Genomic DNA, 70363 nt, shown 5'->3' with positions numbered 1-70363 from the left:
TCTTTGATAAAAATCAGCGTTGCCTTTCAGTGTCCAATCCCTGCACTTGATCATACACGAGAAAACACAATGCTCCCAAAAATATTTTGCAGTTAATAGTTCAAGTTGTAACCAGCTTTTTCAATGTGGAAGGTAGATACAAGTTAAATGCTTCCCCACAATTATTAAGCACATGCTCTCAAAATTAAACAAGTCTCAGAATTAAGAAAGTAAATTCCATAAGTAATGCTAAACCAAGATCAATAATTTAAACCTCATTGCAATTTGCTCATGGAAACTCTTAGGTCATCTTGTCTCTCTAACTTGCTAGAACTTTCTCCTTTCTTTCTCTCGTATGTATGTGTGATCCTTTATCTGGAGCTATGGAAAGGTTAGTCCTAACAAAAGATATTATAATCAAGATATTATCAAAATAAGAAATACTTCTTATGGATTTACCGAGACTCGTCAAAAAGACCATTGGAAAATAATTTCTTTATGGAGAGGGATGGTGGACATGTGCAAATGGCAACGGTTGATCAAAAGGCACAACTGAAGTCCTTGTTATCGGATTGCACATGGTTGGAATAATTGAGTATAGAATAATCTTCAAAGTACCTGGAGTTTAATGAAACTAAAGGAACCGAGGAGCTTTTCATCATCATTCATTTGTTTTCTCTCCTTTTTCTTTCTTTCTTTCTTTTTGCTCCTCAGAACCGTTGGCAACACAATGCACTTACTCCACCTCCCCCATGCTTGAACGTTTGTTTGTCCTCAAGCAATGAAGTGATGATAACTTGATGGAGTGAGTGCACAAAACCTTTATCAATTCTCTGGACTCAACTTTGGAATTCAAGGGAGCATCTCCTCGTGAAAGATTGAAGCCAACAGAGGGGGAAAAGGGGCAGGCCGGCCAGCCTAGGGGTGTTAGGCCGGCCGGCCTACTGCCTGTAGGCCTCCACTTCTTCGGATTTTTCTTCTGCGAACTCTTTGATGCCTCCCAAGCTTATGTTTTACTGAATTTTGCTCTTGATTCCACTGTTTTCCGTCGAAATAAAAATATATACTCAATATATAGGTTGTGGTCAAGGGGTGTTTCACAAAAAGATGTTTTTGGTTAAGGGTGGATATCCAGCAAGGTTTGCGATGTTCCCGGTATAGAAACTCACAATGCAAGGATAGAATGGCTAGCAAAAGAGAGGTACGCAAAAATACGGAAAGGTCAGCTTCTTAGTCTCGTACCAAAGAAGATAAATCCTGAATTAATTCACCTGAAAATAATTCTTGCTCTATGGTTTGTTACGATATATCATTTAGGATTGTAGAAGGGTAGAGCAATTGCAAAAGGTATCATTGACAAGGTTAGCTCAAAATTAAATCCAAATTAAATTTTCCTTGACAAGCTTAAGTAAGAGAGAAAGAATAAAAGATATGGGTCTTAATTTATCATAACCTCCACAATTGAATTAGCCGCCATTTAATTAATTTTCATATCATGTTAGAGAGAGCATTAGTTTAATCATGCATAAACCAAGCACAAGAAAGTAGACAAGGCGGCAACGATCATCATATTTTATCATGGCACAAACTTTCTATCATCATTACTAACCATAACATTAAAGCGTGAGTGATGCATTTATTTATCATGGTGATGAAAACAAAAGAAAGTAAATTGCACACATGCTGAAAAATAAATAAAACAGAAAATTGCTACGCACACACAAGCTTGCACACATGCTGAAAATAAATGAAAAGAAATAGAAAAATCCAAACCACATGTGCGAGCATTTTATTCATGGTCTTGTTGTCGATCACTCTTCTTGATTGCCTCTTGCGTTGTATCCTTGGTCATAATATTGTTGAAATACTCCTCCATCAAATTGTTCCGATGGCGCCAGGCCTAGAAGTCCCATTTGATATGCAATTCCTGCGTTTCCATCTTCTAGTTGGCTTGTGTGCCTCCGTATGGCGTCTATGTCTTCCATGTTTCTTCTTGCATAGGCACCCATGATTCTCATTCCTTGTTCCGGTTGAGGGAGGTCAAAAAATTGTGTTCCAAAAGACGGGTCGGGCATATCTCCTTGGTATGATGGGGATGGGCAGCCGTAGTTGCTAAATGGTGGGGGCGCCGCCGCAGCATGCCCCCATGCTTGATCTTGGTTCCCTTCCCATTGACTCGTCCATCCTTGCGGGTATCCTTGTCCACTTGATGCACCTTGAAATTCATTCCTCCAATAAGCAGAACTTGGTGGTGGAAGGTCTACTTCCAAGTCTTCTTGTTGTGCCGATGCCGATGTTCCTTCAATTAACCTTCCTCTTTTTGATTTCTTCACCTTTTTTCCAATATTTTCAACTTGCCAATTAGTCCTCCCTCTTGCGAATAATTTCAGCCTTTGATCGGGGAGGGAAATATCTATCTCAGAAATAGTGAATCCCTTCTTTTCATCCCCTCCGATATAATGGCCTTGCCTCAAATATTCAATCCCAATATCTCTTCCCGGGACATAATATTTTTGGATCACTCGTAACCCCGGATTCATGGCTCGGGCTATCATTGTGAGATAACACCCCGAACCAACTTCTCCCGTACCGGATGATGCTTCACAAATCCACCTTTCAACCATGATGTAATTGGGATCAATCACTTGCTTCTTCACCAATGCAGCATACATCCAATTTAATTCTTGGTCAGTGACCTTCGATTCTCTCATCCTCCCGAGAATTCTTTTACTCAACCAAGAGTGGAATATTTGGAGGGTCACATTACTTATATTCTTCCTTTGGCGGTTGACATCTTTTGCTATCTTTGTCCAAAATTCATCAAGCTCTCCATCTTCAACTTGCACCATTTCATATGCATTACTTTTGAATCCGCGCAAACTCCCTATTTCTCCATAGGTGATGACTTTTTCTTTATTCTTGAGCCGAAATTTCAGACATGGAACTTCTTCATCATCCACCACTTCTGTTGTTTTCTCCAATGTCATGAACATCACCAAAGCCACTTCTTCTTGCATGTCTACCGTGACACCGTCAGAAAATAACTTCCAACCGATGTTCTCCAAGAGTTGATAGATGTCATGATGAAATCCCAACTTCTCCAATGCTTCATCATCAAAATCATAATTTGCTCGCAGCCTTCCCTTCATGAACTTGAGCCTTTCTTCTTCTTCCTTCGACAAAATAATAAACCCATATTCTGAATTCTTGGCCTTGTATGGTGCTGGTGCGGATAGCCTTGTCGAACGCCGTGGAGGAGGTGGCATCCCTTCGGTGAATCTCATGGAGGAGCTTCTCGGGTCTCTCATCCCACCAAGGAGCAACATGTCGCTCCTCGGTGCGGGGTTGTCTTCCTCCATGCTCCGCGGAGACTCGGAGACCGAGTGCCTCCGCGAAGAACTTGCCGATGCGTCGGATGTTGATGAACACGTCCTTCTCCTCCCGGTGACGAACCTCATGGTGACTCCTTGCTGCACACAATCAAAAACAAACACACCGGAGGTTTCTTGCCGGCGGGAGAACAATATATCGAAGAGTGGAGCAAACTAGGATTTGTGGCGAATTTTCGGAGATTTTTGGAGTAGATTTTGGTGGACGAATTTTTCAGGGCTCTAACTGATGTTTCTTGGTGAAGAACTTGAAGAACATAAGCAATGAACTGAGTGAGGAGCGTACCTGTCAAAGGGGAGCACTAGAGCACTTAAAAAGGGGCCAGGCCGGCCGGCCTAGGGCCTTGGGGCCGGCCGGCCTAGGGCATTCCTGTCCCTTCTTCACTTCATCTTTCTCTGGTGGCTTCCTGGTGCAATTATTTGCTTCTGTCCAGTACATCTTTCATGCTTTGCACCGTCCAAATCATGTGAACCACTCCTTCTTTGCCTTTGATGTCCACTTGCAACATTATTTCTTCACTTTGTGTCATTCACCTTGTCACATGCTTAATCATTCATCACATGGTGCCATCTTTGCTGAAAATCACATGTCCTTCCCATGCATGGCTGCTCCCTCCTTTGGATTATTTGCATGTGGTGGTAGGTAGAGAGCACAATTCCTTCCCGTGAACTCACTTTGATCAATGGATGTTAATCAAGCACATAAACCCTTTCCAAATCATGCTTAGATGTTTAATCCTCCTCTAACTTCGAAATTTCAGAATTGACTCAAAGCATGCAATGAGTTTAAATGAATAATCAGAGGGAAATTGAAACATCTTTACATTTGTAAGTCGAAAAATATTTTCCGACTACATTAATTTTAGATGGACTGGAACCGTTCACTTTCATGAATTGATAGCGAACAATCTCGAATTCAACCGTGGGTCTTGGGTTTAGGTTCTAATTTTTTGCCAAAATGAGAGAGAGATTTTTGAAAAAGAGAATAATTAGGGTTAGGAAAATTCTAGTCCTATGGTAATGAAACTGAAAATTCTCTCTATGTTTGTGCGAACCTATGCATCAAGAATTTAAATAATATAAACATAGCGCGGCTCTACTCGTGTGTTTTATCTCAACTTGGTCCGACCGTCAAGGAGAGGACGTTCGCCAAAAATAGGTATGGAATTTTGGATGTGGCTTTCTCAAGAAGAGGCAAATAAATCATAGGATGGCTCATGTCATTGGTTTAAAATAAGAAACAACATCAAAATGACCGAGCGAATAAAATTCAAATCGAATTGTTCGACCGAACGACCAATTGTTCAAAAGTATATCATGTTCTTGCGTAGCAAAATTCTTGACTCACTTACCAAAACCTCTCACGGGTTGTCCTCTCAGCAGCTTATTCTTGACTCGACGAACGGGTGAACTCCCGGCAGCTTTATTCTTTACTCGACGAACGGGTTGCCTCCCGCAAAGCGCTTCGTTTATAGTCTATAGCTAGACTTTCTTCTTCTTCACTTCGGACCAACGCTCGGTGATGGTGCTGCAGTCTTGGGTACCCACTTCCGCACAATCCGTGGTGCGGGTTTGTCTTCTAGGTTAGTCGTCTTTTTGGTCTTCACAGGCGGGCTTTTAGCTTTCTTCTTGACGGGTGCAGCGATCTTCTTTGTCGCGATGGACGCGACAACTTCTATCTCCTTCTTCGCTTCCTTCTTGTTCGGCTCCTCTTCTTTCTTTGGCTTCTCCTTTGAATTCGCTTGTGGTGCCATTGATGTCGAACTTTATCTCCCCCTTGCCAACGCCGATGTTCGCCCTTGCGGTCTTGAGGAAAGGCCTCCCAAGTATGAGAGACGCCTTTCTCCCTTCTCCCATATCGAGAATCACAAAGTCAACGGGGACTAAGTGTTCTCCAATCTTCACGGGCATGTCTTCGGCGATTCCCAAAGGATAGCGAACGGAATTGTCCGCTAACTCTAGGCACATGGCGGTGGGCTCTGGCTCCGGTAAGCGTAGCTTCTCGAACACATTCTTTGGCATGACGCTCACACTTGCACCGAGATCACAAAGTGCTCTTTCGAACATAAGAGATCCAATGGAACACGGGATGGTAGGACATCCGGGGTCCCTCTTCTTTTCAGGAGCTTCATTAGTGATTGCCGCGCTACATTCCTCGGTTAGCTTGACAGTGCTTGGCGGTATCTCGCGCTTGTTTCCCATGATGTCTTTGAAGTAGCGAGAATACGTCGGAACTTGTAGAGCGTCCAAGAGCGGCATATTGATGCTCAACCTGCGTACCATGTCAACAAATTTGTTGAATTGCTCATCTTCATGTTTACCTTTGCAGTATCGTGGTCTTGGCGGTAGAATCTTGGTGTCTATATCATCTAACTCAAACTCCGGCTCTTCGGTGACTATCTCTGGCATAGGAGTGGGTGCCTTCTCCTTGATGATGGTCTCCACTTGAGTAAAATCCACTGTAGGTCCTTGAACTTGTCCTGAGGTCACATTCACGTCCATGTACTTAGAAAACTAGCTAATCAGGTCCTTGAACTTGTGTAATGGTTCATTTAGGTCCAAAACCAGATTGGCCAAGCTGTTTTGTCCAGCCTGGACTCCACCGTGGCCTACAGGCGGCAAGGGTGGGAAATCTCCCGCCATGTTTTTGGTTGTTTTGCAAGCCCCCCTGGACATATTGCTCTCTCGTCTCTCCCTTCTTCCCCATTTCCTCTCTTTCCTCAGCCCCACTCATTATTCTCCACCAGGCACAGGACGCCATGGCTGCTGCCCCTTCGACAGCCTTAATGGCTATGAAATGAATGTACTAAATCCCAATACTATGTATGAGTATTAGTGCTATAAATAAGATTTGTTGAAATGTCACTGATCATTACTTTCAAATAGCATTAAACATCCATATAGAGGTTTGGTGCTATAATAGCATACAAGCCACACTTCCAAATAACATTAAGCATCCATATTAGACATGTCACTATCTTAAGCAAACTAACACATCCAACACACAGACCTCACAGCAGATTTGTAACTGTGTGTGTGCTTATGGGTGGGCATTCGGGTAACCCGAAAATTTCGGGTCGGGTTATTCGGGTTTTTGAAATTTCGGGTTTTGAGAATTGTTACCCGAAATTTACCCGAAATAATGAAAACCCGACATTTCGGGTACCCGAAAATTTGGGTTCGGGTGCGGGTAAAGCCCGAACTACCCGATTTCAAAATTGCAAGCAGATCTAAAGCAATAGCAAGCAGCAGGCATGGGAGCAGAGGGAGCCAAGCTAGCTAGCAGCGTCGGCGGCGGCGAGATGGCGCACCCGATCGCAGAGGCCGACGAGCGTCCGCCTCACCCCTGCGGCGGCGGCGGCCCACACAAGCGCTGGACGCCTTGCGCCGCCTCCAGCGCCGACGCCCACCTGTCCTCAGTGCCTGGGCCCCCCGCGCTACCTCCGGTGTCGATGCCCAGCCCGTCCTCGGCGCCATCGCCCAGCGCAAGACGCCCCGTGCCGAAGCCCCTCCCGTCCGTGGCGCCGTCGCTTGAGGAGGCCGTCGCGGCCTCTGGACTGGAGGTTCCTGCGTGGGGGGGGGGGGCTCGGGGTGGGCTAGGGTTAATCGGATTTGGGAACGCAAGGAGTTGCTGGTGCAAGCAGCTCTGCACAGCCTGCGTGTGTGTGGGGGGGGAGGGGGGCTGGGGACGGGCCGTTCCTGCGTGGGGGGCTTGCGTGGGGGGCTGGTGTGCTGGAAGGTAAAGAGGCTTGGTGTATTGGTGGGCTGGGCTGACTGGAAGCACATGGGCTGGGCTGATTTTTGGGTTATTCGGGTAGTTCGGGTACCGTGGTCTGCTACCCAATTTACCCATAATAATTTCGGGTACTGTGGCCTGAAACCCGAAATAGGGATCGGGTTTTTCGGGTTTGGGTTTTTCGGGTTCGGGCTCGGGTTTTTCGGGTTCGGGGTTCGGGTTTTAGGTAATATGCCCAGTCATATGTGCGCTCCATCTATCTATCCCAAAAGGTTTACCAAAAGCTATACCCAAAAGCTGTACCAAAAGCTACCCAAAAGCTACACCATGGCCATCAGTTCTGGTTTGGTGGATTTTTCTTTTTCTTTTTTCTAGGATTCTCTCCAGTAGACGTCTCATTCCTCTTTTTTGCCTGATTCTTGGCCTTGGACCTTCCTTGTTTTGTTGCTGTGGTGAGGACAACTGGCCTTGAAGTGGGCTGGTTGTTGTTGATGAAAGATGAAGAAGGGAGAGGCCCATGATCAATTGACAGGTTAATATGATCTGTAACCTGTCACAAAATGAAGAAGACAATGGTGGGATACACTATTCATAATGCAAGCTTAAAAAGACAATGATCAGCTACAAGTTATTCACCTGTGATAACATCTGGGACAGCATACTTTCTTAGACTATCAATGGTTGCACTGTGGGCTGTAGGTGTTCTGTCATCACTTCCACTACAGCCTGCTGTTCAGTTCCTTCTTCCTCCTCTCCTGTTGTCGCTGCAAAAGGTGGTGGCTGCCTTCTCACTTGTTGTTTGGGCCTGATGCCTGCCTTCTTGAGTGGACAATCCTTGCAGTTGTGGTTAGGCTCATGGCACCAAGAACAGTGAATAATGATGCCATGCCTGGACATTGTAAATCCATTTTTGCCTTGAATCTCATGTGGTTGCTTCCTCCTAGATTTGGGTGGCCTTCCTATATTCTTCTCATATATTGGAGGCTCAATTTTAGGACCATCCATCTTCATCCAGTTGGTCTTGTCAGCACATGGCATCGCATTGAATCCATACACAACACTATAGGTTTCAGTAGTGTAGTATTGAGGTATAATATCTTCAGCTGGGATCCTCTCATGTCTCAGGCAAGAGATGGCATGACTACAAGGAATGCCAGTCAAGTTCCACCTCTTGCAGTCACAGTGCTTGTCATAGATGTTAACTGTGTAATGGTAATCTCTATAATTCACCTCAAAAACACCTTTGCCAGCAGGAGAAACATAACAAGTGTTGGCCCACTCTGAGTTTTGGAGAATTTTTTTCCTAATCTTGGGACAAATAGGGCCTGGCCACTTGTTATGAACATTTTGCTGCTTGTTGTACATCATATTCATTAGTTGGTCTTTGATCCTCACAATCATGCTGAGGATGGGCATTTCTCTTGTATCCAATATGTATTTGTTGAATACCTCACATGAGTCACACTTAGGAAACTCACTAAAATAAGCTCTAACCCAAGTATTGGGTGGCATTTGTTCTAACCATCTATGTGCATTTGCATCTAATGTCTTTATTTTCTCCATGTTCCTATCAAAGGCTGCCACAGTAATGGACCTAGCACAAGCCCGTAGTGCATTTTTGAGGATCTCACCTTTGAAGTGCCCTTGAAAGTTGGAAATATGCTCTTTGACTCCACCTCCACATAGCCCATTTCTATAGGAAATATGCAATTGTTTGGGTCTACTCCAACTGCAGTCAGCAAACATCCTCCAAACTTGGTCTTAATATGACATCCATCCAAGCAAATGACAGGCCTGCAGCCAGCTAGGAACCTAAATTACAAAGAGCTTCATTGAACTGTACAATTCTAACCAAACAACAACTCCATCGGAACCCTAAAAATTTCTTCTCAACATACTAAAAATCACTAATTTATCCAACAATCCAACCACATGACGATAACCATAGACAATAACATGAGTTAACATTGACAAAGAATCACCCAATCTAGCTAGGGGATTAGGGTTCGGACGAACTTACCATAGTCTGGCCCCGGCTCTCCAGGAAGGCGAAACCTGGCGACCATGGCTCCTGCAACGCCGAAGACAGCCACCTGCAGGGGCTGCGCCCTCCCCTATCGCCGCCGCAGCAGCACCAGCCGCCTGTGGAGGGCGTGCCCTCTCCCGCCGTCGCCTCCACCAGCAGCACCGAAGGCAGCCACCAGCGGGGGTCCCGTCCTCTCCCGTGGAAGCCGCTGCAGAACCAGCCGGCGGCGGGGGTCGCGCCCTCTCCCATCGCCGCCGCGGAGCTTCGCCTCGTCGCGCGTCGCGAGTTGCGACTCGGCCGCGTCCGTCCTCTCCACTCTCCAGTACTCTGGAAGGAAACCCACTAAATGAAACACAGCACACACACAAGGCCTTTCTGCATATTTTGCTTGGGTCCAATTTGGTCACAGCGAGTCAACTAGGCCAGCGTGGAGTCCATGCTGGACAAAACAGCTTGGCAAATCTGATTTTAGACCTAAATGAACCAGTACACAAGTTCAAGGACCAGCTTAGCTGGTTTTCTAAGTACATGGACCTGGATGAGACCTCAGTACAAGTTCAAGGACCTACAATGGATTTTACTCTCTCCACTTCAACTCTTGGCTTAGGCTTCCTTGCTCCCGCCGCATGTTCGGGTTCTTCGGTCTCCTTTCCCGAGCGAGTTTGAATTGCCTTTGCCGTCTCCGGACTTTGAGGTTGCCCGGGCAATTTTCCTTCGTTGCTAGATAGGCGTCCGGCGAGCTGGGCTACTTGCGTCTCTAGCATCTTCATCATGTTGAGTACTTGAAGGTTAGAGCTCCCGACCTCCGTCACCTTGCCATCAATGTTCTCCAAGATCTTGTCCATAGCCTTGAACTTGGTGATGGTGTCCTTGTTGATCTTGCCTTGCTCCTCCATGAACTCCTTCAATTGTATACGAAGAGGCACCGAGTTTTGAATGGAAGAGCTTGCATTAAATTGGGGTCTACCTTGCCCGTAGCGGAAGTTGGGTGGCGGAATCCATTCTCCCTTCTTCATGTAGTCGAGCATCTTGGCTTCCTCCGGGCAATTCTTTTGGACATGGCCGTACTCTCCACATTCTTCACATGTAGACCTTGCTTCGGCCGCCTTCAAATCAATAGCTTGGGCTTCTCTCTTTTCCACTTCCATCTTCTCCAACCTTCTCATGAGCGAGTCGATCTTCCCTTCTAGCACTTCTTCACGTTCCACTTGCATTACACTCTTCGCAGCGCCCACAGCTTGGAGTGGTTGTAGGCGCCCCGATGATGCCCATGCGTCATTGCCTGCCACCTTCTTGAATAGCTTGAAAACTTGAGTAGGCGTGAGCTCAATGATAGAACCACCGGCCGATGCGTCAATGATCCCCCTTGATGCAGTAGTGAGGCCTTGATAGAACTTCTAGACCACATCCTCCCTTGAGAACTTGTGATGAGGTACGGCGCGGATGTAGTCGTTGAAGCGCTCATAGGCTTCCACAATAGTCTCCGTTGGGGCTTGCGCGAATGTTGCAATCTTGTTGCGCAGAATCTGGGTCTTGCCCGGCGAGTAGAACTCCGTCATGAACTCTTTCATCAAGGACTCCCAATTTTGCACCGTGCGCGGTGGTAGAGAATGAAACCATTGCAACGCTCTCCCAAGTAGAGAGAACGGAAAGAGCCTCGCTCTTATTTGATCTTGAGTGATCCCTTGCATGTCGAAGGTGCGGCATAGTTGGAGGAATGCTTGAAGATGTAGATTAGCGTCTTCTTTTCCAGTGAAGGGCGAGCTTTGCACCATCCTTATGATTGAAGTCTTGATCTCGAACGGAACTCCGATGTTGTCGAGATTTTGGATCGGCAAGTCCCGAATGTCCGGAGTGTATAGCTCTCCGATCGTACGCTCCTGCTCCGGTAGCGCCATCCCTTGGTGAAGTGGCGCCTCCTTTGGACTTGTTGGTGGAGTTGCTTGAGGTGAAGACAATGAAGCGTCGGCTTCATCTTTTGGATCTACTAGTTCCGGCTTCCTTGATCGTGCTTCTCGTCTCCTTTGCCTGTAAATTTTTTTTGGATCATCCACAAAATTTTTGGGTTTGTTGGAGAGGCTCCCGTCCATCTCCTGTTAGGGGTTAGTGAAAAAGAAAAATATATACCAGATCTAAAAGATGAATATACAAGATCTAAAACATAAAATAAAAATAAAGCAAACTCTAGATTAGATTGATTTTCGTGGAATAGATCCGTTTTTTAGTTAGCTCAGAAAAAAAAGATCTGAAAAGGTCAAAAAGAAAAATCAAGAAAAATAAATATTTACGAATGCAAGTAAGATTGGATCTTAAATCAATGGTTCCCCGGCAACGGCGCCAGAAAAGCTTGTTGACGCTCCTTAGCGCCCCCGATTTGTATACCGCAAGCGCACGGTTCGTGTAGCTTTTCCCTTAGAGTATTCCCCAAGGTTTATCAATCCACGGAACCAAAGATACAAGAAAAAATCTACTAGCATAGAGATTCCTTTGTGTTGAGATGGTGAAAAACCGAATCTAATCTACTAAATACGACAAACACCGAAGGTAGCAAGAGAAAGTTAGAGATAACCAATCTAGATCACTTAGATCATGCATATGTTGTAGTCCCAGCTAGATATAGTGAAGTAAGATAGATGTGAATCTCAATGAAAAGCATATTTAAACTTAAAATCTCAAATCCGATCCCACCATACCCCACCTACTCAGTGGCAACGCCCTGTCACGACGCCGCCCCTTTGGACGAAAGTACCCTGAAGCAAGTCGAACCCCCTTTGGTAGTTCCGCCATGAACCTCTAGCCACCATGACTACAAGATCATGCTAAGCGATCTATCTCGATAATAGATCTAGGATGAAGCAAACCCAAAGAAAAGAACGAAATCGAAAGAGAGAACATAGTCGCTAAACATTCGGAATCACAAATAACTTCACCATGAATGATTGTACATCACAAGATCACAACCGGGGCCCTACCTTGATCTTGATGATCCTAGCTCCAGAACTCCGACGTGGTCTTCCTTGCAAGGTTCCCACGTCAGCTAGGGAAGCCCCTAGACAACTAGCACGATCCTCGGCTCTCCGAGAGGTGTCCCTCTATCTTCTCTGCTCCTTGGCGTCGTCTCCCGAATTGATCTCTGCGTGAACCTTGGGGACGGATCTTTAAATAGCCTCAGGAAACCCTAGGTCAAAGGGGATGTCGAACCGCCTCAAAAAGGGGCTAGGCCGGCCGGCCCAATGGACCCAGGCCAGCCGGCCTGGCTCATTTCTTCGCCACCTCGTGTCCTCCTATCTCCCCAAGTCTCCTGGAGTCTTCTAGAGTTTATGCCTTTCATGATTGCACCCCATTAGACGTCGTTATCTTTGAGATTTCTTCGAGGAAAAGGATAGGATGGAAAATCATTCCTTAAATCTCTCTTTGCTTTGCTTAGCCCCGAAGTATCTTGATCTTATCTTGTGGGCTTTGTCCTTTGGGCTTCATTGGAGGGTGGATGTGCACGAACGGGCCTCTAATCATCACGGCCTTCGGTCCTTTGTTCGGGCCTTGGCCTTCGTCTTTCTTCGTGTCATCGCGTGATCGTGGGCCTCATCATTTCATGCTCCAAAATTGGTCAAAAACCTGCAAAAACAAAGTACCTCCAAAATATATGTGCAAACGCGAAAACGACCAATAATTGGGCCGAGGTTAGGATGGTTAGTGATTTTGATATTAAATTCATGCCATTATCAAAGTTAAACAGGGGATAAAATGGATACTTAAGCAGCGCCAACAGTGGGTGTGGGTTGTAATCCTCGCGATAGTGGTGCTTCTCTGCCCATTACCGCGTAGAGTTGTACGGTGATGAACCATCTGATGTAATAAATGTGTCATCAGCCTCCTGGGACTGATGTTTGTAACACATTTAAGTCTTCTCTTATGAGGGGACGCTTCACCTCGGCCCTCCATTGGTGTACCACACCGCGCCCTCGACCTTTGCCAAGCGTGCCTCCTCGATAGCCGCTTGACGTCATCACATCCTCGACCGGCCTCCTCACCCCTGAGCCACGCTCGCTTCCTCACCGCCACGTCGGGCCTTCATCACGGCCACCGCGTCGGACTTCCTCGCTGCCGCGTAGGGCCTCCTCACCACAGATCGACCCTATGCCGCCGCGCCACCACTCCAAGCCGCTATTGCACCGCGTCGCGCCTCGTCACCCTCCGGATCAGGGTCGAGGAGCCATTTCTCACCCTCTCCCTCACTCGCAGATCTGACAACGATGATGACTTTGGAATGACCCGATGGCTGGGAGCCCGGATCCGTGCGGGGGCGGCGCGGAGCCGTGGCCCGGAGTGGCGACTTGGAGCGGCGGCGATGGCGATGGTGCGGAGCGGTGGAGCAGCGACGCCCGTGTGGCATGCTGACGGTAGGAGGCCAGCGTGGCGGCAGTGGGCGATTGGCACAGCAGCTCTGGACCCGTCGATGGGCTTGGCGTGCCTGTGGATGGGCTCAGCGGGCACATCGATGGTTTTTTTCTTTTTTATTTCATTAATAGAGGCGGACACCAAATCGCCTTGGAAAATAGACGTAACATCCCGAAAATCTACCAAGACAAATCACTCGCTAAAAATCATTTTCAAAATATTTTTCGTCGTTGAGCTCAAATCATCCCAAATCCTTTTCTATCCGAGATCCTGTTTTTCCCAAAAAAAATCCCGGCGATCCGCCGTTCCGACACCAGTACCAATCGCCGTCCTATCCCCTTTCCCTTTCTCTCGTTCCGCATGATCGTCGCTGACCGGCCGAACGCCGCAGCGCGCGCATGGCCCACCGCCGCCGCGAATCCCACCGACAGCTCTCTCTCTCTTTCTCTCTCTCTCTCCATTTTTCTTTTTCCCTTTTCTTTTTTCTTTTTTTTCCTTTTCTCTTTTCTTTTTCTCCCTCCTTCCCTTTCTTCCTTCTCCCTCCTCCTCCTTTCTCCCCCAAGCGCCGTACGCCGAGCTCTTTGCTCGACGCCGCCGTGCCCCCTTGCGCCGGCCGGGGCCCCCTCTGCCTGCGCCAACGCTTCACCGCCGCTACGCGCCACCGCCCCTCCTGCTCACCTCGACGCTCACGCACGACCGAGCCCCAGCGGAACTCGCATCGCGCATGCACGCGCCGCACGCTGGCGTTCTCTGCGCGCCAAGCTCCCCTGGACGCCGCACTCCCCTCTCGCAGCCGCACCGCCCTCGGCTCGCCCCGTCCCGTCCCCCTGTGCGCGCCGTGCCCCCTTGCCCACCTCGTCGCTCGTGCTCGCCCGAACAGTAGTGGCAAGGACGAGCCGCGAGCAGGGCCGGCCACGCGCGGCACCCCGCCATAGGCCGCCGCCCCCTCTACTTGCCACCGCCCCTGCCACCCCGTCTCCTCACCATCGCGTCCGCGCCACAGCGCCGCGCTAGAGGACACCGGCAGGTGGCCAAACTAGCCCCCACCGCCATTACTGGCTACGGAGCTCGCCGGCCACCGCACTCCCTCCTCTGTGCCTCGCCTCGCCTATAAATAGGCCCCACACCGCGCGCTCCGCCACCACCACAACCTCCACCGCCGCCGCTAGCCCCCTCCCCTGCCCCCAGCGCCACCGCCGCGGGTGCCAGAGCCGGCCACCGCCTGCCGCAGTGGCGCCGCCTCCTCACTGCCTCTCCGCCCGAGGTGAGAGCGGGGATGGGATCCCCTCACTCCACCCTCCGTTTTCCCCTACCACCGGCCGCCGCCATGGCCCAGGGCCGCCGGCCTAGACGCCTCCGCCCCATGGCCCCCCTCCTCTGTTTCCCGTGGCGAGAGGAGGAAGAAGGCATTTTTGCGCAGAGCCCCCTGCCCTTCCTTCTATTCCTTTAAGAACCTTCCCCCTCTTATGTTCTTTTTCCAAACAAACCCTCCATGTTTTCCTATTTAGGAAATAACCCCTGCACCATATAAAAATAATTCCAAATAGACCCCTGCCCTTTTTTAGAGTAGCCCGGATATTTTCTAAAATTCCAATCAAGCCCTTGCCATCCCAAAAATAATTACGAAGAAGCCCCTCTCTTATTTCTTTTAAAAAATAAGCCCCTCCACTATATAAAATATTTATGAGTAGGTCCCTGCCTAATTTCAATAGTAGCCCGAACCTTTTCCAAAATTCTATTCAAGTCCTACCACTCCCAGAAATAATTACAAACAGGTCCCCGGATCCTTATTTAGCCCCTAAACCCCTCTTCGGCCTATCATTTCATGCGCCAAAAATCCTCCGTCTGCCCCGAAACTTTACCACGCCATTTTTAACATAATTCCGGCCATGCCATTAGAGAACCACCCAAAAATATTACTCCCATATCCATATCTTAATTTCTTCCGATTCGAGCTCGACGATAAAACCTTTTATTTCTTTTTCTTTATTGTGTGTTTGTTTGTGTGCACCGTAGATCACGGTGTGAACCGTAGATCACGGTGTGAACAAGGGAGAACCCGTCGACGAGCAGTACCATGAGCAGGTGTGCGAGGACTAGTACCTCGATCAGGACTTCCCGGAAGGCTTTGTGAACGGCAAGTTCAATCTTATCCTTTGATGCATATTTTGTCCTAATTTATAAACACAACCTACTGGCCTATTTTATAAAACTGCATATTGTCGGGTACCACGATTAGGGACACCCTAATCGGGGTACTAAGATCACTCTAAAAAATGCAAACACGTGTTAAGGCAACGGGGCCCACGAAGGCCCACGGTCTCCTTCAAATCTGGAAGAAAAGAAAGGACTCAAAGAAGCCCAGCATGCGCCCATTCGCCCCCCTCTCGGGCCTGCGGGGAGATCTCCGCCTCGCTCGAGGGCTCCCATCGGGACCTTCGACTGCGCCCCGCATCTCCGCCTTGCTCGAGGGTAACAGATCTGCCCTCGAGCGGGCAAATCATCTCCGCCTCGCTAAAGGGCAGCGAACCTCCCTCGAGCAGGTAACTCATTTCCGCCTCGCTCGAGGCCACCCCTCGGCGTAAGGGACAAAACGGCCCTGCCGCTCAACCGCCCATCGTGCGGAGGCATTAAAGGCCAAACACTCCACCACAGCGCCCAGGACAGACGGTGTCAGGCCACCATTCCTCACAGTGGCTGTGACCGGAGTCCCGTCCGCCAACTCCGATCACTGCTCCGCCATCCCGGACGCTGTGGCAGCACTGTGGAACCTGCGACGCGTGACAAGATAGGCTCGGCACTGCTCTCGTACTATTCTACCAACTCCGGTCGTCCGGACTCCACCTCATCACACGTATGGCCCCAGACCCGCCTCCTGCTTAGGAAGGGGTCCGGCGACGCCACGTACCCCTCCAAGAGGAACGCACAGCACACGTAGCCGGAGTCCCGGACCTGCCCCCTCGAGGGGTCCAGGACCTCTACAGAACCCTCGGACCTCCTAGAGTGCGCGCCAGCACTCCGACCAGGGGGTCCAGGACCGCCGCGTGCCCTGCCACCGCTGGTGCACGCAAGACCCTGACCTACAGGGCCCACGGAACGCCACCATGCCACATATGAAGGACAGTACACCCTACGGTGACGAACAAGCCGCCTACTAGAGCTGGCAGGACGCCGGCGCGATCTCCGCAAGATCAAGGACGATATCCAGGACGACTGCCACGCCCGACGCCGTACCCCACAGTGTACTTCCTATAGTGTTCGACCACTGCACCCCCGCGATTCGGGGGAAGACGACGACTTCCACGCCCCCTGCTCATGTACCGCGCCCCTCCTTGTGACTGTAAAAGGAGGAGGCGGGCTTCCTTTAAGGGGGGCGGTTTGGGCGTTAGCTATCATCACCTACATTCGCGATCATCGCCACACTCTCAGCACCACTGAGCACTCACCTCAACCGACTCCTCTTCTAGCAGAGACCTAGGAGCTTCCCTCCCTCTCACGTCTCGCTTGTACCCCCTACTACAAGCACCCCGGGTGCAAGATAATACAGTGTCCTCGCACACCCCCTTTGCTAGATGTACGGTCCCGCGACCGGAACCAGGATAAACCGTGCGTTACTGTGTTGCCTCTTGCTACAACATCTGGGACGAAGAAACATGCAACATTTACTAGTTGGGATCCGGACCCCCCGGGGTCAGGGCACCGACAGTTGGTGCGCCAGGTAGGGGCGACGCTGTGTGACACTCTCTCTTGTTCCCATTTGATCTCCAGGGATGGCAGGCAGATCCAACACATACCACATGGGCATTTCGATTCTGCTCCCAGCGGAATACGTGATCTAGTTCGGGAGTCTCGAGTTCAGAGCAACCGGCAATGGTTACCTCATGGAGCTCCTCTCGCCCAGACGCAACCCCGTCACTCCGATTTCACTAGCCCGACGCAACAGGCGCTCGGGCCAGCATTCACGACAAACACGCGCGGAGCAGCGCCGTGCGGCACGCCACAGTCCCCCCCCCCACGTGGGTTGAGGCTGGCATGTCGCAACTCAGCATCGCGGCCAATGGGGCCACCGCTTCGTCATCACGAGCATCGGCGTTGTCTGCGATGGAATCATCATCTACTGCAGCACCAGTGCCTCCCAGGGGGGCTCAACCTCGCCGTCGCCCTTTCCATTTGGAATGCGCAACGCTGCCACCTACGCCTCTTCAATCAGCACTAACTTCACCGAGTATGAGGATCTACCGGGTCATCATCTCCTATCGATCCGCAACCTCATCGCGTCGTCTCCTGACGAATCCTACCCCGAGACGGCGAGTTCGATTGCCGACGACATCAACTTCTTCATGAAAAACTTCACGGACGAGCAGGCCGAGGACTACTCCGGGATCCACGACCCTGATGCTTTTCGCTCGTTCCAGCTCGTGACGGCTTATTGCCTCATCTTCTCTGAGGATTCCAGTGAGGGGGTGTACAATCCCACTCAGGAATGCTTCATGGCAGAGCTTGCGGACGAGCAAAACGACAACGCCCCGGGCGACCACGGGGACAGCGGGGCTGCCGCACAGGCGAACCAACCAGTGGTGCCGCCTGCGGTCCCTTCTTCTTCGTCAAGCTCAGCGGTGCAACAAGCACAGCTGGCACAGCTCAAAGAGCTTCAAGCCAAGCTCGACGAGCAGCGTCGGCAGACTCAGGAGCTGCGCACCGCACTCGAGCAGCAACGTACCGCGCGTGGTGCACATGCCCAGGCGGCTGGATGTGTTGCCCGAGAGCATATCCTAGTAGACGACAACGTCGACAAACCTCCAGAACTGAAGATGCCGGCGAAAAACTCGTCGCTGCGGCCTACCTACTCCAAGCCATGCTCGAGCCATCGACGCCTTCGGGCCGCAACTTGCGCCGCGAGGCACAGGTGCTCATCGAGCAAGCTGTCGTGCAGCATGCCGAGAGCTCTGTGTCTCATCGAGCAAGCTGTCGTGCAGCAGGCCGTGCAGCAGGCCGCAGTTGCCGACGCCACCGACGTCGTGCGGACCTGTGAGGGTTGCCAATTTTACGCTCGAAAAACGCACCTCCCCGCGCACGTTCTGCAGACCATCCCCATTACATGGCCTTTCGCTGTGTGGGGACTGGACCTTGTCGGTCCACTGCAGAAGGCGCCCGGCGTCTTCACCCACTTGCTGGTGGCAGTCGACAAATTCTCCAAGTGGATCGAGGCTCGACCCATCGGCAAGATCAAATCCGAGCAAGCGGTTCTATTCTTCACCGACATCGTCTTCAGGTTCGGGGTCCCGAACTCAATCATCACCGACAACGACACCCAGTTCACAGGCCAGAAGTTCTTAGCGTTCTACGATAATTTCCACATACGTGTGGACTGGTCGGCTGTGGCGCACCCACAGACGAACGGGCAAGTGGAGCGTGCCAATGTCATCATCCTCCAGGGACTGAAGCCAAGGATCTTCAACAAGCTGAACAGATTTGGTCGGAAGTGGCTCACGGAGCTACGCTCGGTCATTTGGAGCCTGAGGACGACCCCAAGCAGAGCCACGGGCTTTACCCCGTTCTTCCTCGTTTATAGCGCCGAGGCCATACTCCCCACAGACTTGGAATACGGGTCGCCAAGGCTCAAGGCATACCAAGAGCAGCAGAACCAGCGAGCTCGTGAAGACTCGCTGGATCAAGTGGACGTGGCTCGAGACGTGGCACTCCTACACTCTGCACGCTACCAGCAGTCTTTACGAAGATATCAAGCGCAGAGAGTCCGGCGCCGAGACCTCAATAAAGGGGACTTGGTGCCGAGGCTTCGACAGGACAACAGGGGCCGCCACAAACTCTCACCGCCATAGGAGGGCCCGTACATAATCGCCGAGGTGCTCAAACCTGGCACGTACAAGCTGGCGAACGAAAAAGGTGAAGTCCTCACCAACGCTTGGAACATACAACAGCTACGTCGCTTCTACCCTTAGAATTCCGAGCTATTTGTACATCGTTTGTACTCGCATTCTCGATTTCCCGAAATAATAAAGAAGTATGATTTACTTGTTTATTTTTGGGAACCATCCGAACCCTCGAAGGCTCGGATGCGCACGAACACTGAGATACGCCTGGCTTTACCCTCGGCAAAGCCATGCCTCCCTTGGGGGCTATTACGGGGGGAACCCCCGAACGTCCCCAAAAATCGCCAACATTTTTTCGAAAAACTTCCGTCTCGCCTCTAAGCTTCTCGTACACTTGGAAAAAAACGGACGCGAGGCGTAAGCAACTACGGTACGGGGCCGGCCGAGTCGTGGGGCCGCCTACGCCTCCAAGATACGACACCCCGTCACCACCCTACACCTACGTTGCTTATGAACGCGAAATTCCTCGCAGAAGTTTATCTAAGTCGAGTACAAGAACACGGAAGTGGAGTAATGAAAACGCGGGCTCGAACGCACAAGGCCTCGATGGGCCACACAGTCGATTTAACGAAAACAAATATCTTATATTCATAGACACGATTACAAAGTGTAATTACAATGAACACTAACCTATTACATGGGCTTCGAGGCCCAGACTTCCTACAGGCTACCATCCCCCCTTGCGGGTCTTCAGCGGCATCGAATTCGGCTATGGGAGGGATGTCAGCTTCGAGCTTCCCAGCGAGGACTATGATGAACTCCTCCGCAGCTGCGTCGGCGTCGTCCATAATGGCCGACGCGGCGTCCGCATCAGTGTCATCAAGAACGACGTACCCCGATGACACCCTCTGGAGATCCATGAGGTAGTGTGTCGAGGCCACGGCGAGGGCCCGCAGGACACCGAGGCGGAAGGTGCTCTTGGCATGATCGGCAATCCGACCGCCTAGCGCTCGCAGGCGGCTGATCACCGAACTGCCCGAGACGGCACCCTCCCCCTCGAGCCCTTGGCACACGCTCACGGCGGTTTGCTCCAGCTCAGCGAATTCCGCCTGCGCCACCGTGAGTGCGGTGTGGACTGCTTCCTTCGCCGCGGACTCATCCGCCACCTTCTGCCTCAGCTCTGAGCAAAGGAAATCAACGTAAGTTGCAAAAAGAAACAAACCAACGAAAACTCGAAGGTACTTACCCATGATGCTCTTTTGCGCCTCCTCCCTCTGGACTCGGGCGGCCTCTCCGAGCGAGGACAAGGAGTTTTCCTTCTCCTTGAGGGCGGCCTCCACGTTCTGGATGGCCACCTCCTTCTCCTCGGGACATCCTACGCAGTGTTCAAGGCCAGTTGAGGGTGCCTAGTAGGGGGATCCCATCGAAGGAGAGCATCGAGCCCTCGGACCCTATCGAACGGGTCTGAGCCCCGCCTAGCGAACCTTCGCAAGCGCTTTATGTGACGTGTCCATGGACCACGAGCCGACCCTTATCGAACGGGGCACGGACGTCCACTTGAACTACCCGCTAATAGCTCACAGAAGCAGCCATAGCTCGCGGCCCGGGCATGGGTAGCATGGTGCGCTTCACCCCTCCTCCCTGCAGAAGGGCGACCAAGGTCGTAATCAAAGTCGAAGGTTCCCCTGAATGCCTTCATGAGGGCCTGGGCTCGGGGGCTCCTCGCACACCGCGGCTCAGGCCGCACCCTCAAATAAGTCGACGACCGTCAACCGTGAAGTTCCGCGTGTCTAACCAAATTCCCTACTATTAACGCGTGCCCACCTGATGGTTAAGCTGAACGCCGGGTCGCTGTACCAACACTGAGAATGCCGAGGGCGGCTGAAAGAGTGCCGATGCCGGCTGAAAAAGACGCTGAACAGCCACCCCAGTGAAGCAACCCATCAGGATGACGTTTATAGCCCTTGGACGAGTACAAACACTCCTACAAGGCCTTGGGGGCTACACCCGCGGGTGCGCTGACGCGCCCCCATGGAGGAAACTTCACACATTTTCGAGACCTGTAACCCTCTGTATATCCCTATACCCTCGGTTGTCCTCCCCGTAAAGAAGAGAGGGACTTTTATTGCTCGATGCAACTAAATATTACAAAGGGTTACCGGCGTGAAGCCGTCGAAAAATACAAATATGTTGCCACCTGTGTGGCAATTTTCCCTGTCTTGGGGAGGAGTGAGCGACGAAGAAAGGCCCCAAGCCCCTGGCTGGCGCGACGGCCAGGCTGCTAGGGATGCGAGGAACAGCCCCCAGACCGCACGGGTCCAGCGGGATGCTCTCCTCGCAAGCTTTCTTCTAACATCTCCTCCACCGAAGACCTTGCGGGGGGCTGAGCTGGCGGACAGCACCCTCCGCACCGTCTCCCCGAGAGCAACCTTGTTGCCGGGGGGGACGATGCGAAGAACAGCCACCAAACCTGGCACTAACGCCATGGTTAGGCGTCTCCATCCCCCTTCAGGCTAGGGGACATCGCAGGAGAAGTCCCCTCGGGCCCAATGCTCTTCTGCTGATCCCACTGAAGCTGAGGGATGGTGCGCACACCCTCTCCGGCATTCCCCCGCCGCTCGCAAGCATTCTTCTAGAACCAAAACCTAAAAAAGCCAGGCCACCCCATCTGGGGGCCGATCACGAAAGGCAAAGGAAAGCATTACAAGACTTAGGCAATGCTGGAAGAAAGAGCAGGGAAGTTGGAGAAGAAAGTGAACCCCACGACCCTTATTTATAGCTGCGACGGGTGCCAAGCTTCGAGCCTGTCGAAGGGCGAAGGTTTGGGCAGCCCGTGACTGTGCGGCACTCCACGAGTGAAAGATACCCTCGGTCACCGTGCCGAGACATGACGCGACGAAATAAAGCCGAGTCCCTGAGCGTTAAGCGGCACAGCTTCGGCCCAGGCCAACCCCCCTCGAACGGCACCCCGAAAGGCGACCAGGGGAAGCAGGGCCGAGACCCTGAGTACGGGACAGCATGGCAAACACGCCAGCCGCAGAGCAGCAGGTACCATCGTGGCTCTGGCCTGCTCAGCACGCTGATGCGTCTTGTCCCCGGAACAAAACAAAAGGGGCGCGTGCCTCGAAGTACTCTCCCCGCAGGCGCACTACCCCGACCAATGAGATGTCACATCCGCTGGGCCGGCACCCAAGCGCGCATGGCGGGTGTACAGCACCGACCGATCACATCAAAGGGGGAAAATCGCCGAAATACCCTTTGGCCGAATCCCTTGACTCGACCAAAGCCTCGGGGGCTACTGTCGGGTACCAAGATTAGGGACACCCTAATCGGGGTACTAAGATCACTCTAAAAAATGCAAACACGTGTTAAGGCAACGGGGCCCACGAAGGCCCACGGCCTCCTTCCAATCTGGAAGAAAGGAAATGACTCAAAGAAGCCCAGCATGCGGCTCATTCGCCCCCCTCTCGGGCCCGCGGGAAGATCTCCGCCTCGCTCAAGGGCTCCCATCGGGAGCTTCGACTGCGCCCCGCATCTCCGCCTCGCTCGAGGGTAGCGGATCTGCCCTCGAGCGGGCAAATCATCTCCGCCTCACTCGAGGGCAGCGAACCTCCCTCGAGCAGGTAACTCATTTCCGCCTCGCTCGAGGCCACCCCTCGGCGTAAGGGACAAAATGGCCCTGCTGCTCAACCGCCCGTCGTGCGGAGTCATTAATGGCCAACCACTCCACCACAGCGCCCAGGACAGATGGTGTCAGGCCACCATTCCTCACAGTGGCTGTGACTGGAGTCCTGTCCGCCAACTCCGGTCACTGCTCTCGTACTATTCTACAAACTCCGGCCATCCGGACTCCACCTCATCACACGCATGGCCCCGGACCCGCCTCCTGCTTAGGAAAGGGTCCGGCGACGCCACGTACCCCTCCAAGAGGAACGCACAACACATGCAGCCGGAGTCCCGGATCTGCCCCCTCGAGGGGTCCAGGACCTCCACGCAACCCTCGGACCTCCTAGAGTGCACGCCAGCACTCCGACCAGGGGGTCCAGGACTGCCGCGTGCCCCGCCACCACTGGTGCACACAAGACCCTAACCTACAGGGCCCACGGAACGCCACCATGCCACATATGCAGGACGGTACACCCTACGGCGACGAACAAGCCGCCTACTGGAGCTGGCAGGACGTCGGCGTGATCTCCGCAAGATCAAGGACGATATCCAGGACGACTGCCACGCCCGATGCCATACCCCACAGTGTACTTCCTACAGTGTTAGACCACTGCACCCCTGCGATTTGGGGGAAGACGACGACTTCCATGTCCCACTGCTCATGTACCCCGCCCCTCCTTGTGACTATAAAAGGAGGAGGCGGGCTTCCTTTAAGGGGGATGTTTTGGGCGTTAGCTATCATCACCTACATTCGCGATCATCGCCATACTCTCAGCACCACTGAGCACTCACCTCAACCGGCTCCTCTTCTAGCAGAGACCTAGGAGCTTCCCTCCCTCTCTCGTCTCGCTTGTACCCCCTACTACAAGCACCCCAGGTGCAAGATAATACAGTGCCCTCGCACACCCCCTTTGCTGGACGTACGGCCCCGCGGTCGAAACCAGGATAAACCGTGCGTTACTGTGTTGCCTCTTGCATCAACATCTGGGACGAGGAAACACGCAACATTTACTAGTTGGGATCCGGACCCCCCGGGGTCAGGGCACCGACACATATGCTTTTACTGCTAAAACATGGTTGGATAGCCACCCCTTGATTTGTTATAAACATTCCTTGACCACCTAGATTGATGTCTACATATGATTCATTCTGTGTGAATGTTAATCACTGCTAGAATTGCTCAGGGCCTTATATTCGTTCTACTACACATCAAATGTGATTATTTACAAAAAAAAAAGAGTGAGTGTGTGGGAAGGGAAAAAGGTGGATTTGTTGAAAATAAATGAAAGACGTGTCTCGATGAGATGGATGGCATTTCTATGTGAATTGCCAGAAGGTGTGCTCGTACCTGTGTGGTTGAGCAAGGTTGGGAGATATCCATCTTGTCACAAATAAGGACCGAGTTGATGTGTCATCTCACCTAACTCAACTTATCGTACAACCACTCGACCGTTGTGTGTGGCAACGGCTTAGCATAAATCCCACTAGTTAGTCTGTTAGTCATCAGGAGAGCTGGTGAGCAGCGGGTGATCAAGGAGACGGGATAAGATCTTTGTGAATTATACCCCTGTTGGGCCTCGTTGGTAGGTCAACGACCCCTTGGTGGATCCCGTGTTGGCTACTCAGGTCTAGCTAAGGTGGGTAATGGCTTCGATGGGATCTGCACCGACACTAAGGTGATCGTGCTGTGGTACCCCGCTTGTGGGTAAAGTGTACACCTCTGCAGAGTTAAAAACTGTTCGAATAGCCGTGCTCACGGTATTGAGCGGGTTACGGTTTGTTCACATAACTAGGGTTTCTTCTGGGAATGGTTGGGATAGCGTGTGTTGTTTTGGTAAAGTGTCCGGCAACTGTGCCGTGTGCTATGGCGGATGAGGAGTTCGGTAGCAATTTAAAACTTAGATCCTGTGTGGATCAACCCTACGTGTCAAGATAATCGCTTTGAAAATACTGTTCTTTCAAACAAACCCGTGCATAAAAATTAGCTTTACCGCAAATTAACCGATAGCCTTATCCTTGATTAATCATGTGCATATACTCTGTTTATATCCCCTCCGTGGGTGCGGTTGGACTTGCTGAGTACATTTGTACTCACCCCGATATATGTTGTTGATTTAGAGGAAGATTCGGACTTCGTGGTTAAAGACGTTGAGTAGAGGTTGCGTCCGCACCCAACTCTACCTGTGGTGTTGGCCCCGTTCAGGATGCTTTCACTGACGCGATACTCTGAGCCCGAGCTGGATCCCATGTGAGTCGTGCTTTGGTGTATTACCGTAGCCTTTTTACTTCTTGTTATTGTCTGTCTCGAGTGTCCACCTCTTCAGAGGATTGTACGGTGATGTACCATCTGATGTAATAAATATGTATCAGCCTCCTGGGACTGATATTTATATCACATTTAAGTCACCTCTTATGAGGGGGCGCTTCAATAGATCATTTATCGTGACCTTTTACCCGAGACGGTTGCGAAAAAATGCTTCGGTTAATCAGTTTTACCCGTCTCGGTTAAGATTTTTTAGTATTGTGGATCACGGGTTAATTTTCAACCAAGTGCATTTTTAAAACAACAGTCGAGTTTAAAAACTAAGAGACTGTTTGGATTTTTTTTCTCGAAAACACAGAAGAGTTGTGTTTCTTTGCATTAAGAAGGAGATGTCTTTTAATTTACAATGACGTTGGATCCTCTCATTTTGAAGAAATCGAAATGTACTTAATAAACTAAGCTATCTGGCTTAGAATTTGACATCCCACCATTTCCCAACTACTTTTAGAGTTTAGATATAAGCATATCCTATATTCATAGGTGGGAGATGAAAATTGATTCTATATACCACCAAACTAGCCTAGCTCTTGGGTCCATTTCTTTATAGCAGAAACATAGGAGTAGCACGTAAGTATCTCCTCCGCATGGCCAACAATAACATAAAAATATATTCATATATAACAATGTTTTAAATCGCCGGCTAAACTGTTTAGCGGCAGGACTGCTGTTACGGCGTTTAGCGGGCTAAATGCCATAGCGACTGCCCTTCCTAACAGCTATAGCCATCTATATCGGAAGCTATAGCCGGCTATTTAAAACTTTGATATATAATCATATTAACTTAATAAATTTGTGTCTCAATTATAAGTATTAGAATAGAGTTTAATTTCAAAGTTCCAAACCGAACCTATGTGAATTTTCTAAAACATACCGGTCAATTTCTCACGGCAAATTCCTATATACCGATCTTTCGTTTTCCTTAACCGTGCTGTCCGCATTAATTAGTTGGGTTGACCTGACCATCCGAGTTCGTCTATGGGTGTGTTTAGTTTGGTAGGTTGTAAACGCAAAAAAAAATTTCATTTCGAATCTTCCCAATTTGAAGCACTAAATGAAGTCTATTTACAAAATTTTTTGCGCAGATGGGTTGTAAATCGCGAGACGAATCTAATGATGCTAATTAATCTATGATTAATCAATAATTAGCGGATGGTTACTATAGCATCACTGTTGCAAATCATGAATTAAATAGGCTCATTAGATTCGTCTCGCGATTTACAGTCCATCCATACAAAAAGTTTTATAAATAGACTTTATTTAATACTTTAAATTAGTAAGATTTCTTTTCACTTTAATGCGTTTACGACTTTTTTACGTTTACTGGGTGGAACTAAACACACCCTATATCCTCCAGTGACAGCGTTAGGCCGGTAAACAATTCGCCGGCAGCTTCTCAGAAACTAGTGGCGGTAAACGGGCTGCCTGCCTGACAGGCTGACACCTTGCATGGCTGACGCGTGGCTTGGTAGCAGGTCAGCATGCAGGACTCTGTCTGTCACTGTGATCCGGTCCCGTACTCCAAAGTCCAAACCCCCCAATTCCGCGAAGAAAAGAAAACGTTCACGCGCTCATCCACTCGCCGGTCACTGTCCTCAAATTCTCCAGGTCCAGGGCTCATCTGCGGCGACTCAAGTGATTTTCGAAAATTTAATACTACTATAAGAATATAATTTTCGTAAAGGTTCCTTATCTTGGCAAAAAGTACTACGTACTGAGGTCTAATAATGTAGTTTTTTTTCCTTTTCTTTTGGGTCAAAGCGGAACTACAATTCGAGCCACATGAAAATGTTCTTGTTGAGTCGAATACGGTGTAAAAAAAATGATCAGGGGTTGTTAAGCATAAATTACAGATCAGAGTTTACAAATGTAGCCAATGGAAGTACTTGGACGCTTTTCCTGGATTATACAATCGGACCTTGTGGTTCACGAGACGGCTATTTTATACCACCAGCTGTGATCGAGCGAAACCAGGTGTCCGAGGGAGCACGCGTCGAGATCCCCCGCGCACTGCGAGATGTAAGCAGAGGCATGGTCAACAGATTCAGAAACCTCTTGAAATTAACCATTGTTGCCGCCGTTTACATGGAACAAGTCTTTGCTTGCTTGATGGGAAAGGAACATCGATCATATATATCTGAACCTGAAGTCTCGTCCAATGTCCACCAGCGAAATCGTAGTAAACGTACTTGTGAGTTGCTCGGCAAGAATATGCCACTTTCGTTCCAATACTAGTAGGCAGCTTACTTGGAGCCGTACAGAGCTAAGGAAACTTGTGCTAGTCAAGCATGTTCTTGAATTTCACCAAGATCATCAGCCTGGAAAAAAGGGTCTCTATGATTAGTCATGTTCAGACTGAGGGTCTGTTTGGTAGGGCTTCAGCTCCGGCTTCTTCAGCGGCTCCTGCTGGAGTCCTACCAAACACTTAAAAAGTGGAGTGGCTCCATACTGTAGCATGTGAGAAGGTGGAACTGCAGCTTTGCCTACGAAAAGGTGGAGCCGCTAGAGCCACAAAATCCAGCTCCACCTGCTCCACCTCCGGCTCCACTCTTTTTGTAAGGAGCCGGAGCCCTCCCAAACAGATTCTGATTTGGTTAGATTTTGAGCTTAGATGTCTAGTAGCACTGTTTGCTTGTTCTTGTTTTCTACTCTAGATGCTTATGCTAGCACCTTCTACTCCAAACAACAGAAGACCAACTTGAGGCATGGTTCTTCAGTATCCAATTCAAAACAGCTGACACTTGGAACCACCGGTCCACCCGCACCTTGATCCGCAGTGCAAGTAGCAGCAGCCTGAGCCAGATACATCCCGCGCGCGCAACAAACACATGGATGGAAGCTGGATCCCAGGCCATGAGCGGATAAGCGAGAGCACAGAAAAGATCTCCGTCTCCGGCCGTCTCTTTTACCGGCCCGCCCGGCCAGTTGACCGCCCACCACCACTCCGGCCGACACATCAACCACTGCCAACTGAGTCCGCCATGGCCTTTCGCGCACACTACTACTGCTCGGTCGACGACTAAACAAACGGGCTCGGAGCTGTCATGTCCTAACTCCTGATGCCACCGAGCGAACACGCACGCTACGAGAGACAGAGGAAGAATTCTCCTCTTACCAAATGCACGCGCGCAATTGGAGCAAGTAAGCTGGTGACCAGGAAAGCAATTCCAGGGGAGGGCAATGGAGGAGGATTAAGAAAAAGGGAGGAGAGGAGACGCCAGAAAGGGGACGAGCACTCGATTCTTTCCTCACTAGAAAAAGTGGAGCCGAACAAAGAAAGCACAGAGCGAGTAGACTAGCAGGAGTAATACTAGTTTATAGTGGCAATAATTGTTTGGCAGGCGTTGGGAATAATCCCGGCGCCAGTGTTTCCATCTACCGGCGAGCGCTGAATTCCAAGAGATCTCATCTGCCCCTCGGCCTCCCTGCCTCTCTCTGTCTCGTCCTCCTCGAGCCGTCACGGCGGCGGCCCTCGCTCGTGTGGCCGCCCAGCTCTCTCTCTTTCTCGCTTAGTGCTAGTGCTGGTGTGCTGCAAGTTGTGGCCGGCTCCTTCCTTTCTGAGCGCATATAAGCGAGCAGCGTCTCGCCTTTGGGGGAGGCGGGGCCGCCGCTTTTTGGTTGCGCTCTCCCCCCTCCTCCCCTGCCTTTCCATTGGAGCGCACAAAGCTGGACGGCACCACCATTTAAAGAAGGCCGGGGGCACACCGAAGGAGGAGAAGAGACCACCAGCTCACACTCCATTCCCGCACGTTTGCGTCCTCTGCTTCCGCTAGCTCGGCGGACGAATCGTTGGCGTCGGCTCAGGTGTGTTTCTTGATTTGGGCTCTTGGAATTTGCTTGCGTGATCGGCAAAAGATCCTGATTTGGTAGGATCGGGGGCCAGCGGCCGGGTTGCGCTCGTGCGTCAGTGGTCTCTTGATTCGGTTGCGTGACCTAGCGAAAAGAAGGGAGCTTGGCGGGCCGTTCGGGCTCTCGGCGTGCAACTCGATGCGGAAAAGCGAGTTCCTTGGATAGTGCCCTGCGCGCCTGGGGGCCGCCGTCTTTCGTGCAATCATCGTTGCTTGATTTGGTTGCTTCCTTTTCGTTCAAGCCTTTCCGTGCTGCTTGCCTAGTGTAGGAGCAGATCGATAACCTGACCAGACACTCTTGTTTCTTGGTGCCTGCCCTCTTCAAGCAGCGCGTTCCATCCTGAGGTCTCAACCCTGCTGCAGTTTAATTTGCGTTGTCTGCCTTGTTAGCCTCTTCCCTCTGCTGCAATTGTGAAGTCCCTGTAGAAGCCTACTCTTCGAGGTTTTTTTGCTAATGTCTTCTTTGATTCATCTGGTTGATAGCATGACTAAAGCTCAACTTTTGATTGTTCGTTTGAGTTTTGATGATGCCTTCTCTTCGGTTCAAAATCTCGTGTCCTTTCTACTAGAACTGACATAGCTGATAGCTTATTCCTTAGGCCTATCAACTCTCTTTTCATGATGTTTGTTGGATCTTTACATTAAGGAGCATATCCTCGTATTATTGATTCATCAATGATGTGGTCTTCAACTCTTGATATAATTAACTTGTGCTGGATATTTACATTCTTGCTTTGCGTGCTATGCTGACATGGCTGAATTATTTCACATGGTGCGCTCTTGCTTTTCATAGTTCTAATGATAGTTCATGTAGTTGCGACAACTATGGTTAGGCACTTCTTGTAAGACCCATCTGAGTAAACAGTTATCCAGGACATTTGACTACGATAAAATAAATTGTTTGAGCATTGGATGGTATCTTTCTGCCTCTTATCATTTTCATTTTTGTGATGTGATCACTGATGCTTCTCTTCAAAAAGTTGATCCTCAGTCGCCAACTGAAAGTTTACTTTGGATTGGATTAGCTTCATTAATTATTATACTACCATGTGTGCTGTGGAACCCTCTAGTACTTAGTGTTGCGTGGAGCAATTGCACTAATGTTACTTTTCTCATGTCTTCTGTAGGAAGTCTAGTGTGGACGTGTCTCAAAACTAAGTATACTTCAATTAGAAGAAAGATCTATTCAGTCAAGCTTTGCAAATCATCGTCATAGTTTTGGATGGCATCCATGGTTACTTAATGAGTTTATGGCATCCTGTTTGTCGAGCTGATGTGGGTTGTATCACAATGGAACTGTAATATTTTCTCCAAAAGTTTCCTCATCTTCGGAGAAAGGTTCAAGGGGGGTTAACAAATTATAAGTGTTGTTCTGAAGCTTGATGACGTGTTCGTGAGGGTTAAGTGAGAGTGAAATTTTCGTCTGGCATGCAGATGTCAACAGATCCTAACCACTATGGGGTATTTCCACATTCATTCTGCAACCAACATGTGGTTTCATTTCAGACGAGTTCAATTACCAGTGGGTCAGGAGGAGCCATGCCAGTTTGTCTGGACACTTCCAGCGCAATGAATGGCAATATGGTGATGTTGAACACTACATCTTCCACAATTGTATCCACTGGTTCACCAAACATGATTCCTGATTCTTCTGGCCAGAGCCTCAAGTATAGTGCACCAATGGCTGTGGAGTGGTCCTATGCTGAACTGCAAATGTTGAATGATGGCCTCATCAAGTAAGATATATTCCTATATTTATAATTCAATGCTATTTAACAATCTGATCGTGACCATAGGCCAAACTGCCAAGATTTTGTGCTGCCAAAATACCTAAATGGTTTCATAATACTGATTTTTGTGATGTTTGTGGCTGATTTTAGTCAGAAATTCACCTTACTTCCCTTTTTTATCCTCTCACAAAAGGAATACTCTCTATTTTTTAAGGAATTGTTACATGAGCAAATTTGTTTGAAATATATCTCTTTGTTCTTTTACTAAAAATGTATCAGTTCATTTCACTTTCATTATTTTTACTGATACTTGATCCAATAAACAGGGACATGATGCTGTTGTCACAAGAAATCATTTGTCTATCTTGTGTTCAAGCTTTTATTTATTCATTATTTTGTTCCGGCTGATGAAATTTTCAGGTATGCAAATGAACCGGGAATCATGAAGTACATAAAGATAGCAGCCACGTTACCAGACAAAACAGTAAGAGATGTAGCCATGAGATGCCAATGGATGGCAGCGGTTAGCCCCTGATTTCTTTTATCTATTATGCAGCGTCTGAATGCCATTTCCTCATATGTTGTTTTCAGTCCACATTTCAAATGTGAAACTCCATTGGTAGCTAACAGCACTGATATATACAAAAGTCATGCTAGATGTTCATCCACTCTAGATTATTTTGCTTGAAAGGAACATGTGGTCCCGCTTCAGCTTATGGATGGAGACTAACAGTAGTTTATACTTCTGTGTCTTGTCAAGATAATATCACCATAATTCCACTAAACCAGTGCCGCTTATGTGAAAGTACATCATGCGGAAGATACACTTATTTGCCAACATCTATAAAAATACTATAATGGTCTATTATGAACTTTAAAGTTAGTGTGATCTGAGCTGGTCCTCCTAAGTATCCTTTTGAGCTGTTGCCTCAAAGACTTACCTTTGTATTTGTCTATTGTGTACTATATTAATATAAGGGAGGCTGAAAAGTCCCTGCTTTTGACATTACTACCAATAAGGTTTGCAGCCTTATGTTCGTCTGCTTCTCTGCTCTTGTTTCATGTCAAAACTTGAGAGCATGTATATCGCTTAGAAGGGTCAGCATGTGTGTTTTTATTTACCTTTTTCTGTTAGTCCAACTAAGATGCCATGTTTGAGTTGATTTATCTGTGAATACCGTTGAACTAGCCTAACTGAAATTGCCATTTGCCAAAGCGACAAATAAGAATAATTCCATGCCTCTCTTTTTTACATCAAAGAGATGAGGAAAAGAAGAATAATTCTTGTAGATGGCTAGCGAAACATAGGGTTGCTGATCCCAAGGTTTTATATATATTGAGTAACATTATTTGTATTCTACTTGATGCTTACTACCGGAATTTATTAACATTTCTCTGCTGGTAATGATGATTATAGTGATCTTGCTAAGGGAGTTCATCAATTATTGCTCTCTTTATCGATTCAGTTGGTACCAATAATTAGATTATTTTTATAGAGAAAAGAAGCTACAAGACGACGGAAGCCTGAAGAACACTATCCTGGAAAAAAGATAAAAGATAGAAAGGTACTCATTATTCCATTTTTTTATGACATCGCCGCCTCTTGTTAGCACCAGAATACTCTTGAAGAAATCACTATTCTGACTCCTGATAGATTTATCCAAATTTGGACTTCTTTTCTGATATCAAATTTATTTTGAAACACACCACAGTCCACGGCTCCAGCATGTACAAATGTTCTGGTGTTTGTGGAAATGATGGAATGAAGTCAACATTTAATGCCAGATTAACCCCCAAACAGAAAAATGCTTTATAATGTGATACTGTCAAAATTAAACTTGAGATGGCAAATATACATGATGAAACCTTATAATTTCATAGGTGATTTGTCACATTTATGAGCTTATTTTTAAATGACTCTGAATATGGTTGTTTCTCAGGACAAAATGGCTGAGCCGTCATCATGGGTTACCAATCCTCCAGTTCAGACTGACATGAGAGCTTCTGCCTTTATGCCTCGTAACACCAGACACAATAACGAATTTCTATCTGGAGGTTGGTAGGTCACCTATAGAGTTATCAAGTAATTGACTATGTATAATACCTTTTTCCCATTGCTTTTGGCAACAGTGAAATATTTCAACCCTTTTTGTGTTCCTAAGAATGCTAAAAAGTTATTTCCATATAAAAGTAGAGACCTTGCTAATGCATTTATTAGTCATTTAGCCCTATTGACGATGATTCTGCTGCTAAAAGGAATTACCACACTCTTTCAGCATATTTTAGGATTTTTATATTGTAAATGTTCTAGAGTCCTCTTAGTTTCCAGTACATGCATATGGGCTTTCCCTATTGGCAAAAATTTTGAAACAAAGATCATCTTGCTTATTTCAGATTATTCAATTTTGCACAAGGTTTGACATGTCTTTTTTCCTTTTATGCAGATTCTCAAATTGATCGTGAAATGTTAAATATATTGGAAGAAAATGCTCGACTTCTCAATGAAATAGAAGTAAATATTTTGACATCGCAGGTTGGTCTTTTGTTTCTTCTTGTACAATGTGTCTGCTAATTTAGCTGGAAATTCAGTTCAAGGCTTTAGTGTTATGTTAAAAATATGCATCCTCGTCCAGATTTACTCTTAATTTAGTCTGTCACAAATCTGTAGCGTACACGATGAGGTTAATAGCTGGCTCTATCCAATGTGCTCATGAGAATTTCGCATCATTAGAGAAAAAAACATTCCCGCGTCTGCTTGGTGCACATTTTCATGAGAAATTGTCATATGCTGTTGGAAGATTTGGCTGTGCAGGAGTAAATTTCAATTCAACATGATAATACTTTTCAGGCTCAAAACAACATTGATCTTTTCCATCGCACAAGAAGGAACATCAACGGTCTACTACAAAGGTAGAGTTTACCATATTTTATACTAAAAAAATTGTCTCAAAATGAAGTTTGAATGTGTGTTTATACGAGTGCTTTCTCTGATGTGATTCTCTCCTTTATTAACAGCATGAGCCAAATTCCCGGAATAATGAGCAAGATGCCCCCATTGCCTGTTTCAGTGGATGAAAGGCTAGCTAGTTACGTACTCCCTCGATTTCCTATGGTAAATTTCTTCTGCTTTTGCCATGATCTGCAACCCGGGGCTGCGTTGATTGTTAGTCAGGCTCTTAGCTACTGATGCGAAGATACAGGACCAAAAATACACTTTGGTTTTGCAATATTCAGCTGCCTATAATAATTCATGTGACTACTCACCAGTTCCTCACTTCAAACATTTTATCGATGAGTTGACTTTCTGCTTGGCCCTGCCATCAGTAAATAATACTTGGTGCATACTTAGTGTTACTTAAGTTGCTAATTTGTTAGCCAGTACTCAGAAAGTACTTAAAAGATACAGTCATTAGTCTGTCTGCAATTACATAATTAATTTCATCATTTTCCTTCGGCAACATGCATAATTGAAAGAATACTAGTGCTTTATATATATTGTTGCTCTCTTATCCATCGAGTTCTAAATCCAATACTGAAACGCTCACTCTTGATATCCCGTCCTTTTCTTTTGAAGGCACAAGTTCTTGGCAGCATTCATTTGAAAGAAGAACCGAGAGTATGGTAGGCCATTGCAGACAGGGCAGCGGCTTAATTTTGAGCAATAGTTTGGTCAAAATATATGAAGAGCCATGTGCTTGGGTACCTACATGGAGAAGCACAGATCGAAGAAAGGTCGTGCTTTTCTGAAAGCTATGAAGCAACATCCGCTGATCCGCACCATATGGCCTTTAAAAACGCTGTCCAGCTTGCCTTCTCAGGAAGCTCTATATTAGTGATTGAGAATTTGAGATAGGGAGTGTTTTTCCGTAAACTGCAGTTTTCCTCACCCTGGTTGCACATATTGATTCTTTTTTGGGTTTTCTCCTGGTGATCGATGTTAACAGAGGTGTAGCATAGATACTAAACTTATATATGAATAATTAGCTGGAAAAGCTTAGCCTTTTTGTCAGTTATTACAAGGTAACAACCTTCTGTGTGTATCTACTATAATTCATATGCAAGCCTGGCTCTCTAAACTGCAACATCTGACCTTCTGTATGACTGTATGTGCTGGGTGTCTCTTACAAACTGGAAGAGTTTATCACAATTCCAACCAAGTGTACATAGAGACAATGCTGTAAGCCTACTTCGGCTGTTCTTGCCAAATGTTTGGAGATGCTTTCTGAAGCGTTTATCATCGATCGAACAGAATGAGATTCAGGAGTAAAACGATGCCGAACATGGGACAACCCACATGATCTTTTTCTAGCTTCGCTTCATTCACCTCGCTCACCATGAATATGCACTGGCGATGTAGCAGTGCCCACATTTCATACACTGATGTACATCTCGACCTCTTTTCTGCAACAGTTTTTTCACGCACCGCCTCTCCCTCCTTTTTGTGCTTCACGACAGGCGATGTGATGGTGTGAGCCCATCAGGCTGCTGCCATCGGCGCAACGGCGGCGACCAGCTCGCGGAGCGAGCAAGCCGCGTTGCCGTAGCACACCTTCACGACCGAGACGCTCTGGCTCGCCACGGCGTCACCCAGCTGCATGCACGCATTTATCAAAGAGCAGTTTCAGTGTCAAATCAAAGCATCGAATGCATCCACAAACCCAACTAGCTGACATGACCCCTCTTGTGTCATTGTCCAACTTGTTTGTTGTATTGTGTCTACACCACAAGGGCCAAAGTTTGTGTTCTCCAAGTTTAGCCGTGAATGATTACGCATTAACTTCAATTTATTGGGAAATACTAGCCAAGAATCACAAGAACTTGATAAATGGTGCACAAGCTTCTTAAATCTCAATAGCTTCTCAAATCTCAATGGGAAATACTGGTCAACTTGTTTATTGGTCAGCAGTTTGTATATATCTAGATGATCTGGCTGGTCTTTGTTGACCTGATTATGGTACAAAGTGGTGAGAAGCTTTCTCAAATCTCCATAATGCAGTTCCCTCTGGTTCAACTTTCTCAAGTGAGTGGAATTAGGGCAATCTGAGGTAGATTTAGCTTCTCACTACAAGAATTACAGCTTTTGCCGTGAGCTGGTACCAAATGGGAGACCGTGATGTAGTATTTTATTCCACTAGCTAGTAGCTCGGTGGTGAAAGTTTGTCTTTGATTAAGTATTACTCTCGGCAAGAATGCATTATACTATATCACCTTCGGCCAATTATTACAAAGATTGGTTAACAACCCAATCCCTCAGCCACCTGAATAAACGCTCAGAAATAGCTGTAGATCTCATAGAATTCAGAGACAACATGTATTAAGAGAATTCAGAGTAACCTTATCTCTTCCTCTTTCTAAAGAAAGATTGCTGTGTTCGAGAAAAAAAGGAAAGATTGCTTAAGTTTGTGGCTCAGCAGAATCTATGGTATGCAGTGCTTGATATCAAGGTATCTCTAAATAACCAACAATTGCGGATGGAGGCTATGATCGCCTGATAAGTAGGCCGAATGGGATTAATTTTAACTGTCAAGAATTTTTCATAAAAAAAATAAATAATTACACCCCCCCCCCCAAAAAAAAAGGAGAAGAAGGTATTCTGCCAGAATTCAGGGAGAGCATTCAAATTAAGCAATTGCAGAGCTACCCTATCTCTGTCACCAAAAAAAAATGTTGACTGTATGGTATGTAGTACAAGATATCACGGAAATTCTGAACGATGAACAATTGTTGATTGAGCAATGCTATATCTATGATGAGGTATGCAATACCATCTCTGTTAAAATCGGTTGATAAGTGGGTCCAAATGGGGTAAGTTTTAATTGCTAAGAATTATGCAAAACAAAGAAGGATTTGGTGTGTGCACGGTCTTGACTACCCAATGAATTTATCATGCTGACTGCTAGCCAACAAAGGAATGCTTCTAATGAAAGCTATCAAATATGGGAGAAGAAGGCACCAATCACATCACCTCATCCATGAAGTAGAAGAAATTGTTGGCGAGAAGGGTAATCTCCTCCCTGCGCTCCTCGCACTCGTTATGGGTGATCACACAGCTCAGGTCAATGTACAGGAAGGTGGCTTTGAGCTGGAGATCCCTCCTGATCAAATCCCACAGATCATCATCCAGATCAGTCACCAGATCCTCTTCCATGGACAGAATCTCAAGTGCGGAGCTCTTGATCCGACAAACGCATCCCCTCAGTTCCATCCCCTGATCCATTGGTGCTCCTGTGTAGTGTGCCCTCTGCTATATCTTGCAGTTGCAGATGACAAAGGATCAGAGGCAATGATGTGGACGTATTTAAGGAAAGGCAAAAAGAGAAACCGATTCTTGGAGCATGTCTAGAAGCAAACAGATGTCAGCATGTGCATCAGAGAAAAGGCCCTGTATAGTGCAGCAAGGGGTAAAATGGTAATTGCAGAAGATTACAATGTTAGTTATGGATGAGACCTTTCTGCATATTGTTGGGCTTTTTATATATATAAAAAAAGACAGGGAAAAGGGAAGCCAAATTTGGCCACCTTGCCTCTCCCTGGATATCCAGCGAGGAAGGCAGCTGAAACTGAAAGAAGGTACCAGTTATTTCTCACAAGGAAATTAATGAGATGGTTACAACCAAAAATAATTTTGCAGCCATCGGAAAAAGGTCAGAAACTTCAAAATGAGTTGCTCATATTCAGGTAAAAAGGGGTGACAGAAAACAAACGTGATACTATATGGAAAACTACGATATGCAATAAAATATTTTATGTCAAAAAAATATGCAATAAAATACGTGTATGTTTCAGATAGAATTTTAGAAAGAACCTATTTATCACTCATGACTTTCCTAACATGTGATCTTAGTTGCTCATCTACCATGAAACACTCAATCAAACCCTCTGCTTTGTATATGTACACATGATTGTTACCTTGCAGAAACGAGTGGTTAATCAGACCCCTATATAGAAGTTTCTAACTTAGAAACTAACACACCTCAAATTTGTAGTTCCCCTATTATTTCATTAATTTTTCTTTATTGATAAATTTGCATATGAATAAATTTCACAAATTCTTGATCATTGACAGAAGAACTTAATGATCAGCATAAGTGCATGTTTATATGAACTGACCCAATGACAATAACTCACCGGCTTTAACTGGAAGCGTTGATTTTATCAAATTACTTAAAGAGTCCAATGAACTTTCGAACTCTACAGCATTAGAGAGCATTTATTTTATTTTTACAAGAAAATGTACTACATCCTGCAAACATACGGATCCGCTACTATTTTCAACCAACCCTTTGATACATAAATGGACAAAAAACAAGCATCTCAGCGCAAAGAGTTCGAATTTTTTTAAATAGACAAACACCAAACATGAAGAACAATCCAACAATCTCAATAGGAGCAGCCTAACGAAGTTAAGAATATTAAGGAAATAGAAACAGAACAAATGAAGTAGCACAGTAGAGAGACATGAACTCCCTCACTCAGTTCGTCATAATAGAGAAATGAAGTAAATGCAAGCACATTCCTCCCTATGGGCAAAGCAAATATGAACCTAGTTTCATCTGCCGTCCAGTGATCAGATTAAGCATATCTAGTACCTGAAACATAGAACCGCTCAATGACATCAGTCATCTCCCTATTCTACTTCCTCAATGAAACACCTTTAATTTTAGCCGAACCCTTTTACAGAAAAAAAAAAATTGACTAGTTACGTTTCAAAATTCATGCCGTCTTCCTTTGAAACAAAACCTGATGAGCCAGAGGGATGATCCTACTCCTACATGTTGGTGTATATGTGAGCCTATGTATAGAGGCCCATGTATAGGATCTATATATCCCACCCTTTTAGAGTTTGGAGGAATACAAGCCATTCTTCTTTCCTACATGGTATCATTAGCCTAGCCTTCTTTCTCCTCCCTCCTCTCACCCTCTGGCCGCCGCCGCCGCCGGCGCCATGGCTGGCCAGCCGCCGGCGCCGCCCCTCCCTCCCCTCTCCTCCTTCCCTCCCCTTTCTTCCTTTCCCAGCTCCCCTGCTCGTGCGCCGCCTCCCCTGCTCGCGGGCGCAGCGGGCGCTGTATCCCCTGCTCGCGCTGTGCCTGCCTTGCCCGATCCGCCCGCCGCCGCCGCCGCTGCCGCCGCCCCTGCTGCGGGCGCGGACGCCCCTGCTCGCACGCTGCCTCCCCTGCTCGCGGGCGGGGCCGGCGCGGGCACGGACGCCCCTGCAGCCGCCGCGGATGCCAGGGCCGCCGCCGCGGGTGCTGCTGCCCTGGGCGCACCACTGCCTCCAGCGCCGGCTGCGCCGCCTGGATCTCCTCGAGGCAGGGCCCCGCATGCGCATGCGTGTGCCCCAGCACCCACGGTCGCGCCAGTGCCTCCCCCTGGGCTTTCGCCCCCTGGACCGCCGCCTGTGGCTGCCACTGCCAGGGGCGTCTCCCCGTGGGCCGCATCGACATGGGCCTCCGCCCCCTGGGCCGCCGCCGCCGCGGGTGTGGGCGCGCAGGAGCCGCTCGACGCACGGGTCGCGCTCTACCGCGCCGTCGTCACGCTCCCGCACCCACCGCTCCCCATCGCTGTCGTCGCCCTGGCGCCTCTCGCGGCCCCCGGCGCCGCCCCTGCTACCGCGCATGAGCGCGCCCAGGAGGTGTTGCGGGACCTCGAGACCAAGCTCGTCGCGGCCAAGCTCGTCCAGGCCGTCGCGCCCGCCGCGCAGGCCGCGCGGGCCGCTGCCTCCCTTGCCGCCGCTTACGCCGCGCAAGCCGTCGGGCCCGCCGCGCTCGCCGCGCAGGTCGTCGCGCCCAGAGACCCCGCGCGGGCCGCTGCCTCCCTCGCCGCCGCGCGCGCTGCACAGGCTACCTCCCTCGGCGCGTGGCTGCCCCAGGGCGCCGCCGCCGCCCCGGCCGCCGGATCCGCTTTCCCCGGCGTTGCTGCCAGACTTCCCATGCACGCGCCCGCGCCCGCGTGGCCTGCATTCGGTATGCCGCCCGCGGTCGCGCCGTTCTGGACCCGGCCCGCTCAGCCCAGCCAGCAACCGACCTGGCCGGGGGTGGGACCAGGCTGCACTGGCGCAGTCCTTCAGTGCCATGGGGCTGACGCCGCCAGTCAGCATTGAGTGGATCGCCGACTCGGGTGCCTCCTTCCACACCACCCCAGATGCCGGTATCCTCTCTTCTGTCCGACCCCCACACCCCTCTTGTCCTTCATCCATCATGGTTGGTGATGGCCCTTGCCTTCCTGTCACCGCCGTGGGTTCTGCTCTTGGCTCTTTTTGTCTTCCCAATGTCCTTGTTGCTCCTCAGATGGTTCATAACTTTCTTTCCATTCGTCAGTTTACAGCTGACAATTCTTTTTCCATCGAGTTTGATTCTTCTGGCCTCACTGTAAAGGATTCGGCCTCCCGGCGTCCGCTACTCCGGTGTGACAGCACAGGGCCCCTTTACACCCTTCGCCTTCCTTCTTCCGCTGCACCACTCTCGCCTTCTTCTTCGCCCTGGCCGTCTTGGTCTGCCGCTTTTGTCGCGACGCCGTCTTCCACCACCTGGCACCGCCGTCTTGGTCACCCTGGCCGCGACGTTCTGGCTCAACTCAGTCGTAGTACCGATGTTCCTGGTACTAGGGCTCCTGCTAAGCCCCTCTGCCATGCGTTCCAGCTCGATCGCCATGTTCGGCTCCCTTTTTCTTCTTCTTCGCATGCGACGCATGCATTTGATCTTATTCACTGTGACCTGTGGACCTCTCCTGTTCTTAGCCTTTCTGGCTATAAGTACTATCTGGTGGTGGTCGATGATTTCTCGCACTACTCTTGGACGTTTCCTTTGCGCGCCAAGTCTTAGACCTTTCCCGCCCTCCTCCACTTCTTTGCCTGGGTGTCCACTCAGTTCGGCCTCACCGTTAAGACCGTCCAGTGTGACAACGGGCGGGAGTTCGACAACTCCACCTCCCATTCTTTCTTCCCCTCTCGGGGTGTTCAGCTGCGTATGTTTTGTCCGTATACCTCTCCTCAGAACGGCAAGGCTGAGCGGATGATTCGCACGACGAACGACGTCGTGCGCACCCTTCTGATCCAGGCCTCTCTGCCCCCATGCTTCTGGGCTGAGAGCCTCCACATCGCCACCTACTTGCTCAACCGTCTTCCGTCTACTGCTTATCCTACTCCCACTCCACACCACGCTCTTTTCGGTACCCCTCCTCGCTACGATCACCTTCGGGTCTTCGGGTGTGCGTGTTACCCTAACACCTCCGCCACTGCTCACAAGCTGGCGCCCCGCTCGACTCGTTGTGTGTTTCTTGATTACTCCCCTGACTACAAGGGGTACCGATGCTTTGACCTCACCTCTCGCCGTATTCTGATCTCCCGACACGTCGTCTTTGACGAGTCGGATTTCCCCTACTCCACCTCGTCCACACCTTCTCCTGACCCCTAGCTGGAGTCTCTGTTTCTGACTGACCCGGTGGTTCAGCCACATTTTCCTGTCTATCCTTTCCCTGCAGGTTTTCCCGGTACACCGGCACCATTCCCGGTGATCCTTGCTGCGCCGAGCGCAGCCCCGGTGCCCGCAGTCGCGCCACGCGCGGCCCCCGGACCTCCGATCGTGCCGCGCGCGGACCCGGTGTCTTCTGCTGCGCCACGCGCGGCCCCGGTGTCTGCTGCTACACCACGCGTGGCTCCGGTGCCTTCCTCTACACCTGCAAGGTATGCTCAGCCGGTGCAGGTGTACCGGCGTCGTTCGGCGCCGACACCGGCGCCGCCGCGGTACGCTGAGCCGGTGCAGGTGTACCGGCGTCGTTCGGTGCCGACACCGGCGCTGCCTCCTGCTCCGGAGGCTCCTGCGACGCCTCCACCGGAGCCGTCGCTGCCGCCGCCTCCACCAGCTCCCTCTCGAGCCGAGCCGGCAGTGTACCACCCGCCCGTCGTCCATCGGGATCCTCGGCATATCTATCCCATGGTGACTCGGCGGATGGCGTCTCAGGCCGCGACTCTCTCCGCCACCGAGGGAGAGCCGCGGGTCTCTCCGGTACCCTCCTCTGTCCGCGACGCCTTGGCGGATGCTCACTGGCGTTGCGCGATGGAAGAGGAATACGCGGCTCTTCTTACCAACCGACGTGGGATCTCGTGCCGCGTCCGTCTGGTTGCAATGTGGTGACTGGCAAGTGGATCTGGACGCATAAGCGTCGGGCTGATGGGCACACTGGAGCGCTACAAGGCTCGTTGGGTTCTCCGGAGGTTCACTCAGCGACCTAGTGTGGACTATGATGAGACCTTCAGCCCAGTGGTGAAGCCTGCTACTGTGCGCACGGTCCTCTCGCTTGCGCTCTCGCGCTCCTGGCCTGTGCATCAGCTGGACGTGAAGAATGCGTTTCTTCACGGCACTCTGTCAGAGACTGTCTACTGCTCTCAGCCAGCGGGATTTGTGGACTCAAGTCGTCCGGATATGGTCTGCCAACTTAACAAGTCTCTCTATGGTCTGAAGCAGGCTCCTCGGGCTTGGTACTCTCGGTTCGCCATGTCTTTGCTGACATTGGGGTTCACCGAGGCCAAGTCTGACACGTCTCTCTTCATCTACCGCCGTGGGGATAAGACTGCATATCTGCTGCTCTATGTCGATGACATTGTGCTCACAACCTCCAGTCAGCAGTTGCTTCAGAGTGTCATCTCCTCTCTGCAGCAGGAGTTTGCTATGAAGGATCTGGGTCAACTCCACCACTTCTTGGGCGTCACTATTGAGCCTCGCCCGTCTGGCATTCTCCTACACCAGCGGCAGTACGCACTCGATATTCTGGAGCGGGCTGGGATGACTGATTGCAAACCCTGCTCCACTTCTGTCGACACTCAGGCGAAGCTGTCTGCTGATCTGGGTGATCCGATGGCTGATCCTACTACCTACCGGAGTCTGGCTGGCGCTTTGCAGTACCTCATGTTCACCAGGCCAGACCTCACCTACGCTGTTCAGCAGGTCTGTCTCCATATGCATGATCCCCGGGAGTCACACCTTGCTGCGCTGAAGTGTCTCCTCCGCTACGTCCGTGACACTGTGGACCTCGGCCTGGTGCTTCACCGCTCGTCCTCTGCTGAGCTGGTGGTCTACACCGACACTGACTAGGCTGGCTGCCCGGACACTCGTTGCTCCACTTCCGGCTACGCCGTCTTCCTGGGCGAAACCTGGTCTCCTGGTCGTCCAAGCAGCAGCCGGTTGTCTCCCGCTCCAGTGCTGAGGCGGAGTACCGGGTTGTCGCTAACGGCGTGGCGGAGGCGTCCTGACTACGACAGCTCTTGGCGAAGCTCCACAGTCCGCTCGCCAAGAGCACGCTCGTCTACTGCAATAACGTCAGCGCCGTGTATCTCTCCACCAACCCCGTCCAGGATCTATATATCCCATCCTTCTAGGGTTTGGAGGAATACAAACTATTATTCTTTCCTACACTACAGACAGCAACAACTGAAACGGAAAGTTAGGGCATTACAACTGCAAAAAAAACAAAATTGACCGAGGAGCAGGAATTTTTGCTTATCCCCCTCACGACTTAAACCGAAAGAGTATAACTAACTGAACAGGATCACTGGATGCAGTCAGCTTCGTCTAAATCAGGAGAGAAACAAACAACTGCATTAGAAGCAAAACCATGATAGATTCCGCCCAGCATTGTTGGGTCGGTGATTTAGCACCACTTACCACAAATCCAATCAGGTTGGAATCCCAATTCCCCTGCCGCCTCCTCCTCCTCTTCTTCTCCCAAAAGGCCACAAGGACTCAAGAAACAGGGTACCGACTCCTGGTCATATGTCCGGACCCATAAACAAAATCTTTCATAAGTGGACAGAGATTAAAAAAAATATATCGCTAGCGGGGCTCCCCGTGACAGAAAAGATGCCGCAAAAATGCATTCTTGCCCCTGTTCCTGGGATTAATTAATCGGCTTGCGCCGTGCGATCAAGGTTAAATGAGGGAAAGGAATCGACCACAGCAGTTTCCGCTGCTGCTTTCTTCACCTTTCCTCGGCTCTACCACCCTAAACAGTTGCTACTGGCACCAGTCATTGGTTGCTGCAATGGCTATTAACCTAAACAGCATGAAACTAACACAGGAAGCAAGCGAGAAAGGGAGAAAGGTGGTTCGAGAAAGAAAGGGAGAAGAATGGGCTTGTGCTGGCAGCTTACCTCCACGGCGTGGGTGAAAAAGGAGGGGTTTTGCTCTCGCCTCAACGCCAACGCCGACCCAATCCTGCAATCCTCCTGGGCGAGGCTACGATGAATGCGGTAAAATCGCGGGGCGGCGGGGGTAATCTGCGAGGTGAGGGTACGCCGGCTTCTGTATTCGTTGCCACTGTGAGGGTGGGGTGGGGGTATGTAACTTGGAACTTCCGTGTGGGGTTAAAACCGACGGTGATGACAGGGCCTCAACCGCACAACACTGCCGAATACTATACAGTTTGGTCGTTATTTGAGGAATTACTTTTGCGATAATTTCATATGAGGAACCAATGATCTATGGATGACAGTTAACTCTAAAAAAAATCCTTGTGAGTAGAGAAAACACTATTTGGAGATGGCGCTACAGTGTAGTTCCAGATCCAGAGCTAGTCGAGACTCGAGACCAACAACTATTCTGTGCAACCATGCATCGTACCAACAACTAGTCCAGCCCATACAACTATTCTATCAATTCTGGACAAAGCTACCGCTTGTTTCAACAAAAACGAGTCTCCACAAATGTAGCGCGTGTTTCAACAAAAACGAATCAGTCTCCAGTCTCCAGTCTCCAATGAGTACAATATTAGCCATCCCCAAAGCAGTTGCCTCCTTTTTTGTTGGTCAAAGACTATATGGTTCTGCTTCAATTTCAATTGAGAGCAGCTGCCTCTTTGACACATTGAGTGGCTGATATTACTTTTGCTTGGAATGGATCAAGGAGATAATCAAGCTGAGCCCTTCCTACACTCTCCACATCGCATTCCCTGTCTAAAAACAAAACCCCATCCGTCAGTTTTTACTATAAAAGGAATCGGCTGCTCATAGCATAAGAGGGAGATGGGGTGAATTATGAAAACCAAAAACCTTAACCTCAAGCTCCAATTACTTTACACAAAACGTAAACTAGATTATGCTATCTAGATGTGCAACTACGGTTCATCTAGTGTGAAAACCCTCATCCTAAAAGAGTTATACAACCTATAGCCAATCCTATCAAGATTCTACTCTAGAAAAGTAGAGGCACACAAGTTGTAAAATAAAATACAGAACCTTAAAGGAGGGGTGAGAGAAAGCAAACTCTTTGACACGAGGATTCATCCCGTGATTCGGTTAGCCACAAAGGCACACCTACATCCACGTTGTTGAAGCACTCACAAAAAGTATTGCTTCTCGGCTACCAAGTCTCTTCCGTGAACACAATCACTGTCGCTGCGGGAAATAGGCGACTACAAAACTACTCAATTGCTTGATTGTTGTGCACTTGATCGGATATGGTCTAGCACGCAAAGACTCGAGGATTTAGACTGGTTCGGGCCTGAAATGCCCTACGTCTAGTATGGGGGTGGTGTTCTTGCTCTATTGCTCTCGAGCCCGGGTGCTTAAAGTTCAGAGGAGAGCTTACAAGCTGGTCTAATAGTGTCGAACCCGTGAGAGTCCAACCCCTTCCTACGTGGATGCCTTCCCTTTTATAGTCCAAGGTGGGACCCCCATTTACAGTTATCTAGCATTGTGCCTTTGCACCGTCGGGGCGCAAATCGTCCTTGTCAGTCGTCGGGGCCCACTCAATCGGTCGGGAGTGGGCGAGCTTGATCCTGGCGATCTTCTGGTGCAAGGAATGATCCTGGCGATCTCCTTGAGCGGTGTGTCCCCCTGGTGCTGTCCCATCTTGGCTCAGTCGGGGCGCCGCGACCACCCGGTCGGTCACTCGGGGGTCTCCTTCGGTCTTCTCCGCCGGAGCCTGGGTTTCTTACCTGGGAGGCTATCTTACACAGCTCTGTCACCAGACAGCACGCCTGGTGAGGGGGGTCTTACCGAGGCCTGGCCGGGGGCGTTTGGTCACGATCGCTAGCGTAATGGAGTGGTGCGCAGAGGCGACCATCATTACGGCGAGGGGAGGTAGCGTCTGTGTACGCCCCCTCCCGTTGTGTCAAGGGGCCCGAGCGGCGCTGTCCCCTTGTCAGGGAGGCCTGCTGGCTTGGCCCTTGGTGCAAGATAGGGAGAACCGGCGTCTTGGGTCTTGCACGGAGGCTGTCTTGGCCGGCACGCCTGTCAGGGGGCGCGGCGCTCTTGGAGCGCACGTCTCAGGCCACCAGCTTGGCCTTGACCCGGGGCGCTAGGTCGGTGGGCCGCCACATGTTCGGGAGGTCGGGCTCCCAGACACATTCGCTTAGCGGCGAAGGCAGTTCCCCGCACGGCTTATCAGGTTGTCCCGTCCTTGGCCCAATAAGTCTGCTGGGCCTTGCGTCACACAAGTTGAGCCCGTTTGGGACCCCTGGTTTATTTCCCCTTCAGAGGCCCCCGAGCGGTTCTACGATTTTGAAATAATCGTGGAGCCGCTGGTCTTGGTTTTGATGGTTCCTGAGCGGGACGTCCCATCCAACTGCTCGCGCCCTCAGCTTTCGGTGTGCGCCAGATGAGGCGTGACGGGGTCAGGCCCGTCTTGATGGCCGGCTGACGGGTCGTGGAATCTCGAGGCCGGTCGTCGCGTCCTATCGTTGTACTGCGGACGCCTCGTTTTCCCTCGCTTGGGACCGCCTCCCATTGGTGGGTCGTGCAGCGATCGTGCCCCAAGTGGCGCGGCAGTTGCCGGGCGCGCTGGCGCCGTTCCGTCGGCATTTAAATGGGGGTTTGATTTTGGCGAGGGCTCTTGGCGTGCCCCGCTCTGTCCGGCCCATTGACTACTGGGGCCGTTGGTGCACATGTTTGCCTATAAATAAGAGGTTTGTGGATACATGGTTCCACACAAGTAGGCGGATCATAGAGTTCCATTTAGCAGTTCTCTTCCTCACACCCCACACCCGTCCTCCAGATGAGAGTGGGCATGGCTCGTTTTTTTGGTGCTAGAAGAATGCTTGCGAACGGCGGGGGATCTTCCTCAGGCATGAACTCGTCGGCAAGTTCATGCCGGTGACCGCTGCACGGCGCCGAGAAGTCCAAGGGCCTACTGTTGGAGTAGGCAAGCCAGGCCACTGGTCTGCCCGCTCCCTTGCCAACAGGCGAGGGGGGGCTCCTGGCCTCTCGTGGCCTCCTTGGACTCCTCTCGGCGCCGGCCTGGAGACTTGGTGGTGGTGCGACGCTTCCCTGCCGCGGGGGTTACTCTTCTGCTCTGCGTCCTTCGTGCGGTTGCCGCTCCCCCGAAACCTCGGGTGGGCAGTTCATGCGTCATCGACACGGAGCCGCAGATCCGCTGCCTCATCTTCCAACCTATGGTTGGAAGGCTGCACAGCTCAATGCTGTGCGCCGTGGTAGCAAGGGACGGTGAAGAGTTCCTGTCTCTCATCAGGCAGGGTGGTCTTGCCACCACGATGGGTCTCCGCGCCTCCTTCCGGAGGCGGGCGGTTTAGAGTGGTTCACCTGGAAGCTGCCGTGCCCAGTAGAAAGGAGATCACGGCGCGTCTTCCGGCGAATGAGGAGGATACCCAGGAGCAGGCGCCAGCGGGGAGTTTTGGGCTAACCTTAGTCCCATTAAACTCCCCTCGTCGGCATCGTCTGCCTCTTTCTCTGCCAGGGGCTTTTTGGCGCGGCTGGTGCTAGAAGAAGGCTTGCGATGTGCAACAAGAAGTCTTGCAACGTTCTTTGGCCATGTCCTCCAGCTTGCCAGGTAGCAGCTATTGCGTTAGCCCCCTTTTGTTGCTCCCTGGGTGGGAGTAAATGGATTTGATCCATTGTATCCGCTGTGTCCATGAGTCGAGGATAGCTAGCTTTTGCTTGTTGTAATGGTTTAGAGCTGATTATTGTAAAGAAAGATTAATGAAACAAAGTTGGCCCTGAGGCGTTCTTGTTTGTTCATTTCTCTGTATTGTTTTTTTGTTTTCGTGCCTCAATGATGAATGACTCCACTGTGACCGGTAGCGATCGGAGGAGGTGAACCCTACTGCTTGACCTAGATGGCCCGGAATGGCGAGTTCGGTGAGCTCGATAGCGGGTAGGCCTATTTAAGGACAATCCAAGTGAAGTCTGACCCTGCCGCGGACGACCGGGTCGACGGAGCCCCAGATGGGGGCACTCCACTGCTCTACGGCCCGCATCCCAGACAGATACTCGGGGGCCTAGTTGGCCTCCCCCTGGAGGGGATTCCGTGGAACGCTAGAGGCCGGATCGGACAAGAAAGGTTGAAATGACCCGAGTACTGCCGGGGTAGGTCGGGCATGGGCCTCTTGGTGCTCGTCTCGGTTTTTCTTCCTTGGCTCTTTGAGTCAAGGCAGCACGGAGCCCTTGACGGACTGGCTTTCGAACCTTGAGATCGAATCGTGCGGTTGCGATTCTTTTGAGGCATCGAAATGGTCCGCCGTCTTCCCTGCAATCGGAAACGAATAGATGATGAGGATTTAATTGAAACTGCGGAGTACGTACCCGTAGAGTTGATGCGTCGCGCCAATTGCGGCGGAGAGGTCCGTTCGTGGCAGCTCGTGTCTCGAAGCTTCGCGTCGCTCGGGAACCGCTTCGGAGTGATGACGGTGTTCACTTATTTAATCTTCTACCTTCTGCCGCCTCGTCTCCGTCAACATTGCTTCCTGCTAGTTTCTTGGAGAAAAGAGACAGAAGAGGGGAAGGCGAAGGCACAGGGAGAAGGAGAAGAAGGAGGGACTCTAACCGCACCAGTCATCGTTGTCGATCCTCCTTGTTGGCCGGTGACAAGCGTCCCCGCGACGAGGAGTCTAGTACTGAGCTGCGTGGCTCGCGGCGGACACACCGCGAGTTCTTCCGAGGGAGGTACCTTTCGGCGTTGTCCTCATTCTTCTATCCCTGCATTTTGTTTTATTGTGTTCATGATGATACCTGCGTGGTGGTAGGGTGCCGTCGTCGGGTCCCGGAGCATGGATCGCCGGTCAGGGCGGCGTTGGGCCGTCTGGCAACCCTGGCGCCTCCGAGTCCTCTTCGTCCGGCGGGCCGTCGGCGCGGGATGGCGCTGGGGCGTCTAGTGTTGCTATTGGCGGCTCGGCGTCGTCCTCCGTCGCGTCGCTGCCGCCAGTCGTTGTGGCTCTGCCAGTCGTGGCCGCTGGAGCGCCAGGCTTACCCGCACCGGATTCGCCCGCGCAGGGTTCGCCTGCTGTGTCTGCCGCCTCCTCAGGGTCCGACCCCTAAGGGAGTCGACCCGGAAATAGTGGCTCTACAGCGGGAGTGCGACCTGGAGCGCGGTCGCTTTTCGACCGCCGCGGTCGAGATCGAGCACTTGCGGGATAGCCTGCAGGCGGTCGAGGTGGCTCGGGGTGCTGCCGCGTTAGAGGTGCGCGTGGCAAGGAACGTCGCGGCGGACGCGCAGGCCCGTGCCTTCGGTGAGTTCCGTTCTTGATCGCGTCTTCTTTCCCCTATTTTTCCCTGCATCTCATGCATTTTACCTGTAGTGCTGGAGGAGGAGTTGGAGGCCGTCCACTGTGAGGTGATGGACCTACAGCGCCGCCTCGGCGAGGTGGAGGACCAGCGTGAGGCCCTGGAGGAGGGCGCGCTCGCCGTTTTCCGCGTGGTGGAGCCGCGGGCGCCCATGCTGGTCTGTTGCTCCGTTTTTCTGTTGCCGCACGCTGGTCGCGCTCGAAGACGGCCCCGACCGCCTCCTCGCCGGAGGCGTGGTTGGTGGCAATCTCCAGGAGCTCGTGCGTGGTACGCGGCTTCTGGCACCCCAGTTTGTGGACCAGGGTCTTGCAGTGCGTCCCGCGGAGGAACGCACCAATGACGTCGGCGTCGACGACGCCTGGCAGCGAGTTGCACTGCTTGGTGAAGCGCCGGATGTAGTCACGCAGGGACTCGCCAGGCTCCTGCTTGCAGCTCTTGAGGTCCCAAGAGTTGCCAGGGCGCACGTACGTGCCTTGAAAGTTGCCGATAAAGACCTTGCGGAGGTCTGCCCAGCAGCCGATAGAGTCAGCGGGCAAGAAGTCCAACCAGGCGCGGACGTTTTCTCCCAGGCATATAGGGAGGTACTGGATGATGAAGCGTTCGTAGGTCGCTCCTCCGGCTCGGCACGCAAGCCGGTGATCCTCCAGCCACACGCCGGGGTTCGTATCCCCAGTGTACTTCACGACGTTCGCCGGTGGTCGGAAGCGTTGGGGGAAAGGCTGTAACACCCCGGTGTTAATTTTTACGCTAATATCGTGTTTAATCGCTAATCATGGCTTAAGCGCGTCATTAGCGTTAACCGAGTCCGCGCGTTAAACATTGTTTTAGCCGTGTTCGTCTACGGTTTTCTCCTTGATCCGAGCCTCAAATCAACTTTCGCCCAAAACGAAAGTTGTAGATCTTTTTTTCCTCTACAACTTTTATTTTGGCCAAATTTCAAGTTCCTATATCAAAATTTGAGTTTTGGAGGGTCAAACTCGAGTCAAATTGATTCAAACGGGTACACAGTGCTTCTCCTGTGCACAACTGTGCAGCCCCGACGCCATACCGGCGTCTGGCCACCGGCGAGCGATTCCACGCGTCGGCAATCGCGCCTTGACGCCGCTCTTCTCCTCGGGCAGGCCTGGAAACTTTCCGTTCCGTCCATTCCATTCCCCTTCCTCGCGCTGCAGCGGAGCCGAGCAACCCTAGCCCGCCGCTCGCCGAGCCGAGGTTCATGCCGACCACCCATCGCCACTGTGCTTTGATTCGCTACGCCCCAAGCTGAGTAACCTCACCCTCCACCTTCACCGCCCCTCCCTGAGACCGTTCATCCTTTTTCCAAGCCGAATCGAGCCGCAGACCGCCATCTGCCATTGCCGTTCGTCCCGGAGCTTCGCCCCCTCCGTCGAGCTCCCACCTCCGGTGCACCTCTGCCCGAATCGAGAGCTCCGTAAGCTTCCCCACGCCCTACTCCTCCTCTCCGTCCTTTTCCCCACGCGAATCTGACGCCGCAGCCGCCGGAGTGCCGCCGCGCCGCCGTGGCCGCACCGCCACCGCTGCGCACACGCCGCGGGCCGCCCTGCGCGAGCCCCGCAGGCCGCAGCCGCCGGCCTCCGCCGGACGCACCCCCCGCCGCCTGGGCCTGCCTCTGCCGCCGGCCGGGCTGGAACACAGTGCGCCACCGCGCGCCCCGCCTGGTTGCGCCGCCGCGCAGCCGCGGGGCCGTTCTGTGCGCGCACGTGGGCCCCGCCACGCGCCCCGGGCCCGCCTTCCTGTCCTTGCCGTGGGGCCCCGCCGCAGCGCCGCCGGTCGGTCCCCGCCGGCGGGGAGCGCCGCCACGGGCTGCCTGGCCGCGCGCCGGCCGCGCGTGCAGGCGAAGTAAAGGAGGGGGGCGGGCTGGGCTCCCTGACGGGTGGGGCCCGGCTGTCAGCCCCCCTTTTTTATTTTCGTTATTTGTTTAAATAGCTAAAATTTTTCAAAAATCGTAGAAAAATGCTAAAAATGCAATCTCAATTTTGTTGGTTTAGTTAAATTCCAAACTTCAGAGGAAAAATACTCATGCAAGTCAAATATCAGTTTTATCCCTGCAAGGATTTACTTTGTGTTTGAGCTTGTTTATTTAATATATGCAGTTCTGTTGATCTAAAAATTCTGAAATTAATTTAGTAGCATCATCTTTTTCATGTGTAACCCACTGTAAAATTTTCATGATCTGTTTCTGTACACTTTTGTGTAGATCTATTTGTGTTTGGTTTAGCTTGCTAGGGCTAAAATAAATACTTTCTATCATCATTAAAAGCTGAAATAATTCTGTGGCATGCTTTATCAAAATCATGTTATTTTGAATAAATTCTTGTTGCTAGATCATATCTGCAAGTCAAATCCTTGTTTTTAATTAGCTCCTAGCTACCCTTTTCTTTTATAATTGTGGTTAATTGATTATTGTTTCATGCATGTGTGACCTCCACAAAGCAAGCTTCTGTCTTAATCCATGCTACTCTAAGCAAGTTTAATAGTTGTGGTTTTGAAAGAAACACTTCAAGCTAAAATATTTTGAAGTCTTGAAACCAATCGTTAGCACCCACACCCTTTCGGTTTTAGCCTTGTTGTTGTGATTATTCAATTAATGTTGGTCGGTCTTGATTGTGGCTCATTTTGCATTGTATCGCATTGCATCGCATCTTGAGCACTTATGCGTCGCACTGTGTCCTAACTGTAGCATGGCATTCTTTTTCATACGTGTAGACGCCACGAACGAAGCCGCCTACGAGCTGATCGCCGAGCCAATCCAGGAGCCGCAAGCAGAAGAGCAGCAGGAGGACGCTGATCTGCAAGGCAAGCCCCGGAGCATAACCTCTATTTTCAGTATTCAACGTTATTATTTAAATATTATGCATTAAGTTTTCTAGGAGTTGAATGAAACCCTAGTATGCATGCTTCTCCTAGGTACCTATGGGTCTCTACTAGTATGCAGGCACCGTTAGAACTGCTTGATAATTAGGAACCCGGTAGAAGCCTAGTGATTCCTGTCACTCGCGAGAGATAGGTCTTGTCCTTATGAAAAAAGTTAGTGGAGAATGAATCTTTGAGAAAAAGAAAGGATAAATGGAGACCAGGCGGAAATGGATTTAGTTATGGATATGGAGTGGATGGAAAGTAAGCCTCCGCCTGTGTCGATTGAGGACCGTACCATTGTTGGCTGTGCTGACCGAGTTTGAACAGTACTAACCACATACCGGAAGTAGGAGGTAGTCAAAACCGGTAAGCTAATTACTTGAATTGCAACGATACTTTGAATCGCGACCTGCTATTCTGGGAGTGGGATGATGGCGGGTGTTGGAATGTATGTCGCCTCCAGGTTCTCCGGGAGATCGCCGTGAGGAACCCTTCACCCGGGTTTTGGCAGGCGTGATTCAGACGTCGGGGTGATGATGGGAACAGTCGACGTGTGTGGCCCGACGGGGTTTTCACGTGTCGTGTGAGTTAGGTCCACCTTGCAAGGTTAAATCGGATCGATTCGCCGTCTCTCTCGGTTAAGAGAACTTTGGTCACTTAGTCACATCGTAGTAAAGGATGAAATGAGAATGAATTGAAGATGTTTGAATGGTTTTATTAGAGGTTTAATCTGATCCAACATGTGTGCTCTAGATGTTTAGGCGAATTTAGTTAATACTCGTTGTACTAAATGGAGCTAAAATATTGAAAGTAAGGATTCACTGCTAGCAGCCTTTCAGCAAAAGAACTCCAGAGCCAAAAAGCATTGCATGTTTAGGTAATGGGATAAGTATACCCAAAGTCGGGTAAGCCTTGCTGAGTATTAGTATACTCAGGGTTGTTGTTCTAACCCTTCTGAGCAGGTTGTGTCCCCGCTGACTTCAAGGAGGTCTATGCATCCTGGATTGGACAGCCGCTTCCTCCTGGGTGGACCGTCGAGTGGGCCCCGTCTTCTCCATGAAGATCGGGCAGGTTGGCATCACATCGGTGGGCAGGATGTGGAGCTCACCTTGTATCGTCGTCGTGGTTATCGTATTGTATTTCGAACTCGGTTTTAAACTTCCGCTGTGTTTGAACTCTGTCGTTTGTAATTAAAGCTTTTATGTAAAACCTGTGTTGTAAATTAATTTGAAGATTTCTGTATGCTGGTATCACCTGTGCTCGTCTTCGTGCGGGTCTACTAGTGCAATTGTGATCCTGGAGTACAGTAGTTTAATCGGGATTTACCCGACAGTCTGTCAGATTACACCATTTTAAGTGCATAGTAACTTGATTAAGTATTAAGATGATGGTTAGTGCACTTAAGCCGGTTTAATTTGGGTGGTGCTGCTATAAAAGGTGCCCCCCGGATTGCTCTGGAGAAGGTGTTTGGCCCGGTGGGATCCGGACTTGGACTCCGGTCGTGATCCACGTCGGGGTCGCAGGGACGTCCTCCGCAACGGAGCGGTGAGCGTTCCTGGTTGGGGGCATATGCCCGCGCATCTTCTGCCCGAGCGGCCATGCGATCAGCATCGGCGTGGTGCCTCGCCTACTGCCGGCCTCGGATCACACTGCACGCGTCGTAGTTAGGACCGATGCGGTCTTGAATCGGCAGCCTCGGCGGGAGAGGAGCGGATGCCGCCGCTGGGGCTGGTGCGCCGCCCACGTCGGGCTGCCGTGGAGGCGAAGTACATTGTTCTTGGGATGGCCCTCGCCCACCATGGCTTGCGCCGCCAACCGGGCATGAGGCAGTAGCCTGCCGGCGGTGGAACGAGGAGCTCTCTGCCAGTTGGACGGCGGCAAGTTCGACCAGATTCCTCACCTAACAGTGAAGGTCTCTTTGGGCCGGATCCTGCGGCTCTGGCAGTGTTTGCAGTAGGATCGCGGCTGTTGCGATGTTCTGACCCACACGGAACTCCTACGGGAGCTGCATGCGGGCGTTGTTGATGATGTCGTGGTTGACCGCACATGCGCGCCGGGGTGCGGAACTTGTGGGGTTCACCTCCTTTGACCCAGAGGGGGCCCGTGGAGGCTGTCCCACGGGCGGAGGCACCTGCTTGCGATGACGAAGTTCGTCACCGTGGGCCAGCGCGTTGGCGAGTGCGTGCTCGTGTTGGTCCGCTGGGGTGTGCGTCTGCTCGGACGGCACCACCTCCAATGGCGGGTCGCCGTCGGCCATGGCGCACATGCGTGGAGGCACGGATGTCCCTTCTAGGCGGTTATCCCCTGTGCTAGAGGAATCACTCATGGGATCCTCATAGCACAGGAGGTTGTGGACGGAGTCAGGGTAGCTCTCCGTCATGCCCACGAATTGTGACGCGGGCTAGAACCTTTGGGCGGCCTTGCGCGCCTCCCGAACATAGACGCTCGCAGCATTGCAAAGACCGAACGGAAGTCGCTCTGAGAACGAGCGAGGTGGGGCGAGCGGAGGTCCGCCCGAGAGCTGCCGAGAGACATTGGACAAAGAGAAGAGGACCAAGTTGACGTCCTCGACGGCGGGGTTGGAGGCCATCATGAGCGAGATACGGCGGAGCACCGCACGGGTTGGCTGCGATGGCCTGTGCTTCTTGACGCGCCAGCAAACCGATCGCCGATGCCTCAGGTTGCGAGGCTTGGGAGGAGGAGCTGGCTCCTCAGTGTCCGCCGGTGCGGCTTCCTCCTCATGGAGGCGCAGTGCACCGAGCTGGTCGGTGATGAACTCTAGGCTTCCGAACTGGAAGGTCTAGGAAGGCGAGAACGGTGGAGGTGCCCATAATCTGTCACGAGGGATCGCGGGGAACTCCAGCGAGCCGAAGCGGATCGTCTCGCCATTGCCGGCCGCCGGAGCGGCGAATGGAGTGATCGAAACCATCCGATCGCCGAAGCAGTGAACGCACAAAGCGCTCCCCACGGACGGCGCCAAAACTGTCGCTGCGAGAAATGGGCAACTACAAAACTACTCGATTGCTTGATTGTTGTGCGCTTGATCGGATATGGTCTAGATTTAGACTGGTTCAGGCCTGAAATGCCCTACGTCCAGTATGGGGAGTGGTGTTCTTGCTCTATTGCTCTCGAGCCCGGGTGCTCAAAGTTCAGAGGGGAGCTTACAAGCTGGTCTAGTAGTGTCGAACCCGTGAGAGTCCAACCCCTTCCTACGTGGGGGGCCTTCCCTTTTATAGTCCAAGGTGGGACCCCCATTTATAGTTATCTAGCGTTGTGCCTTTGCACCGTCGGGGCGCAAATCGTCCTTGTCAGTCGTTGGGTCTTGCACGGAGGCTGTCTTGGCCGGCACGCCTGTCAGGGGGCGTGGCGCTCTTGGAGCGCACGTCTCAGGCCACCAGCCTGGCCTTGACCCGGGGCGCTAGGTCGAGGGGTCGCCATGTGTCCGGGAGGTCGGGCTCCCAGACCCATTTGCTTTGCTCGGATAGTCTGACCCTAGGGGCGTCGGATTATCCGGTCATACTGTGTTTTTCCTGTTTCTTTGTTGCACTTGTCCAACTCATCTCTGCTTTTTCACTGCGACTTGATATCTCTACGGTGGTTTGGACGTCTTGTCGGTGAATTAGGCATCTCGACGATGAATTGGACGTCTCGACGGTGCATTGGACGTCTCGGATATGATTTGGACTCTATCCAAGGGACTTAAAGAATCCTACAAATATGATCTTGCAAACTCGTTAGCCCATTGATTATGTTGTCACACGATCACCAAAATCACTCGAAATGGCCTAAATGGGCCGTGTTCGTTACATACTAGAAATTAAATTGAAGGGTGCATCACAATTCATCTTCAGTACCTGATGATGGCTTTTCCTATCCCCTTTAAATCTTTCAGCAACACTGCTATTTAGTGACATGGGCTCATGAGAGGATGTGTTGTTGACTTGTTGGCCCAAAACTTCCAAGGGATGTAGAGCCCAACTGGCCAAAACAACGCATCACCGAAGGGACCACGCAGCTGTTAACTTCTAAATTTGCTCAAAAAAAGCTGTTAACTTCTAAAACAGAAGCTGTTAACTTCTCAAGAAACCCACGGAGCGAAAAACAGAAATAGCGAGATGATGCATGACTTCTAAAAGTTGAAGCAACCATGCAAGTCTAAGGACCTGTTAAAATAAAACGCTAGTAGTATAGGAAGTAAAACAGTTCAAGTACATGAGCTGCTAACATCTCCATAAGTTATACTCGGTTTTTCTTTAGATAAAAGGAGGATAGCAAGCTGACGTTTTACCCTTGCCCTGTTTTACAACCAATAGCGATAACTCAATCATGCCGTTACCTTTTCGTTTGAAGGTAACTTCCATTGGAATGAGGATGGTTATGTTTTTACCAAAGTGAGCTGAGGGACTAGATGTAAAAGAAGGATTTGAAGTTTTTTAAACGTCAATTCTTTTAATTGCAGAAAAATGGGGAGAGGGGAAATTAAGAACGGTAGCTAAACTTTATTTATTGCCCACTCTATGTCAGCTTTATTAGCCTGGTCTTTTCAGATTGATAAACTGAAGAATTTTTTCTATAAGTTTTTTATAATAACTGATGGTTTAGGAAGCTATGAGAAATATAAGGAACTCGGCCATCTATCAACTGCAGGTACATCACAGCCGCCGTAAGCTGTTTGTACGGCACAGTAGACGTCAGCTCGAGCAGGAGCAGGAGCAGAGTTAGCTCGCAGTGCAACTGAGATACCTGCACCCCGTGGAGGCTGGAGTAATTCTAATTTTGTGGCTGGTGATTGTTGTGCAAATGGAGTATGGACCGCTGTGGGACCATGCACACCCTCCACCGTCGCCGCCTCCTGAAAGACATAATGGAGATGGCAGGCTTTATGTTTTGGAACTGCACGCTTCGGTAAGGCAATTTTTTTTAGATTATAGAAGAAATATTCCGGTCTTGATCAATTACATGTGAACTACTACAGCTAAAAGAGTTATTAGACTCTAAACCCAAATGAGAAATTTCCTAAATACAAGAAAGAAACCTACAAAACAAAGAAAGAAAACTGGAAGATTAAGCTTCAATCTTCTTCGTTCCTGCTATTGTGTTTCTCTACGGTAAGGCAATGCTCTAGTGTTTCTCTCTCTGTCGCTTTAGTTCACCGGCTACTGACAATGATTGTGACAATATGGGCATGTGGGTGGACAGAGCCTATTATGATCAAGTTGCTGACTTGAACAGGAGGGAAGAGTTGCCTGCTGAATGCCACAATGCAAGGGCAACGCTGAGGAGTGGAGAAGTACTGCTCCATGGCTGTTGAGTGGTGAGTGGTAGGATATCAAATCTCGTCAAATTGCAATTGGTCGTCTTATGGTTGTGTTGTTGCGTGAGATCAGGAAGTGTTTTATACTGTTTTCTTTTGGAACCATTTTAATTAGTTTGCATAGGTAAGGGAGATTTTTTGGATCACATTAGATCAACGTTCCTAAATTAGCACGCCTTAAAAGTTGTTTAAATGAGCAGCCTATTGTACTGTTTTTCATAGAAACAAAGAAAAAGAGCAGAAATATAACAAATTCAGTCGTCTGAAGTTTATTTGCTGCAACGAACAATGACCCGTCCAAGAGGCACTTAGTACATGCATGTTACATCATTCCAGCCGCCGTAAACTTGTCCGAAGTCTGAAATGTACGGCGTATTAGACATCAACAAGAACAGGAGCGGGAGCAAGAGCCTCCGTGCACAGGAAGCGACAGGTGCACCCCTTGGCGACGCTCACGCCATTGCCTCGGAACCAGACGTTGCAATTTTCTCGGCACGTTTGATGGCGACACATTGCACGGCGAACCGAAGACGCCGAGCAAACCAATCACACAAACCCGCAAACCAATGACACTAGGACTTGCTGATCAGCAATTAGTCAATTTGTTTGCGGACTGCGAGCAAGCAAACGAGTTGCAGAGAGAGAGAGAGAAAAAAGGAAAGAAACCCATCAAGCAGCGCCTAATGGAAGTGCGGCCTCAACATCATGCGAAAGCTATGGCGTTGGAGGATATAACAAGAACGAATCATTGCTGAAGAAATTCTGCAAGGTGTAAGGTTACAGACATCGCCGGAAAGACGAAGGTCCAAACAAACGCAAAAATTTCTCCATGTTCCTGGTCTCCGAACAAGTGCTTGCAAAAAAAATATGGTAGAAATAGAAAATGAAGCTTCAATCTTATCTATGTTCTACACCATCTTGTCTGAACGCTATGTGACTGACCTCTTTGCATGCCTCCGTCACATAGCCTTTCAGTTTCAGTATCATCTTGTCACGCAGCAGGTAGTCTTTGACTGACACTCTATAGACAACAAAATTCATCCACTCAAGGATGGATGTACACACCATGGCTCATTTCTTCTTTTTGGACGCTAAGTTTCTGTGGATCATATCAGTCACTATTTCCAATTTACAACAGTGCCAAATCTGCGGCTCGGACCAGTTGAAACATGATGATATATGTCTAAAAGACAAACTAATTCCACACACATCAACAATAGTAGTTTTATGAACCATCAACTTGCCTCTGTTTCTTGCTTCTCCACATTTCCTTCCTTTGGCAGCTCCTGCAATGTGGTCAGGTTACTCAACACACCCTCCTGTACTGAACTGGAAACAGACAGTCCATCAGCAGGAACAGCTGGGGTCGACCGGCCTGAGTTGGAGCCTGAGTATTGGCCCATGGATTGCTTTGATGTGTTCAATGCATGACAATGTGGGCAGTAGTATGTTACGTGTGGGTAATCTTCCTTCCGTGCCAAGCCTGCAAACATTAGTATGTTATAGGTAACGCGTCCTTGTTTGGGGTACAATATGTGAAGGAACAAAAGTGCTTGGTTTATCATACACACCATTATGCATATGACAGTTGCCACATATCAAAGCATACGACTGTGATGGGTCCTCCCCCACAAGCAAGGCAGCAATTTTTGCAATCCATCCGCCATCATTGGCCCCTGTACCTTGATGGTGTTCTACCACCATTGGAGCTGGTGCAGTTTCCAAACCAGCACTCGCAGTTGGACTGGATTCAGTTCCTTGTGCTGGGGTATGAGCAGCAGAGGGGCTCCCAGTCCTGCTTCCTCTTGCATTGGGTTGCTTCCTGTTTCTCAAACCATCGGATGGCAGTATCTCAACATCGTTGCTTCTAGCCACTGCTGCATCCAACTTTGGTTCTTCACCAACATGAAGTTTTAAACCAGTCTCCTCCCCAAGCTTTGATGCCAAAACTGAAGCTGCCGCGGCCTTTGCAGCTGGATCAAGATCATATTTCTGGACATGTACAATACATATCACCATTTAGTATCGGTGTCGCAAGAGATGAAAAAAGATCTGACACCAGGAAGTCATGGATTTTTGTAGCTTGAGTACTGGATACTTGTCCACTTACCTGAATAAGCTGCTGGGTAAGATAATAATTTGTTCTCTCTTTAAGCTCATCAATCTTGGCTTTCCTCTCAGCCCTCAACTTTTCAAGGGTCTTCTGGTCTTTTCGCTCAACTGTGAATAGAAACGCATACAAATTCGTTGAAGCAAAATGGAATAGTGATAACATCCTAGACCATATATGTTTACGTAGGAAAAGATTACCATGATAGTAGAAAACATAAAGGCAATGGATCAAGATCTTTATTCAAAAACCGATGTTATCTCTTTCTTTCTTTTTGTTATCATTTCTCCAGACTAAAGAACGATACCCATTTGTCAGATGTACAACAGAATAATCATTCAATTTTTCACAATCAATGCAAATTTCTAATTCTTCATTTGTCAAGCAACTGTAAACTATCATTATTTCTTAATCATTTTGCGGATAGAACAGCAGTTGTGACAAGTATACAGTACAGCATATAGCTACATAACTTGAAGGTGCATCCAATCATTATAAAGGGAACAAAACATGACAAGGGCTTTAACCTACTTGGTATAACAGGACAGGGACAAGTATTTCCATTTGTCTTCTTAGGGACAAAGATATCAATCTACTCTCATTATTTGCATTGACAAAATTTCCAATTTCAACAACCACAAATTTCAAAATGTCGATACATGAAGAGTAATGAGGAAATAGAGCAGCATCCAAGGAAAACAAATGCAAGGTTCATATTATAAGGGTTCTGAAAATACCAGACACATATTTCAAGTACTGAGGTAAATCTCCCCGACACAAGTGTTCATGCTGAGCACACAAATTTCACAAAAGGCAAAACAAAAGGAAAAATGAGACCTCTGGAAATTTTGCACACAAGCAGAAGTGAAAAGACTGGTATCACATGTGTTAGAAACAAGGACAGAACTGATTTTGATACGAAAGAAAGACTGAATCTGACTATCCCAATTCAGAAAGACGGAAATTGCCATTTGGGGCACTTACGCATCCTTGTGAAGCTTACAACTGTTGAATATATCACAGAGGATACAGCTGGAAGAACAAACATAGGCAGCACCCGAATTGCCCTCATTTGCCAACTTAGATCCTCATCTCTTGTCATCATGATAGCATATACAACAGCCACCACCTGAAAACATGGTTTAAAGAAAATGTCAGCTGCATCATATACAGTGAAGAGTGAACTAACAAGCTAAAAAGAGGGGGGGGCAACTTCGTAATCCCCAGGGTGAAAAACAAAACAGTGATTCACATGATAAAGGAGCATAATGACAAACCCAAAAAAAAAAGCAGGAAGAACCCAAATGGGACATTCTCAGTTTTGCCAGAAAATATATCATATTCATTTCCTGTAAACACACCTATTGGCTGTTGCTCCACTCAAAATATCTGATCTCCTAACGTTAACAAAATAGTATCAAGCACTAGCACATGACAGAACTTTCTGAACGACTGAACAAGGGTCTTCTATGGAAGTGGGATGGGAAAAAAATTATTGCCACAGGAAATATTTACTTGGTGGTAACTACAAATTATAAAGGAAACCCATGAATACCATTGGATTCAGGAGCATTAAAGCTTTGACAGAAAACACAGGAAACTGAAAGCAGCTGTTAATTTCGCATTGCAAAAGGATCATCCCTCTGCAACGAATTTTAGGCCAAATTATCATATCCATCAGTGAGGCTGGGCATGAACTTCTGCATCATGAGAGAAACTTGTCTACAACTCCCTGGAAACCTAAACGTCCTACAGCCCACGTAGACAATACGTGTACCTGAAACACAGTCTAATTTCTTCGAGCAGTAAAGCATTTGCCCTTTTACCCTTGGGTCGAAAAAGAAAAACGTCCCCATGTTTTTTAGCAAAGCCATGCTTTCCTGGTGTTCTACCCCCACCCTAGGTAAATCTCACGGTGCCAATAGACCACGGTGCGCAGCAGACAATTCAAGGTGACACGCACAACGCCTATATATCGCATAATCAGCGGACCTAGCGACAACAAATCGAAGAACCCTAACGCAACGACGAACACAACCGCCACCCCGCGTCCGCAGAGACCATCTCAAATCAGGAGAAGAAAATAAGAACAAAAGGGGGAGGAAGGCAGGAGGGAGGGGGGGCGGGGGGGGGGGGGGGGATCGGCGCGCGCACACCTCGGCGAGGACGGAGAGGACGATGAGGTTGCGCACGGCGCGGCGCGAGAACTGCGTCCGCCTGCGCATCCGCGCGTGCACGGCGGCCTCCTCCTTGGACAGGTACTGCAGGCGCTTCTCGAAGTCCTCGCGGCCGCCGAAGAGCGCCCGCCACATCCGCCCCAGCACCCCGCCCCGCTTCCCCTTCCCCTTGGCCTCCGCCGCCTCGGCCTCGGCCGGGGCCGGCGCCACCTCGTCCGCCGCCGAGGACGAGGCCATTGATCGCCCGCTGCGTGGATCCGCGCCGCGCCGGATCCGATGGGGGAGGGAGGTGGTGGGCGTCGGCACCCGCGCGGGCTGCCTGCCTGCCTGCCGCCTCTGGACGCGACCCGAATGGAAGGGCGGAGGAGGGGTTTGGGGGCTGGCTGGCTGTCCTGGGCTCCTGGCTGGGCCCTCGAGACTCGAGAGTCGAGAGCTCCCCTGGTGGCCGGGTCCCGGCGCCCGTAGCTTTTGGGTGGCTCGGTCGGCGTCCCCGTCCCCGTCCCCGTCCCAAGCGTTGGCTGTTGGCTGTAAACTAGTGGACGGAGACGCAGGTGATTTTCAGGGGTTCGGGAATCGGAGGTGGCGTTGGCTGTAAACTAGTGGACGCGCCGGAGTTGGGAAAAGGTCGGAAGGAACTGGATGCGCGGCGGCCATGTGCACGGCCACCCGTGCAGCCGTGCGCCGACGGGCGGCCCGGCAAGTCAAACACGCGCCTCGTGAAGGAGGGCAGGTCACCCAGCGCCACCTGCCCACGGTCTACCGGCGCCCGGGGGCGGAGTGGGATCGGAGACCGGCTCCACACGCGACGCGTCGCCGTCCATCATGCCTCCATGTTTCCTCCTGCCATCGATGTTTCCGCCGCATTTAAAATGGAACGCCCTTCCTGGTCCAGCTGCCGCCGTGGCCTTTTATAAAATCTTTAAAAAGGAAGGTATTTTATTTGATGGGAGAGAAAAAAGGCAAGCCATGACGGGGGTTTCTGTGACCAGCTTCAGGCAGGGTCGTGCTCGAAGAGTCGTAGGATGTACAGCAGTACGTACGTACGTTGCTCGATCACAAGTCCGCAGACACGATTTTGACTTTGTAGCCGTGAGGCTGCTCATAAAGCCGTGACGCGCTGACGTTGGCATCTCACATAGCTGTCTGTTTCATGGAAAGTGACTAACGATGTCCGTTTGCGATGTCCCTGTTCAAACACCGTTACTTTTGTACAGCACAGATTTAAGGGTGGCTTTTCATACGAGAAGCCCGCAAGCCACAGCTGACGCGGCCCTTTTTCTTTCCACGTACAGAAATGATCGCGCTGTGGGAGGACTGACGAGTAACCAAGCCCAATTGGACGATCAACAATCTGGCATGCCCAACGGCCCAAATCGCGAGCCCAGCTTGTTTGCGGCCCAGTCGTGCTCCCGGTCAACACTACGAGGGAGCAACCTTCTTTTTTTTTTTTGATACAAAGCACAGCTGTGCTATATATACTGTTAGGCAAATCGCCCAAAACAAGATCCATTACATAGCCTGGGACTTAGCTCATAAACACTTAAGAGCCGGATGTCAACACTTACGCTCCATGGACCGCTAAGCAATCCGCCAGCTTATTACAACTTCAATTACACACAATGACAGTACAAGAGAACTCTAAATGCATAATGTCTCTCATTTGATGCACCAAACCACCAATAGCACTCCGATCAAACATGCTGCCTGAATGATGCTCTTATATGCTGCAATAACTTCAGCTTGCAAGGATGATGATGCATAGGTGATGTTACCCGCCCCTCAGCTCGAACCTCACCACTATTGTCCCTCACAACAAATCCCCAACCCCCTGATCTGTTACTCGGATTGAAAGACCCGTCATAGTTGATTTGTACATGTCCAGAGGGGGTGGTTTCCATTTATTCCGGGGCTTCATCGCATTCCCGTTGTTGACAGCCAATTCTAGCAGTTTAGAGTTCGACCGGTCAGACCGGTCTGTCCAGTTGTAATCTGAGTAGGCTTTGTTTTATTTTGGAAATTCTTGTATAAACCGACTTGGAGAGGGGTACGACTTACCTGGCCTATAAATATAAAGGCTAAGGCCGATTGAGGTATTTCCAATCGAATCAATCAAACTATCGCATTACTTTTTATCTCTCAAACCCTAGTCTTTTCCAACCCTAGATTGCTTTCTTCTCTCGTCTCAACGGCGTTTGAAGACGTTCTGAGTGGCCTGCCGACCTCAGAGCAACCCTAGCCGCGCAAGCTCCGACGGGGTCCCTCCCGAGCTCGCGTTTCTAGGTCTTCGCGGTTCTCTGCTCCACACCGGTCAGACCGGTCTGCGGAACCGGTCAGACCGGTCTGCGGAACCGGTCGGACCGGTCCGCCAGGGCATCGCTGGTTCAGATCGTTTTGACGATCTCCTGCGCGTTCTAGCGCATTCGAGTGTGTTGGCGCGATTCTGTGTCAACACCCTTCAAGTTTTTCAAACTCCAACAGGTAATAACATACAAAGTTATAGATCTCATTCTCACTCTGCCTCCTTTCCACCTTCATTGGCCTTGTTTTTTGCTGACCACCATCTCCAAAGAAATACAATAACTTTCAATTGTTTGCTCCTCTCCAATTCTCAAATCTTATTAATTGTATCCACTCCTGATTGACATTTCACCAATTCAGCTCTAATATCTTCAATATTCATGAGGCGCCAACATAGCATGCTTACATTTGAAGAACAGATGTCCACAGTCTTCATCAAGTCTTCTACAAAACAGGGCATATAGTGTCCATATTAATACCACTGTTAGCCACATTTCTTCTTAATGGTGTTATGTGCTAATCTCCACACAAACATCTTAACTTTGTTGGGGACTTTAAACTGCCATATTTTGTGTCATTTAAATTCACACTCACTTCCATTTATATTTCGAGAAGTTGAGCAATCCCCGGCCTGTAAGAGCATCCCTTCTTGAAACTGCCGCCTTATAAGCTGATTTAATTGAAAATAATCCTTATGGGTCAAAGTACCATGCAAGCCAGTCCTGATATGCACATTTGTTCAATTGTTCTCCTTATAGATTAAATTATTAGGTGATTGGCTCATCTTTTGTGATATTCATTCTTCGTTATTTATCATATACAATAAAATTTTCTTAATGTTTAATATTTTGTTTGTTGTACATTATTATTTGTTCGTTATGTTTAACAATTTTTGTTCATAAAAAAATATTTATTTATGTTGTTAAAATATTTGTTCCGAGTATCTAAAATTAAGTATTTAGTATTAAAAAGTTTTAAAAGAATATTGTGCAAACATAGGTGAGTGTGGTCTTGTTTTGAAAATCTCGTCGTAAGAAAGATGCATGATGCCCAAATTTAATCTGGATGCTCAATTTAATACTTATAGCTTTTTTAGTTTTGAATTTGCATGCATGTGGGTATGCCATCATCTTTGTCTTCTTTTGCATGCATGTATTCAATTTCTCTCATGTTTAGCTCGCAACATGTGCAAATACTATGTGTGATCTATGTTATTGGGCTGACGGCTCACGGCTCATCTAATCTATTCTAATTAATCTTTTTAGGTGATTTTTGGTGGTATTGTCGCCTGCGGTAACACGTAGCCATACCTGTTCCCATTCACAAGCGATTATAGGCTCATATCTTCTCCCTCTCAATTCCTAGTCCTTGGTTGAGGACCTACCTAGGAGTAAGCCCTACCGATCAGAATTCGTCAGAAAAAAAAATGTAGGTGAAGAACGGGATTTTTCTTTTTTGACGATGCAAGTGTGCAAGTAACCTCCGCGAGGTCCGGTCCGGCCCGACACGACGTATCAGCTGACTATAAATGATGGAGTTTGGAGATTTAGGGGGTCGTATCGTATCGCAGGCCTTGCTGTTGGCCTACAAGTGGGCTTCTGTTTGGCTCGACTGACAGCCATCGATCGATCCCAATCAAAGCTTCCCCGGTAATCTGGTTAGTATCCAGTACGTGCATCACATGTCATGTTCGTTTTAAACTTTTGCTTTTAATTGTCCGACTGACTAATCGGCTTGATCCTTCCGTCTCAAATTTCACATGACCACTATTACAGAACAGGACTTTATTTCAGACCATTTGTCCCGGCTGGCTTTGGACCCGGGACAAAAGGTGGCTTTTATTACGGGTCCAACGGCTAGCCGGGCCAGCGGGGGGAGGGACAGAGGTCTTTCGTCCCGGTTGGTGGCTTCACCTGGGATAAAAGGCCCAACCCTTTTGTCCCGGTTGGTAACACCAACTCGGATTAAAGGGTGACCCTTTTGTCCCGATTGGTGGCACCAACCCGGACTAAAGGACCCTTTTGTCCCGGTTGGTGTTACCAATCTGGACAAAAGGCCCCTCCACGTGATAGTTCAAAAGGAAGTTATTTTTTACTGTGTCACATGTACTACTTAGGTGAGTTGGCAATGACTTTTTTTAAGTTCTTGGAACTTTTTAGTATTTAGAAGTATTAAATAAAAGTTAATTATAAAACTAACTGCAGAACCCTGGGGCTAAATTGCAGACGAATCTAATAAGGTATATTAATTTATGATTAGCGGATGGTTATTGTAGCATCACTGTAGCAAATTATGAATTAATTAGGCTCATTAGATTCGTCTCGCGAAAAAGCACTCAGCTGTCAAAAAACATTTATAAACAGATTTTATTTAATACTATAAAATAGTAAGATTCCTTTTGATGTGATAGAGACTTCTAAAAAAAATTTGGTTCCAAACAGAACCTGAATTACTTCAAGGGCTCTACAAGTCAGACCTCAGACGGTCGTAAGGGATCACACCAATCTGTTTCTCACCACTCACAAGTCTACCAGCCGGCTGACTTTGCCCCTATTTAGTTCTCATCCCATGCACCCCGTAAATTAAAAAAACGTCATATCGAATGTTTCGACACATGCATGGAGTACTAAATGAAGTCTATTTACAAAACTTTTTATATAGATAGGCTGTAAATCGCGAGACGAATCTAATAAGCCTACTTAATCTATGATTTGCAACAGTGATGCTACAGTGACCATCCGTTAATTATGAATTAATTAGCACCATTAGATTCGTCTCGCGATTTACAACCCATCTGTATAAAAAATTTTGTAAATAGACTTCATTTAGTATTTCAAATTAGCAAGATTTTTTCGAAATTTTTTTTGCGGTTCGCCTTTACCGGCCTGATCGATGACCTGACGACAGATTGTAAGAGCGGCCGATCGGTCGGGTCCAACAACGAAACTTTTGCTTCACATTCCCCGGAGATCTCGTGGGCTTCTGAACGTGCGCGGCGCAGTGGGATCACCGGATCAGGCCATCAGGGCATCAGGCACGTATCGTTATCTCACGTTCGATCGAGCTGAGTTTCTTTTTTTTTTGAGAATTTCGAGCTGAGCTGACGGCCTGCCAATGGAGAAGGGAGTTGAAGCATTGAGGAACCTGCGGGGTCTGGGCCGGCCACCGCGCTTTCGCGCCCCGGCCCAATCGATCAGCCCGTGGCGCTCCGAGCTGAGAAAGCCGTAGCGGTGAACCGGTGAGGATTGAGGAACCTAGGCGCTCGTGCGTACTAGGCTACTAGCACAGAATTGTCCTAGAATGATAGAAGCATATGTCAGGAAACTGCTTATCAGAAACCTTTCATCACATCTCAAGCATCCGGGGCCAGCGTCTATAGCGACGGGCCGGGCGAGCGAGTCTCGCGGCGACACACACACCCCAAGGATCAGCGACTTGCCGACACCGGAAAGCTAGGTGACCGGTACTTGTTGGTTTTCATTGCTGACCCACACGGAAGTACGCCCCCACAAACCCACGTACCGACGTACGGCCAGCTCGATCAGGCCTTTTCAGCTGCGTGCCGCGAGGACCGAGGAGGAGCTAGCTCGACCTGCCGGCGACGTGCACCGATCAGAACTTTTCGCTTTCAACACACGGTCACACGCACACGCACTGGCACTGCTCCGTCGTCGTCGTCTCTCCCGCCGCCAACACACATCCGCTCCGGCTTCGGGGGCACTGTTCCCGCCGGATCGCGAAAGGGGAGCGGAAAGAATATAATGGAAGCTTGGTGCGTGTGGTGGTGGCATATATGCGGCGGTCCCTGGCTGGCCGGCCGGCCGGGCTCGCTCGGCCATCACCCATCAGCAAGCTGCTAGCTACAGAGTGCGACACGAGGGTGGAGAGCGAGCGAGCGAACGAGGGTGGTCTCTCTCGTGTCGTGTCTAGGGACCCGGCCGCACGTATCGCGAGAGGTCGGCAGGCGCGAGAGGCCAGCGCGCGCCTGCCGACCTCCAAGGAGAGGGCCGCCGCGCCGGCAAGCGATCCTTCACGTCGCGATGACGGGCGGGTGCGGGGAGCTGCTGAAACCGAGTCGATCGCGCGTGACCATGATGTAACGCGTGACATGCATGAATGGCTTTACCGATTCAAACTACTGCTCTAGCTATACGATCGATAAACAGCAGGTGCATGCTAGCTATGTGTTTGTACGGATAAACTGCAGAACATCAGTATTAATAGCCAAAATTGGCACCAACCGGTCTGACCGGTCCGACCGAGCGGTCTAACCGGTCGAAGCACTGTGGCCAGTCCGGCAGAGACCGGTGGGTTTGACCGGTCTGATCGGCTTAGGAGGAGTCCGACTGTAATTAGGGTTCTTTGTAAATTTATATCTGTAAAAGAAATTTTTTGGGGGATAAGTCCATCCCACCCTATAAATATAAAGGGTCACGGCCGATTGAGTATCGTCCAATCAATCAAAACACAATACAATTACTATTTTTTATCGTCTTTACTTTTTTTTCAAACGGTAGCTTTTCCAACACTCATATGTTCTTCTTCCTTCGTCTCCGCACGTTCAGTTGGCCTGCCGATTCTAGAACAACCCTACGTGTGTCTACCCTGACAGGGTCTCTACCGGGCAAGCGTTCATCGGTTGTCGCTGATTCCACGCAGGAGGCGCTGCATCGAACTCCTCCTCGCACCGCGGGACCTAGCGCGTTCGTGTGTTGACGCGTAAAAGACGTCAACAATCAGTTCTTGGTTGGAAGCTAAAATTAGGAGTGAGGTGTATTTTCACAGTCTATTTTCGTGTATCCCGGTGTGCTCCGATCCATTGGACTAGTCCGGAGGGACTATATATATTAGAGGTATGCTTGGGATGAAGCTAGGTACCTACTCGTGCTCCTCCGTTTCAAATTATTATTTATTTAGTCTTTTCTAAATACATAAATTTTGTTATACATCTAGACATGCTATATATTATACACATAACAAAAAATTATACATCTAGAAAAATCAAAACGACTAATAATTTGAGATGGGGGAGTAGCTAACAGCTGAATAGTGATAGTGGAAACAGGTGGAGTTGCATTGTGTGCAAGATCGACTAGAGCTATATATATAGTTTTAGCTGTTGGGATTCAAACAAACTCTAAATAAAAGACAATAAATTTTTAGATGTGAATAAACTCTGATAAAATACCTCAATAAATGAAGACGAAATGTATGCATATCTTTCCGGTTAGGACAATGTAACATGGCATGCTTTGATCGATCCTGGCAAATGAGATGGATGCTTCCAGCTCCTTCTAGATCATACGTATTTTGTTTAATTCTTACAAGAATTAATTAATTAATTGCCAGCAGCAGGCTAGCAGCAGAGGAAATAAAGCTGGCCAGCTGACACGATCGTCGAATTAAACGCGTAGAATATGCGGTCGCCCACGCGCGATCCGATGCGTGTGAAACCGTTGAATTCTCGCTCGATCTGGGAAAGAAAAATGTTAACCTGACAGGGAAACATTGAATTTTTGTGCCAAATCTCGGAGCCGCCGGTAGCCTAGAACAAAGTAGTACTGCCACTTTGGGGCAGGAGCATAGTACTCTTGGAAAATTTGTCTGGGGGCCTTTCAGGGCGACTGGGCGAGGAACAAACTGCCGCCCTTCACATTGCTTTATTCTTCATCAGGGTTGAAAAGAGGGGATTATATGGTACTGTACTCCTTCAACAAACCTAAAAAACCCATCACCGGCGGTCGGAGCTAGCGTCATCAGTTTGTATTGGACCTGCAGCGAGCCTGCAGGCTGCAGCTAGAGCTAGCAGATGTAAGGCGTTTTTGCTACGGTCATGCAATATTTTGGTATAGGATCTGACCAAAAATTTGAGCTGGGATTAGGGTTGCCCCATGCATCTCTAAGCCGCCCACAGTTTGTTCTTTTTGTGTGGCACAAAGCATGACATGCATACACAAAAACATTTAGTTTTTATTTGCGGTCAAAAAACATTTAGGTTGTACTCACTAGTAAAAACAAAGAATCGGATCTTGAGGCGGTAACGGTATGTAAAAGTTCTCTTCCTACTAGCGCGTGCCAAGGAGCACGTCCCATACGTAGGCTTACTAGCTAGACATGAGGCAACGGCATGGTATTGCGAAAGATGAGCAACAAACT

General features: G+C 49.7%; 3 protein-coding genes across 12 annotated transcripts; 1 reads left to right on the top strand and 2 right to left on the bottom strand.

Annotated features, from left to right (window-relative positions):
- Positions 1 to 28574: 28574 nt before the first annotated feature.
- LOC120656536 lies at positions 28575 to 35005 on the top strand. Of its 3 annotated transcripts, none has more exons than XM_039934652.1 (9): positions 28575 to 29149; positions 30321 to 30929; positions 31344 to 31446; positions 32420 to 32488; positions 32864 to 32942; positions 33368 to 33456; positions 33772 to 33833; positions 33939 to 34035; positions 34498 to 35005. In XM_039934652.1, the coding sequence occupies exons 2-9, from the start codon at positions 30622 to 30624 to the stop codon at positions 34546 to 34548; spliced, it is 858 nt and encodes a 285-aa protein (XP_039790586.1). In that variant the 5' UTR covers positions 28575 to 29149; positions 30321 to 30621; the 3' UTR covers positions 34549 to 35005. The 3 variants fall into 3 exon arrangements, with proteins under 3 accessions (XP_039790586.1, XP_039790584.1, XP_039790585.1); XM_039934650.1 differs by having other exon boundaries at positions 28587 to 29149; positions 32864 to 32978; XM_039934651.1 differs by lacking the exon at positions 28575 to 29149 and adding an exon at positions 29614 to 29635 and having other exon boundaries at positions 32864 to 32978.
- LOC120656537 lies at positions 34966 to 44291 on the bottom strand. Of its 8 annotated transcripts, none has more exons than XM_039934660.1 (4): positions 44068 to 44291; positions 43583 to 43808; positions 36889 to 37167; positions 34966 to 35514 (listed from the first exon to the last, which is right to left on the bottom strand). In XM_039934660.1, exons 3-4 carry the CDS (start codon positions 37138 to 37140, stop codon positions 35401 to 35403), a joined length of 366 nt encoding a protein of 121 aa, XP_039790594.1. In that variant the 5' UTR covers positions 37141 to 37167; positions 43583 to 43808; positions 44068 to 44291; the 3' UTR covers positions 34966 to 35400. The 8 variants fall into 8 exon arrangements, with proteins under 8 accessions (XP_039790594.1, XP_039790595.1, XP_039790591.1 ...); XM_039934661.1 differs by having other exon boundaries at positions 36889 to 37164; XM_039934657.1 differs by having other exon boundaries at positions 43583 to 43682.
- A 14143-nt stretch (positions 44292 to 58434) lies between these two features.
- LOC120656535 (uncharacterized protein At2g24330-like) lies at positions 58435 to 62289 on the bottom strand. The gene is made up of 5 exons (XM_039934649.1): positions 61889 to 62289; positions 60717 to 60861; positions 59733 to 59842; positions 59194 to 59614; positions 58435 to 59105 (listed from the first exon to the last, which is right to left on the bottom strand). The coding sequence occupies exons 1-5, from the start codon at positions 62144 to 62146 to the stop codon at positions 58858 to 58860; spliced, it is 1182 nt and encodes a 393-aa protein (XP_039790583.1). The 5' UTR covers positions 62147 to 62289; the 3' UTR covers positions 58435 to 58857.
- Between the last annotated feature and the right edge of the window lie 8074 nt (positions 62290 to 70363).

Source organism: Panicum virgatum, chromosome 1N (genome assembly GCF_016808335.1).
Source record: "Panicum virgatum strain AP13 chromosome 1N, P.virgatum_v5, whole genome shotgun sequence".
NCBI classification, from domain to species: Eukaryota; Viridiplantae; Streptophyta; class Magnoliopsida; order Poales; family Poaceae; genus Panicum; species Panicum virgatum.
The sequence above is the reverse complement of the archived record's forward strand: the minus strand, read 5'-3'. Positions and strand labels throughout refer to the sequence as shown.

Excerpts from the sequence above, each read along its gene's own strand:
- LOC120656536 (XM_039934650.1), top strand. The coding sequence starts at position 30,622 with ATGCAGATGTCAACAGATCCTAACCACTATGGGGTATTTCCACATTCA. Across the intron at positions 30,930-31,343 it reads TTGAATGATGGCCTCATCAA|GTATGCAAATGAACCGGGAA; the intron begins GTAAGATATATT and ends TGAAATTTTCAG. Across the intron at positions 32,489-32,863 it reads AAAAGATAAAAGATAGAAAG|GACAAAATGGCTGAGCCGTC; the intron begins GTACTCATTATT and ends GTTGTTTCTCAG.
- LOC120656537 (XM_039934660.1), bottom strand. The coding sequence starts at position 37,140 with ATGGATCAGGGGATGGAACTGAGGGGATGCGTTTGTCGGATCAAGAGC. Across the intron at positions 35,515-36,888 it reads TCTTCTACTTCATGGATGAG|CTGGGTGACGCCGTGGCGAG; the intron begins GTGATGTGATTG and ends GCGTGCATGCAG.
- LOC120656535 (XM_039934649.1), bottom strand. The coding sequence starts at position 62,146 with ATGGCCTCGTCCTCGGCGGCGGACGAGGTGGCGCCGGCCCCGGCCGAG. Across the intron at positions 59,615-59,732 it reads TTACCCAGCAGCTTATTCAG|AAATATGATCTTGATCCAGC; the intron begins GTAAGTGGACAA and ends GTACATGTCCAG. Across the intron at positions 59,106-59,193 it reads CAACTGTCATATGCATAATG|GCTTGGCACGGAAGGAAGAT; the intron begins GTGTGTATGATA and ends TAATGTTTGCAG.